Source organism: Carya illinoinensis, chromosome 8 (assembly GCF_018687715.1).
Source record: "Carya illinoinensis cultivar Pawnee chromosome 8, C.illinoinensisPawnee_v1, whole genome shotgun sequence".
Lineage (NCBI taxonomy): Eukaryota > Viridiplantae > Streptophyta > Magnoliopsida > Fagales > Juglandaceae > Carya > Carya illinoinensis.
The window spans coordinates 17135172-17207260 of record NC_056759.1 but is presented as its reverse complement, the minus strand read 5'-3'; the positions used below and the strand labels follow the sequence as shown (position 1 = coordinate 17207260).

General features: G+C 35.4%; 4 protein-coding genes across 12 annotated transcripts; 1 reads left to right on the top strand and 3 right to left on the bottom strand.

Annotated features, from left to right (window-relative positions):
• Positions 1-2413: 2413 nt before the first annotated feature.
• On the bottom strand, positions 2414-18094 carry LOC122318245 (sister chromatid cohesion 1 protein 4-like). The gene is made up of 14 exons (XM_043135450.1): positions 17229-18094; positions 15327-15588; positions 14829-14926; positions 14677-14726; positions 14441-14490; positions 10694-11766; positions 10127-10576; positions 9702-9846; positions 8004-8140; positions 6379-7409; positions 5122-5155; positions 4024-4132; positions 3173-3302; positions 2414-2831 (listed from the first exon to the last, which is right to left on the bottom strand). Exons 1-14 carry the CDS (start codon positions 17350-17352, stop codon positions 2733-2735), a joined length of 3792 nt encoding a protein of 1263 aa, XP_042991384.1. The 5' UTR covers positions 17353-18094; the 3' UTR covers positions 2414-2732.
• Positions 18095-30050: 11956 nt separating this feature from the next.
• LOC122318719 (mitochondrial proton/calcium exchanger protein-like) lies at positions 30051-41442 on the bottom strand. Of its 9 annotated transcripts, none has more exons than XM_043136297.1 (16): positions 41159-41442; positions 39431-39582; positions 38544-39252; positions 38163-38475; positions 35832-35978; positions 35630-35718; positions 35378-35470; positions 34607-34733; positions 33812-33876; positions 33557-33728; positions 32924-33118; positions 32787-32834; positions 31964-32110; positions 31733-31815; positions 31132-31247; positions 30051-30497 (listed from the first exon to the last, which is right to left on the bottom strand). In XM_043136297.1, exons 3-16 carry the CDS (start codon positions 39143-39145, stop codon positions 30415-30417), a joined length of 2280 nt encoding a protein of 759 aa, XP_042992231.1. In that variant the 5' UTR covers positions 39146-39252; positions 39431-39582; positions 41159-41442; the 3' UTR covers positions 30051-30414. The 9 variants fall into 9 exon arrangements, with proteins under 9 accessions (XP_042992231.1, XP_042992230.1, XP_042992234.1 ...); XM_043136296.1 differs by having other exon boundaries at positions 38544-39216; XM_043136300.1 differs by having other exon boundaries at positions 38544-39216; positions 39431-39575.
• Positions 41443-48053: 6611 nt separating this feature from the next.
• Positions 48054-49369, top strand: LOC122274469 (uncharacterized mitochondrial protein AtMg00810-like). The gene is made up of 2 exons (XM_043083504.1): positions 48054-48160; positions 48268-49369. Exons 1-2 carry the CDS (start codon positions 48054-48056, stop codon positions 49367-49369), a joined length of 1209 nt encoding a protein of 402 aa, XP_042939438.1.
• Positions 49370-62444: 13075 nt separating this feature from the next.
• Positions 62445-66903, bottom strand: LOC122318865 (2-alkenal reductase (NADP(+)-dependent)-like). Its single transcript, XM_043136566.1, has 5 exons — positions 66355-66903; positions 64933-65110; positions 63442-63608; positions 63176-63258; positions 62445-63019 (listed from the first exon to the last, which is right to left on the bottom strand). The coding sequence occupies exons 1-5, from the start codon at positions 66574-66576 to the stop codon at positions 62641-62643; spliced, it is 1029 nt and encodes a 342-aa protein (XP_042992500.1). The 5' UTR covers positions 66577-66903; the 3' UTR covers positions 62445-62640.
• Positions 66904-72089: the final 5186 nt, after the last annotated feature.

The following is a 72089-nucleotide window of genomic DNA, read 5'->3' as shown; positions in this document are numbered from 1 at the left end:
AAGAGTTGCTGGCAAAGGTAAACAAAATGTTAGATGGCTGGAAATCAAAAATACTTTCCCAAGCGGGTCGAACAATGCTAATCAGATCAGTAGCGAGCTCCATTCCATCTTACCAGATGTCTACTCACAAGTTCCCTAAGTCCATTTGCAAGACTCTAAATGCAAAATTTAGGGATTTCTGGTGGGGAAAAGGAAAAGATCAAAGGCAAAAACTCTACTTGAAGTCTTCTGAATCAATATGCAAATCAAAAAGAAATGGAGGCTTGGGTCTGCGACAGATGGAAAACATGAATATGGCTTTACTAGCAAAAATAGGATGGGAATTGAGCAAAAGCACCAACAGCATCTGGCAAAATCTCCTATCAAAAAAATATCTAATTTCAAACTCATTCAAAGACACGATTTCAAAGGCCACCGACTCTCCTTTCTGGAAAGGCATCCTCAGCACCAGATCATTGCTGGCAGAATGTCAGTGCTTTAAAATTACTAATGGTTTGTCTGTAAGTGTTTGGTCCGATCCATGGATACCCACAGTTGAAGGTTTCAAACCTACCCCCATTAACCACTCTATAGACACTTCAAGTGTAATGAAAGTTTCTGAGCTGATTTCTCATACCAATGGCTTTTGGAATCTACCCATCCTTAGATCTCTTTTTCGGCAGGACAGTATAAATGAGATTTTAAAAATCCCTTTGGCTCAGACGAATCAAGGCCCAGACACTCTCATATGGACCAAAACACATAATGGGATCTTCTCAGTCAAAACTGCTCATCATATAGCATCTAGTATTGCCTCCCATTTGCCGTTCAGGGATCTGAACCCAGATATCCAGTGGAATAAAATATGGAACCTAAAAATCCATGACAGGCACAAACTTCTTCTATGGAAAATCATTTGGGATATTTTGCCAACGAGAGAGCGACTCAAAAGTTTCATCCCTTCTTTAACTTCCATAAACTGTCCACTCTGTGACGAAGCGGAAGAGACACTGCTACACCTCTTCATAGCCTGCCCAATCTCAAGAATTCTCTGGAGTCAAAGTAAATGGCCTCTTAACCTCAATTCCTTGGGTTTATCTTCTATAAAGGACTGGATACAGTTTATTTTATTCCCCAAGATGAAACTGAGATTAACTACTGAAGAAGAACATCCTTTCAGGATATTTGCGGCACTGATTTTAGATTTTATATGGAGGCTCAGAAACAAAAAGATTCACAACCAGAAAGATATCTCACTGCAAAAAATCTCTCAACAGCTGAATCACTCCTATGAAGAAAATATGCATGCTTGGGGGGAAAAATTCAGCAACCTCTCACTGAAAACATGGCAAAATCCTCCAACAAATCATATATGCATCTCGTTCGATGCAGCAGTCAGAAACTCTTTCTCAGTAGCCGCGGCGGTAAGCAGAAATTCGAAAGGAGAGATAATAGACATACACACTGAGAAGAACCTCTCCACAACTCCTCTAATGGCTGAAGCTCTAGCGGCAAACTTGGCCCTCAAAATGGCAGAAGCAATCAAATTTCCTCGGATTTCATTAGTTGGAGATTCTCAACTGGTTATTTCCTCTATCTCAGAACATGAGGAGTCTTGGCAAATATCTTCCATCTCGAAAGACATAGCAAGATCGTTAGCTGCTCAACCGGAATGGAGCTTCCACAAAATAGATCAATCTCAAAATCGACTTGCGCATTCCATAGCGCAATGGGCCGCTACAAACAATTTATTTGGTAGCATTCCTTTAGATTTTATTCCACCTAGTATCTTGCTTTTGGATAGCGGGAAAGACCACCCTGATGCTTTGTAATCGTTTTGAGTTTCATATATATAAGCATGCTTGATTAAAAAAAAAAAAAAATGCTCCAATAGGAAATATGGAGTAGCGTATTAATGAAGAAAATGACATTTTTTGTCATTCTACCCATAATTTTATAGGGGGGAAATTACAAGGTGTAAAACAAAACAAATGTGGATTCAACCAGACAAACTATATATAGAGAAATGATACTGATAATTGTGAATGTACAATTACTTTATAATCACTTTAAAAAAAAAAGCAAATGAATATGAAACTTACATGAAAAAAAAAAAAAAATTAATAGTGAACCTCATTTTTTTTAAACGATTGCACGAGACTTATATATTTCACAATTGTATATAACATTACTCTTATATATAATATAACATTTACCTATCATTAACAATAAACCAAACGAGCCAAAAGCCTATAGCCTGATTGATATTACTCCCAGCTTCCAAAGTAGAGGTCAGGAATTCGATACCCCTCTCCAAATATATATATATATATATATATATAATTAAATTAAAAAAAACAATAAATCAAACAAGAAAATTTTGTTAATTAAAAAAATAAAAGGCCTACACCCAAGTTAATGGAGTCCATAATTTCTGGAAGTTATTTTTTTTTTTTTAACCAAACAAATAAATTAGCGTCTTCATTGCAAATGGTAATATTTTACAGATATATACATATAATTATGATTCACACTAACAACACTAATGCTAGAATCAACATCATGAAACTCTCACTGTTAAAGCTACATAGACTATTGAAAGACAATTCCTAAACTAAAAATTATAGATAGAAAATACAAGACTAAGCAAAGAATCTAATCAAGAAAAAATGACTACCCCATCCCTGCTGCCCATCAGAACACTAAAACTATATGGCTCTTTTCAACTGTATCTGCGTTTCCTACGTGAGATATCAGAAGCCTGACTTCGTGAGCTTTACCCGAGGTTTTATATTTACGTTGTCGAAAGGCTTTGCCTGTTCTACGTGTATGTAATCCCTAGTCTTAAGAACCTGCAAAACAGGGAAATTCACATCATGAATGAATAGTATTTTTCTTATCATGCATTGAAAAGAGAGAGTGAATTCCTTTTTTTCTTCTTTTTGGTGGGGAAGGGTATAAACCTAACTTAGAAATCAACACTAAATTAAAACGCTCCAATATGTTATATAAAATTGTTCCCCTCTTGGAAACACAATGATTTTCATGTGCAGCAGTGTCTCGTCTGATAAATCAACTTTTCTTAACCTTAATATTTTTTCTACAGTTTTTGCTGAAAACTTTTCAGCAAATCTTTGAAGATATGATAGCAGGGTAAAATATAACTACAGCCAAGAAAGGTTAAGAAACGTACCAGTGTCTCAAAAAACATCCTTGATGCTTCCTTACGAGTTTTACCAGCTAATAGATTGTCCATGGCGAGGGTCTTTCTTCCATGTACAGCTTGTTTATCAAATAAAGTCTGTAGATAATTGGCGACAGCCCTAATTTTTTTTTTTTCCAAAAAAAAAAGCATTGATTTGTTAAAGTTGGAGTCAATCGGTATACAATGGCCTGAAATCTGATTCAGGGCATCATAAGAAATTTAAGAACAAGTCTATGAGACTAGTCATATTCAAATCAGGAGTAGACAAGGGCAAACTTTCTAAATATTTATTGAAATAGGCATAGCCCAAGTACACAGGACCGGAAGAGAAATAATTGGAGGCTTCCGGTGATCTAAACATGCATGCAAAAAGACTTCTATCAGAACCTTCCTTACAGAACCTTCAACCCAGTCATCAGCCTATCTTCCCAAGTATTCAATCCAGGTTTGGGGTAAAACCCAGCGAAAACCATAAAACCAGACTATTCAACCACTTGAGACCAGTGTCATGACATGTTGCCCAAGCTATTGGGGAAAGGGATTTGCATTCCCAAGTTCAATAACAGGAGAATTAGCCACCACATCCTATCCCCATTCTAAAGCCATTGCTAATCATAGAGAGTTTAATCAAGATATTAACCACCGTGGGTAAAGCCCGAATACACCATTATGATTAGAATTATATTTTGGCTAGACTTCATACAAAAACCCTGTTGCTACCATAAAAAATTAGTGATATAAACAGGCAAGAGAGTCTAGTCTATAGTATATTTCTAAACAGTTAAAAACTATTGCCCCAAGCATTAATACATAAAACAAAACACAATAGGCATACACACCTGGTGCGAGAAGACCATCCACTGTTCTCAAGAAGACGAGTTTCTTCAGCACATGGCATACTGTCATCATCTTCTTCAACTGCCTCATCATCATCTACATTCAAAAATTCTAAGAGAAAGGAAAAAGAACATATATCAAACAGGGAAATCACAAGGCACAAATAAATGTACAAGCAGTGAAGATAATTCTCTACAATAAAACTACTATAAACTTGTAAAGCTCCAAGGGAGGCCCAAAACACATCTAGGCCCTACTCCAAACCGACAAGGCAATGGTAGATTGGAGCGCTTTGGAATCATTTCAAAGAGAAAGAACTTCACCCTCCCAAGTAATGTGGCATCCCATTCACCACCTATATTCACTCCACAATCTCCCCAGCTTAAATTCCCACCGTCCCCATCTAGCCCTTCCATCATAGGCAGCAACTGGCACAACTCAAGTCTAACATTTCTGGTTAGGATTAGCTCTGATACCATTTGCAAGGGAGGCCCAAGCCACATCTAGGCTCATACTCCAAAACCACTAATCAATGGTACAATCAGAGCCCCTTAGAATCATTATATAGAGCAAGAACATCTCATTCCCAAGCAATATGAGATCTCCCATTCACCACCTATATTCACTCAATATGGGGGGGTATCTCAAAACAGCACCCTCCCACACAAACAAGATTACTACACTATTACCAATAAAAGGCTTTTCTTTTTTATTTTCTTCTCAGCCAAACCTTTAGTGGGGTACGAACTACAAATGGCTCTGCTTGCAGAGTAACAAACCCACAACCAAGCCCCTACCGTCCCTATGAGACACAGAGAGGTGCTGGCTGGCCATAAGCAATTCATAGGTTTCTCTAACCCCGCAGCAACACAAATGAAAAACAAAAAGTCAAAGTAACTCCTCCGTTTTCAGATTCTAGAAATTATAAAGCTAGCACGGGTAAACTGTACACCAATCTCATAACAAATTTATAAAAAAGATTCTATTAAATTCATAATTTATTCAGCCAACAAACATCACAAAGTACAACTAAAAATCTAGGACACTGTAGAAATTCAGAATTGAGCACCAATGACAAACAAAAGAAAGAAAAGTTGAACCTGTATCATTCTCAAGAGTGACATCTTCATAACCCTGCAACATGTAGCCAAAGGTTCTCTTTAAAATATATAAGAGAATAGAAGACAGAACTTTCAGATAATATTGTGAAATTACTCTTATCATATAAGAGAGCATACTCGTAACATGAAGATGTTGTGCATGACAGATGCAGACTAAACTACTACCAAATTAAGGAATAGAGCAAATTGCCAATTGATCATGTTTTATGCAACAAAAAAATCACAAGATAAATGGCAGACAGTGTATTAGACAAGTACATGTCTATGCATTCATGTGTAATTTAGTATAGTACATAGGTATCTAAGTTAGATTAGACTGTAAGGAGATTAACTCAGAAAAAGCATTCAGCTGATGGAAAATGGAGGCTCATTGGGAACCTTTTGTTGATAATGGATATAAGGTTTTTCTTTTAATCTGATATTGTTGCATTTACTTCCAAGACAGAATTTTTTGTCAATAAAATAATTCCCATATAGTTGAGTTTGGATATAACTATATTGTTTTAATATTGTTTCATTTACTCCAAAGAGGAAGAATTGCTCGTAAGCAAAAAAGTTTCCCAAAGAAGTGACCGTTTTGGCACTTACAAAGAGCCAGTGTTGAGCTATTGATGGTCAAGATGCAAAGATGGCAACAGAATGTAGTTGCAATGTCTAGGTGGTTGCAAGCATAAGTGTGGTAGAAATGACAAGTGGGTGGTGGTGTTATATAAAGAATATGACATTCATGATGGGGAGGCAAGATGCTCGTGATGGCATCTGTCAAAGTTTTGCTTTTCCTTTTTTAGAGGTTAAAGTTTTCTTTTCTAAAACATTTTGTTTCCCTTTTATGCCTGGAAATTATTTTGTAAAACACTTTTTTCCCTTTTGTGAGTGGAAGATTAAATTTTCATTAAGCAAGCCAAAATTCAAACTAGAAATATGCTTAGCTTTATATTTTTATAGAAACTGGTTTTTATTTATAAAAATATATAAATATATATATTTTCATTAACCAGAAAAATATATATTTTTATGAATAAGAACCAGTTTCTATAATCTTATTAGAACCTAACTAAAGTCCCTTGACATTTTTCTGGTTAAGGAGTAGTTTCTGAGAGTTTAGAGAAGGGGAAAAAATGAAGAGGGAGAAAGAGACATATGGAGCACAGAACAAGAATAATAAAATCAAACCCACCGTGCATGTAGTGCCAATTCATAAGACATCTTTAAAACAGGATAAGGTCTACAACTTACACTGCGATCTTCGTTGCCAGGATAGTCAAGGGCAGGGATTTCTCCATCCATGATAATAGGTTGATCAGCTTCCTGATAGCCTGCATTTACTTGACCATTCAGGGAAGCATTATTCACATCCAAAAGAAGTTCAACAGAATCTGGACAATCTATTTTTGTTTCTCCACTACACATAAGAGGGTCTTTCTCATCACAACCCAAGTCCACAGGCAGGACTACTTCTTCATTCACAACTTCAAGCTTATTATTTTCTGCTTCCTCCAAGGTTTGGATACCATTTTCAAAAGCTAGAATATTGTACTCATTTGCAAGCAAAGCTTTTAAACCATCAGCAGGTTTAAAACAATCTGACTGAACATGTTCTTCAATTCCTACATTATCTTGTACAATTTCAATGGACTCAGCTACTTTCCCATTGCTTATATCCACTGTTGAAACATCCCCCTCGACAGTTTGAGCATCCAATTTCTTATCAGGTGACATGCATGATACATTCATCTGTAGGCAAGCAGATGCATCATTGATTTTATCAATGAGAGCTGGCCGAACTGCTAAGTCAGCTGTCATGTTGCAAATATCTTCAGCAACAAGATCAGTTGGACATGATGATTCAAGCCCATTAACAGTAGAGCAATTTACTCCTTCAGCAACTTCAACATTCTCTCTCTCAATTTCCATTTCAGTGATCCCCCCAAAGGATTCATGTTGAGAATTTGTAAGCTTCTCTACATCATAAATTGCCTTTATCTGACCTTGAGAATCAATTCCATGACACCCAAAGTTAAAATGGCCAGCCTGATGTCTCTGACTAGGAATGGAAATGTCAGCAGGTTGTGCATCTACGTCACATCTCACTACCACAGATTCAGAACTTCCATTCATTTCACTTTCTTCAGTGACATATGGCCGAACGGAAGATTCTATATCCTTTGCTACTTCTGAAGAAGTATTGCCTTGATCATTTTCAGAAACCCTGGTTCTGCTCAGATCAAATGTCTCCCTATGCACAAATATCAATTCAGCGGACATACCTGAAAGAAATACATCAAAAATCCAGGTACATTGTAAACTGATGGTTAAAACAATTGCATAAGCAGATCTCAATTAGTCACTTAAAACTAACAAAATCAACATAACACCAAAATCAAAATAAATGAGTTCAAAGATCTAGAAACAGAAGCTGCACTATATGAATTCATGAAATGTATTCTTAGTCAAAAACTCAACCCGTCCAAGTGTTCGCCTCATTATTTTGTGATCTTCTATGAATCCTCATTAACTAATCAGGGTCCGCTATGCATCCATGTTCAATGAAATTCTTACAAAACATTGAATATCCACATTTCAAAAGTAACCACTTATATCTATCAGTGGCATAATTTACAGGCATAGGCAGGCAAAAGAGTGACTAGTGGAAATCTTGAAACTGGATATGCGACTGGTTAAGCAATATCATCTCAAGTTATACGATGCTACCAAAAAAAGGACAGAGACGGACAAAAATAGCTAAAATAAATTAATAAATAAACTCAGGCGAAAACAGCTCTAGCATCTTTCATCTACAAGAAGGAGCTCATCAGTAAACAAGAATGAACGAGATTGAATCTTTAGCACTAGGAACTCACCAGTAGAAATGGGCTCACTAAATATTTCATCCTCCAAGAATTGTCTAAGAATAGTTGAGATCTCAGGGAGTGTGCAAGGAGCTTTCTTTCTAATGCGACGTATGTCTTCAGTATTTGTCAGCTGTTGACGAATTGTACTAAAGAAAATAATGAAGTCTATTAGTTGTTACTTAAGAGACCCAAGAAATACTTTTTTTTTTATAGGTAAAAGAGATTTTATTCAAAGTTAATAGACATAGGAGACCCAAGAAATACTTAGAAGTTCAATATATACTTTCTTTTTTCTTTGTGGGGGTTAACAATTAATTTCACTACAAAATATCAAATCAAGCATGCTTAGTTTGATATTAAAATGGAGATATTTATGTATAAACAATATTAAAATACTGGCATTGGAACTAGAACTATTCTAGCATTCAAGGAATAGCTATCACAAAGAACCAGACTTGACTTGCATCCTACATATGAAAAAAACCACCCATCTGTTACCACAAGTGAACATATCATATTGAAACTACATGGGGCATGGACAGCTTGGTCAAAGAGCATAGCCGAGGAATTAATGTAATGCCCCAGAGGAGGCCCAAGCAATGTATGGTCCATACTCCAAAATGACTATTCAGTGGTATAATTCGAATGCCATTGGAATCATTACAAAAAGCAAAAACTTCTCCCTCCCAAGCAATATGCAATCCCCCATACACCACCTACAATCACCACTCAGTATGGGGTATCACAATCTCACCCTTTAAATTCCCGACATCCTTGTTGAGCCATTCCATCATAGGTGGCATGGCTCAAGTCCCACACTTCTGGTTGGATAGGCTTTGATATAATTTGTAACATCCCACGGGAGGCCCGAGTCACATAGGTTCATAGTCCAAAAGAACTAGTCAATAGTTGATTGAAGCCTCATTAGAATCATTATAACAAGCAAGAACTTCTTCCTCCCTAGCATTGTGAGATCCCATACACCACCTACACTCATCACTTAGTATGGGGTATCACAATTAACCATCCCTTTCACAACAGGCCAGGATATTTCTTTTAATCTGATACAGTACGTACAACTTCCTTCGCCTTGCCCTGCAGCAGTAACTTATGGTGCAAGGAAATTCCACTTGATCTGAAGGTAACTGGATAAACTCCAAAAAAGTTTTGAAATACCAAAATAATAATAATCGCTTTCATTTTAAAGAAAAAAAAAATAGAGCAGCTATCAATATGGCTAATTTATGCCACACTATGGATGACTCCCTCCTTTCCCAGGACTGTTAAGATCCTAAGGTATATCATTTGTTCCTTGCACTGTTTTGGGGGGCAGGGGGTAATAGCCAAAATGGAGAATAAGAGAACGAAAAGCAGTTCAGTAGGTAAGGGAGGGGAAAAAGCCACATTCGACAAAATGGAGAGATCTTTGTTTCCATAGTGAGCTCCCTACTGACTTCTGTTAACCAAGAGATAAAGCAAAAAGTTCATGAAAATAAAACAAAAGAGAATGTCTATATTTTTCTGTTTTTCAATTATCTTCATAGAAAGAGAATAAAGCACTACAAGCTTTTTTTTATCAGTAAATAATAAAGCACTATAATCTAAGTAGTATCACATCAATCTGGAAAAAACAGATCAATTACAAAATATGTGTCAGTGGGTTCATTAAGTGTAACCAGAGTAAAGGACATAGGAAATAGAACATACTCGCCATGCAAGACCATCGTATCATCCATAAGCACTTTCCTCTTCAAGGTGCTAGATCGGGGTGCAGACCGGGGACGTTTCATGGATACTATTTCCGGTGCAGGTGGAGTAGGCCTCATTTTGAAAACTGAAGATTTTCTTCCTACTGAAACAAACAAAATAATCATTTGAGTCACATCCATATTTTAACTGGAATAACCTTCCACGTCAAATAAAATAACTTCTTTTATAATTAAGAGTTTTATTAATATATGACTTGGCAAAGCTCAAGTACCCAGCCCTGTATTTTCCAAGCCAAATAGAATAACTACTGTTACTTCCAGGAAACAATAGGGCAAACTATTCATCCACTCAGTCAACAGTAATATTGAAACTATGAAAAGCATGCCTTATTGTAAAGGAATTAAGAAAAAACCGCTTCACACCTAAAATGGAAGACAATAAATCATCATCATCAGGAATCGACTCAGCAGTTCTCTTGGATCGTGTCATGCCAAAAGAGTCCACTGAGTTTAAACTCTGCACTGTTAGATTACTTTCTGTGAAGCTACGCTTTTTTCCTGAGATGAGTTTGGTCCCTTCACCAGCTCCATCACCACCAGCTAGGTCTGCTTTATCTGGTGTAGACTCCACTAGCAAATCATTTGATTTACCAGTGAGCCCCTCCGGTACAGAGAGCAACTTTTCAGGAGCAGGAAAGTCTGAAGTCTCAGAACTATTTATATTATTGAACCGACTATCATTAGAACCTGCATTGTCCAGTTGCTCATCTAACAACCTGGAACCTGCCTGAATTTCACCACATGAAGCAGGCTCTGAAATTTTATCTTTTAGTAAGACCTCATCCGTAACATCATTTGGAAGGCGCCCTTCACCTAAAAAAAGGGGGAAAAATTAATCAGGAGGTACCAGCAGTAGGGTGCACAAACATGGAGGAATGTTTCATGTATGAGTCAACATAGACTTTACGCCACTAGTTTACTAATTAATACCTCCAAGAGATGATGTGTTAGGTTCACCAAGATGAGACTTGCATGCCCTAAGCACATGGGATTGATTTGATGGTGTATCCTCAAGAGCAATAGGGTTTAAAGTCTCATTCTCCTTTGGCTCTTGACAAGCATCAGCCTCAAAATTTATAACCTTAGGTCGCTCAGGTGATTCCAATGGGAAGACAGCACTCGAAACTGTTACTTTGGTGGGGGAGCATGATACTCCCACATCATTATTAATTTCAACATCATTGAGAATTTTGGGTCTTGGAGATGTTTGATCATCTTCTAGATAGCCCTTTGCTTGTAGCGCACCAGTACTACTTGAAAAGGTTCTATGAACGGAATCCTCAAAATCACAGGTGACATGAGAGCAGCTAGGCGATGCAGCAGTTTCATCCAACCTAGCACCAGCAGACTTCACATCAGTTTGATGAACAAGGTGTGTACTACGTTCAGTGTCTATTACAACTCCATCATTGATATCTTCGACCCTGTCCATACCATCTGACACACCAATGATCCCATCCGAACATTCTGATACCAGACAAATGGGTTTGATTTGTTCAGTGGGATATGAAGAGGTTAAAGAAGTTGAAAGGCACTTATCTGGTGCCCTAAGCTCCATAGTCGCTGCAGTAGGTTGCATGTGTCCCTGTGGCTTCACATGTTTGATGTCCAGACCACCCAGAAAGCAGCCATTCTCCTCGACAGTATTAGGATTCAAACCATTGCATGAAGAAAAATTTGCCATATTAGTATCCCCAGAATGAAGATCTGACTTTCGGCAAGCATTTACTGCACCCTCCACGGCAACTAATCGTGTTAAATTATGATCTTCTGATTCCATATGATCATCACAAGCCAGAGCCTCCTGAGCACCAGACAAGTCTGGTTCTTCCAATAATCGAGGAGTAGATGGAGCCTGAGCATACTCGACCATTTCAGTATCAATGGCTGGACCAACCTGATTTTCACTGATTGGATGGACACCTGAAGCTTCAGTAATCCCCTTGTAACTTCCATCTTTTGACAACAGTGTCATTGGTTGGATCGACACCTGTGAATCAGCACTGCAACCAAGAAATGAATAACGCATCAGGAAATTCAGGGACTGTCAATGGATCAAGCAGCAGAGAATCCCGTCAACAACAATGATCTAAAAAGCTACAGCTTCTTGATGTCTTTACGACAGAACAGTAAATTTATGATTCCTCTCTGTCTTATGTAGCGCCTTAGTCTCTGATAACTCATCGAGGCCGAGACAAGGAAATCTATCATCACCTTAGTTGTTTGCTAGAGGCCTTTAGCATAATGATATTGGCATTAGTAGATGGGGGGTTTCTTAATTAAGGGTGAGGGAGAACTTTCTATCTCACACCTCTTATTTGCAGATGATACATTAATTTTTGTTGATGCAAATCTGGAGCATCTACATGCCTTGCGATGTTTGTTTCGTTGTTATGAGGTTGTTTCATGACTAAGGATCAATTTGGCTAAGTCTGAATTTCTTGTAATCATAAATGTGGGTGATGTAGAAGGTTTGGCCCAAATCCTTGAATGTAAGGTATCTTCCCTACTTATGGTGCATCTCAATCTCCCATTGGGTGTGCCTTTTAAAGTAAAGACAATCCGGAAAGGCATTCTTGAAAAGGTGGAGCACTAGTTAGTGGGATGGAAGATGATAAATTTATCAGAGGGAGGGGGAATAAACTCTAATCAAGAGTATTCTCTTAAATTTACCCACCTACTTTATATTTCTTATCTAGTGAATTGCTCAAGGTGTGTTCCCCGATCTTTGAGCATGGTTTGGGTATCGAGATATTAATTAGGTTGAAAAATACCAAATATGAGGTGGGCAATGGATTCAAGATAAAGCTCTGGCATGATGTGTATTGTGGAGAGCCGCCTCTCAAAAGGGAGCTTTGTAGACTTATTCCACATTGCTCGAGCTAAGAATGCATCAATGGCTGATCATTCACAGATTTCAAGTGGATCCCGTTAATGGTAAGTCAACTTATGGGAGATGGACCTCTTTAACTCAGTTTATGCTCCGTTGAGATAGGATAGGGAAGACAAAAAGCATCGGGCCATGTCCAAGACAGTTTTTCTGTAGAGAATTAATCCCTCGTCCCTATTTTACTAACTTTGCATGGCCATTTTGGCTAATCAGAACTACATCCACTTTCCCAGGATTCCAACAAACCAAAATCCTACCAGAAATCAATCTGGAGTACAGCCCCCCTAGAGCAGCTTAACTTTAAGTCTCCTTGGGCTAGATTAGGTAATGCCCAGACAGATGGCAGATTTACTAACATCAATGTTGGTGGAAGCACTAGGTGCACGTATGCGCAAATGCGTGCCTAATTTAAGTAACGCGAATGTTTTTCCCAAAAATTAATGTATAACAACAAAATATCCATAAAATGCAATTTAAAAAAAAAATGCTAAAAAATATTTTTTGTTAATGAAAAAATCCTTTTTCAACACTTTTTTATTGAAACATATTTTTCCCATTTTTGATCAGTTTTAAATTTTTTTTGGTAGAAACATGTTTTATATGAACCCTTAGGGGTTGGCTCAAGTGGTAAAGGCCTTCGGTTTGGGGGTATGCTCCACCCATGTCTAAAGTTCAAATCTCCTTGAGTGCAAACAAACTCTAGGGGCCATCGGACTGGGGGATTTTCCCCTTGAATTACCCGAGGTGCACTTACGGAAAACTTTTTGTCGAGGGCCTGTGCACCCCTGGGATTAGCGGTACGTTGTTCCTGGACACCCGATGCCAATAAAAACAAGACATTTTATATGTTTCCCAATTTGATAGAGTAATATGCAAATTGCAACATGACAATCATGTGATCAACTAATTACATAAAATCTAAACATAGAATTTTCTATAATCCTCGTGCTTTACAAAATATAAACAGCCATGATATTTGATAGCCACAATCAAAATAAGTACATGGTTAAATCAAAATATATCCAAGAGGCAATGACCAAAAAAGTACATGAATTGTAGTATTGACTTCCATGCTAACAAATGCAATAGAATACAATCCTAAAGAATATTATCATCCTCATCATTAAGTAGAGGATCATCATTATTGTTATCAAAAAACTTGGAACCCTCGTTATCCTCTTATCTGCTTTATCTAAATTCCTGGTCCAAAAAACACTTATTAGTAGTTAGAACTGTTATTTTATATATTTTTTCGAAAAAGTACAAAAGTGCACTGTAGTGCTGTAAGCTCACAAAAAAGTGCCAAAAACCAAGCATAATACTCCTTTCTTCCTTGACACTTTACGCATCGCATTTTTACAAACACTGACTAGCATGATGGAAAGGAAGATTTGAGAGTGATCAAAATGGGATCTTATGGAGAATGATCTTGATCTGCTTAATGTGATACATAAGGAGAGAGAAATAATTGAAGTTTCCAATACAACACAAGAAACATGGAGGAACTCAAAGCTTTCTTTTTCAATACACTATACTATTACAAGGCTGCCCGTTTATGTTCCTATAGCCTTAGCTTCCATAATTTTCTTAACCATATTTCTTTCTCCACTTAGGTGTTCTGTGTACTTGGATGGTGTCCTTTTTATCATTTTAAAATTTATCTTAGATATTAAAACATATATGTGGCATAGAAAAATGCAAATATGCATAGAGCACAATCATGCCTTGAATCTAAACAAGGTTTAAGAAGAGATTAACAATTATCCATACAAATACAAAGAACTTACTTTGAACCTCCATCATGCCCTGGAGCTACAACCTTGTTTAAGAGCAGCTCCTGTCAAAGTCCAAGGTAAAAATAAGGGAAACAGAAAAGACAAGAAGTTAAGTCAATACATCCATAAGCAGGAAAGGCACAAGGAAAAGCTGCATACAGAACTCAAAACAAACTAATAACAGGAGCTCCAAGAGAAATCCATAATCCACCATTACATAAAATAGGACATGGTTACATCATAATTACCTCATCAAGGTCTAAACCAAACTGAGAAGTGTCACCATCACCAAACCGCTCTGAAGTAAACCAAGAGCATGTCAATTTATTTTCATTTGTTCATACAGGATTAAAATACATAACATCACACCATGACATATAATGAACCAATGAATACTGACCGTCCAATCCAAACTGTGATGTTGAGTAAATGACACCCTCCATGGTATCCTGCAGGGTAATCTGCTCCTTTGTACTGACGTGATGATCCACATAATTACTGCAACAAAGTTAAATTTTTATACACCAGTATAAGATCTTACACTCTTGAGCACTGATAGAGTTTCATGATCCAAACGCTAGCTCATGATACACCGGCAGATTCAATCACATATCCCATTGCAGGCACCTTAATTTCTCTTGCTAACACCATCAACCAGACCAGATGATAGAGCCAGTTTAACCATTTTCTTTTTCAATCAACTTATCCAATCAATAAAAGAAGAAACATTTAAATGGAAAATAGACCTTCAAATAGAAAATTAAACAATACCACTTTAATTGTACCCCAAGAACCATTGCAACATCCATACCAATCTAATAAATTTGTTCATTAGAAGTATAAAACATAATCTGCACATCTTTAATTAGAAACAAAGCCTGAATATTCTGGAACTAACCCCTGAAATATTTCATTATCTGGCAGCTCAAAATCATCAAGATCAAAAGTCTCTGGCAAGGTGATGGAATGGTATGGCGCAGTAGACTCTTCAGGTGGTAAATCAACAGCAGTGGAGCGAAAAGCTTGCTTTATCTTAAGCAAAGCCTCACTGCAATCATCAAACAGGTAATTAACCTTTCTAGAATATATTCTCACCACACCAAGCAGAAGGTGGCTGGACAACCGGAGTGCAATTGGTACATCAGGAAAAAGAATTGAATCTGCTCAAAGAACACAAACCACAGAAATTAGGAACTTAAGCAAAAGAATTTATTATCGGATACAGGAACAACTGAAGAAGTCAGCAAGATTTCAAACAATATTTTATTATAGTGTTATATAGATTCTTCAAATGGAATATTAACTATCAAAACAGATGTATAAAAGAACTCAGCAAATGCAATCACACAGTTCAGACCATCACAAAAATACTTACAGGGCAAGGAAATTCAGTGTGACCAATTAAACTGGTGCAGCTACACCACAATTTAATATTATCTGTTTAGGTTAACATGGAAATTACCAACAAAATCAAACAGATTTCCTTGATGAAAAATTCACAGCAACAAGAAGAGATCTCCAAAGAATAAGAAATCATTATCGAAAGTAACGAGCGCAAGCAGTCCCCCATGACCTTCATTCTAGACCAACAAGAACATTCTCAAAGAGAGTAATCTTTTCTTCTTCTTCTTCTTCTTCTTCTTCTTCTTCTTCTTCTTCTTCTTCTTCTTCTTCTTCTTCTTTTTTGGCTAAGTAAATTAACGAAGTAAATAATGAAGCTTATACTTGGATTTACATCCAATAATTTTTCTGAACTGTTCATTTACAATGCCCAGTCCATAAGTACATACATCCTTATCTACTTAATGGTAAGCAGAGAGTACATACCCCAAAAAAAAAAACATTTTGTTAACGATGTGGAAATCATGGCAAGATGAAACAATATAACAAAGTAATAATGACAAAATTATGGAATTTGGAAACCAGAACATGAATTTTTCCTATTCACAGTAATGGCAGCTCAGGCATATGTGAGGCCAGTGGAATGTATCAGTGGATGTGTGTTTTGCAGAAAAAACAAAAAATTAAATGTCTATGCAGCTTAACATAGGGCAGTGACACAAGGCATTATTGTGACAGCAGTGTAAAGCTGGCTTTTACAGTGATACCAATGTCTTGGACCAAATGGTATCTCCTCCACAAAGTGGCCATTGGCGGATTTTTTTATTTTTTATTTTTCAGAAAAGGGTGGACAATAACGTCATTAGGTTTAATCACATGCAGGTGCAGGAAATATCTTAACCAATCAAAAAATCCGGCTTTATACTAATGGCAATTAGATGTTCCGAGTAATGTAGCAAGTTTCTTGATTCCCTCGTATTAAATTCATTGCAGATAAGCATACTAAAGTTAGCTTCAGGAAACATTTTGATTTAGCCAATTACAATTGATCATCAATAATTAACTTCAGAACTAGAATCGATGAACCCTACAGGTTATGCATCCGTTGGGGAAAATATGCGCAGGAGAACATGGGAAAAACAGTAAAACGAGTCTCAAAAAAAAATATATATATTTACAAACATAAACAACGAGGAAACCCACTTCACAACCAAGCATACAACCAACTTCCTAACTGAGACAAGTTCTCCAAAAACCCCCTTCAGAAAAACTGCAACAACATTACAACAAAAAATTTTCCACCATATCCCATATTTTTCTTGTAATTAAGGAAACACTATTTGAAAAAGAATAAAGCAATAGGGTTCAAACTTCAACTTATTTTCTTTTCCTCTGCTTCCACAGGAGCCAAAACTAAAAAATATCAAAAGCGTATAAAGCGGGGAATCCGAAGACTGACCTACGGAAACGCCAATATCAGTATCGGCAACCTGATTCTTTCGTAGCTTCCGCTCCAAATGCGCTGCTATCCAGATCGTCCCTAGTGGCCCTTTCTTGGCCAATATAAACTGAGAATAAAACATTTCCTATATGTATTCCCCTCACTTCGCCGCCGAAACCTTATATTTCATGCAATCAAATTGTCTAAATTATGTTTTTAAAACCCACAAATTCACACCAGTCCGAAATCGAAAACCCAAATTCAGAGCCAAGACTAAGAGATTAGCTACTAAACTTTGTTTCTCATCGTTCAGAATCAAAAACGAACAACAAGCCTTCAACTTCAGCAATTTACATAATTCACAACACTAACCCTGGATTACAAACACGACCAACCCAGATTTCCGACCAAAACACAACTTTTCAGATTTGTCTCAACTCCGGATAGGTCGAATTCATAAAAGCACCCCCGAATTCGCAAAAAACCAAAAAGCCCTAACCACACCTCAGCTAAAACCACACAGTTTCCAGACCCCCGTCCAAAACTTCAAAACTGCAGAAAACAGATCCATTCTCGCCAAATTAACAAGAACCTTTCCAAATTCAAGAGCTTGAGAAGCTTTGAAGAGACACAGAGAAGAGCTTCCAACAAATAATTTCGCAGCAGCTATATCAGAAAGCCATTGAAGAAGTCGCAGGACATTGTTGTGGGTGAGCGTAGAGGAAGAGCAGGCATGCCGTGGAATTCAGCAGCGGGTACTGAGTCACTCGAGCGGACCGAGTCACTGAGTAAGGGATCGGGCGAGTGGACGCGTGAGAGAGAGAGAGAGAGAGAGAGCGAGATGTGAGAGAAGAGAGAGAGCAGCGCCCTTTGTCGAGAGATTTTCGAACGGGATTGATGTTAAAATGTAGTTAAGGTGTATAAGTGCTCTAGTCGTGGCTGTGGTTGATTGGGTAATTTTTCTTGAGGCGGGAATGTTCAAATACAATTGGTCCGAATTTTCAAATAGGATGAATATTGCTCACTTCAACAAGTCTCCCTGTTCCAACTTCGGCGTTGAAAGCATGTCCAGGAGCCGTCTCTAGCAAGCTTTTAATGAATCATGACCAATTTTTTTGTAAAATATTTGGACCAGTAGAAATTTTACAGGTCTCTCTGTTACAAGCTTTTTAAGGTTTTTTTGTTTTTTTATTCCAATTTCCTAATTATGTTATTATATTAAATAATACAATAATTCAAAAGAATTGTTATGATTTATTTATCACTGATTTAAATTTAAAGATAAGATAAAATGTGATAATTTTAAATTAAAAATAAAAATTAAATAAAATATTACTTTTTAATATTATTATTATTTTAAAATTTAAAAATTTTAAATTGAGATTTGAAAAAATTAAATTATTTATTATATTTTATATGAAAATTTGAAAAAATTATAATAATAAGATAAGATGATATGAAACGCTTTTCAAATTCAAACGGAGCCTTAGACTGTGTTTTGTAAATGGAATAGTTTCAACTTATTATTATTTATTATTTTATTATTATTCACATATCATCTGTGATACTTCAACATTTAAACAAAGTCTTAGGTCATGTTTGAATAGCAAAAATATTTTATCTCATTTTATCATTATAATTTTTATATAAAATATAATAAATAATTCAATTTTAACTTTTATTTAAAATCATCTTACTATCTAAACCGGACCTTACTTAAGTGAAGATTTAAACGTCATTTGATAGGGGCCTTTTATTCAAACAATCTTTCTTTTTTTTTAATTCTTTTACAATTGATTTTCAAATAACCAATACTACTCCATTAAGAATAAATTTTAATATTATAAAACTACCATCTATTTCACGTAGAGTTATAAAATGATTGCATATAAATCATTTTTCTACTTTTTGTCTCTCATTTTGAAGATGTGAGGTCTGAAAAACTAACTCCCTATAAATGAAATAAAATCATCTTTTAAAAAATGGTAGTAACTACTATTGCTTTATTACTATCCATTTCTTATTTATAAGGTATCAGAAACTTTATTTTATCATTTTTTTAAGTATTTTTTTAATATTTTTAGCCATTAAAAAAATTAAAATATATATATATAATTTTATTAATAATCACTTTCTTGACTATTAAGTAAAATAAAAAATTTTAAAAATTAAATACAAAAAGAATAGTAAATTGATAGTAGAAGAATAGTAACCCTATTATTTTCTTTTAAAAAATGGTAAAATTTTTAGGAGATTGCCGGGTAAGATTAGAATTCTATGAATGGTAGGTAGTGAAATAATTTATTAGTAGTAGTAAAATAGTTTGAGTTGAGATATTTTATTGAGTTTTGAGAAATGAGAGAGAAAATTTTGAATAAAAATATTATAAAATTAAAATATTATTATAATATTATTTTTTAATATTATTTTTTGTTTTGAAGTTTAAAAAAATATTTTTTGTGTCTTGTTTAGAAGTATAAAAAAGTTTGTAATGATTAAATAAAAAAATGCAAAATTTAAAATTTAAATATATATTAATTATTTTTGAAAAATAAATTATGAGAATTTTAAGATGAAATGAATAATCTTACTTTCCAACCAAGCCCTTATATATTATAATATTTGGTTGAGTATTAAAATCATATACAGTTAATTTAGAAAAATGATAGTCAACCTTAATGACCATTTTTTTTTTATATTTTAAGTATATTTAAAAGTAATATTATATATAGTTATAAAGTATGTAAATTCTATCCACTCTATTTGAAAAAAATGTATTCCACTATTAAAAAGTAATTTTTTCATATGGGTCATAGATTTAACTACTTCTTCTAAAAAAAGTGCACAAGATTTGTACATATGAAAATTGTAAATATCATTTCTTTATTTTTGAATATGTAAACCTTATTAAATAAAAGATATTATTATTTTTTAAGAGAATTTAAATATATACATATATATAATTGAAATAAAATGGTAAAAAATGGGATCATTTGAGGCTCCTTAAATTAATTTGGATAATTAAAATGTTTCAACTCATCTCATTTTATTATTATAATTTTTTTAAATTTACATATAAAATATAATAAATAATTTAATTTTTTCAAATCTCAAAATAATAATAATATTAAAATAATATTTTTTTTCAACCTTCAACTTTCATCTTAATTTAATTCACTATCCAAACGGTATATATCTGAATTTACCATTCATCCAAACGCGTCCTTTCAAATTTAAAATTTGCAAATGGCAGTTGCACATGGTCCCCATATTGCTGATATTTCCACCGACTCGAAACCTCATCAGTCCATTCCACTGTAAATGAAATACATACATACACACACACATATATATATATATATAAAGACAATAATTAACCAATTTTATTATTTAAATAATTTTGATATGTTCCTTAGTGCATATTTAAAGATGCATTAAAAAAAAATTAGAGAATGAATCTCACTTCATTTAATATTTAATATTAACAAAATATGTTTATTATTTTTATTTTTAGTTAAAGTTGAATCTCACTTCATTTAAGAATACATGTCCACCAATGTAAACCTCTTTAAAAGTTATATTGACTAATCATTTTTCTTTTGTTTAAGTTGGTTTCTTTTGTGTCCATAAATAATTTTTAAATTAAAAAAAATTCTATATATTATATTATTATTTTACTTACATTTTATTAAATAAGAAATAATATATTTATCATCATTAAATAATTATTTATTATATATTTATTTATCATCAAATTATAATAAATACGTCATATTATATATAATAAAATATAAATAAAGTTATAATATAATATATATCATTCCTCATTATTAAAACATATCAACACATCTACCAACCCAACGTAGTCAGCCATCTGTCACCACCGTTGTCCTTTATAGTTTGCTTTTACAGCACCCTTTTCTATTTGTCCGATTATAGTTGCTGTGATATTGCAGTTTGTACCTTTTTTTCAAAAATATATTGGGTTTTCTCACGAGTAATTGTGCGTATATTGGGTTTTCAAGAATAGATTCTGCACTTTTCCATAACCCCCACAGATCCATACTCGAATAAAAAAGCCTTTCGAAAACGTAAAATAGTTCTGAAAATTATGCTAATTGAAATACAAATAATGTACAGGAAGTGTATATGAGCTCATAGCTCCTGTGCGATGGGTTTTCAGAGAGAGAGAGAGAGGAATTTCGGTGCAAGAGAGACAAAGACGAGCTTCTTTCTTGGACTTTTCTTCCTTTGATGGGTATTTGATGAGAGAGAGAGAGAGGAGCTCTGAGAGACAGATGAGAAAGAGGGAGAGAACATTTTCGAAGAGAGATAGACGAGCTTCGGTGCGGTGCACGGCCACCATTCCTTCAGTAATAGATGGGTTATGTGATCTTATTTTATTGAGTGCTGTTTTCAAATCTACTTTAGATGGATTTCCCAATGCTAATATGTATGATTACAAAAAACAGAAAAACTTTGGTACAAAAAGAGAGGTATGAAAAGTGGGTCCACCGAATCACTTCAACAAAGGAAATGTACTGAACTCTTCAACCAATTTTCGAAAGCCGTCCCACACAACTTGCACCTGTGATAGCGGCCGAGTTACACAAAACCGTACCGAATAAAATCACAAAGAGTGAGCTCTTTGGAACGAGAGAATCTCCGCCCATTCCATCTTATTTAACCTTCATTTCATTTTATTATAAAATACATATAAATAATATTTTAATAATATTTTATTTAACTTTTATCTTTTATCTAAAACTAAATAATATTTTAATTAACTTTTATCTTTTATCTAAAATTATCTTATTTTATCTTTGAATCTATATTAGTATTAAAATTTGATTAAAATATTATTAGAATATTATTTTTTAATATTATTATTATTTTAATATTTAAAAAAATTAAATTATTTATTATATTTTATGTAAAAATTTAAAAAAATTGCAATAATGAAATAAGATGAAATGTTTTTTGAATCCAAGCAGGCCTTAACTTTCATCCAATCTTATATTATTTCAACTCGCCATCCAAACCTCTATTGCTGGATTGTTTGAGAAGTAAGATAAGAATAACTTCTTATAATTTCTTTCTTAAATAATATTTATTAAATTTCAAATTTCAAATTTTACATCTAATCAATACTTATATCATACGCCATTTAGATAGTGAATTGAGATCAGATAAGTTGAGATAAAAGTTAAAAATTAAATAAAATATTATTAGAATATTATTTTTTAATATTATTATTATTTTAAAATTTGAAAAATTTGAATTGTTTATTATAAAAGTGTGAGAATTTAAAAAAAATTGTAATATACTAATAATAAGAAGAGATGAAATGAAACACTTTCACTATCTAAACATGGCCTTAATTTACAACTATTCTAAACATTCAAATAAAACACAAAAAATAATACAATTTTTTCACAATTTAAAATAAAAATAAATAGTAAAATAATATATTTAAATATATTTTTAATTTTATAATATTTTTATTCAATTTTTTATCTCTTATTCTCCAAAACCCATCATAATTTCTTAATTCAAACTATTTCACTATTATTTACAAAATTATCATCTCATCTTACTATTTAAACATATCCTAAATTGTAATTTTAAAGGATCGAGGCAACCAATATACGGATGAAAAATACATAATAAAATATTTTCTTTAAGTTTTTTTTTTTTACTATTAATTTGATTCTAGTTTATTTGAGTTTAAAATAAATAATATTTTATTGTAAGAATGTAAAATAGTTGTGTTCATGCCGACTCTCTGTAATTTTATACCATTGTTTTTAACTCTCGCCTATTTTTGTATTTAGCTTTATAGCTCGAATGTTTAGAGAATGAGATAAGATACGAATTTTGTCAATAGTAATAAGAAGTATTGCAAATAATGATGAGATAGTTTAAATTAAGTATTTATTGGATTTTAAAAAATGAGAGAAAAAAATTGAATAAAAATATAATAAAATTAAAATATTATTTAAATATACTTTTTTTAATATTATTTTTGTTTTAAGATTTAAAAAAATTAAATTATTTTTATTTTTTATTTAAAAAGTTGAAAAAAATGTAATAATTATTTTGAAAGTATTTATATTTAAATAATATTTAAAAAATAAATCGATGACATGATACGAAATTTGTTTCCAAATATTCCCTTAGTTAACCTGACAAATTGGTCATGTCTTGTTAGAAAGATAATAGGAGTATTATTACATGTAACATCTTCCGAAGAAGTTAAATTTCCATATTCCGAAAGCAATGGTGCATCAATGTTTGAAATTTAACATGTCAATTAGGTAATTTATCTTGAATTTGTAAAAACAGAACCGATTTGTAGAGAAGACAAAGTCGCAAAGAGGGATGGGTTTGTTTCTTGTCTAGGTTCCATGGGAGAGATTGGAGAGGGTCGATGCGTGATCTCTTGCAGTGGGGGCACATGATAGATAAAGTGAAAAGTTTACGTGGAGGTCTCCCATTGAAGGGATGATATTTGGAGTAAAACAGATGGGTCGATTTTAAGATTAACTCTTGTAATAAATATATGCAAGTAGAATCTGTTGCTATTCTTTGGTTAAAATTTTATCTCCAAATTTTCAAAATTCATTTTTTCTACTTTAGCTAATAACCATGCAAAATCACCACATAACAAATTTTCTAATTTATCTCTATTCTGTATAAATATTCATTGTCATTCTTCTTTTATGTTTTCTTAGGGCTTGTTTAGACAAAAAGAATATCTCAGAATTTGTATGAATAGTATTGAATTAAAATGTTTGAGTAATTTTTATAGGTCTCATTGAAATTATGTATAAAGTAAGTTAAGATAGTGGTGGACCTCATCAATGATTAACATGTTTTTGTAGTTATTAAATAATTATTTTATTGTTTAAGTTTTATTTATTGGAAAATCTATTTAAATAGAAAATTCCCCTAATTTCTTTAATTATAAATTTTTCAAAATTCACAATTATCAATTATGAAAACATTATTCTAATTAAGTCTCTTTTGGATATAAGAAGCATTTCATTAACTTTTGCATTGCTTACATAAGTAGGTGCCCAAGCGTCAATGAAAGCTTCGTTCATTGCACCAAGACATTTATACATTGATATTATTAATTTTTTTTAATTCAAATATGGTAAGTAGAATTGGCTCCCGAAAAAGCCAAAAGTATTACGAATGAGTTATAATTTGTTTTGAAAAATAGTTAACTCAAACAAGAGATAATGTCTATTGCGGTTGCTTGCAATAAAATAAGAGTTTTGCTATATATAAGTATGGTCGCGCACTAATTTATGTATCAATACTGATTTATTCATACTTAAAATTTAAATTAACACTATTTTTAATAAAATTTACTTTTTGACCAATCACATTATATTAGTGTATAAATTAATATGTAACTATATTTTTTCATAAAATAATGCACCCAAGTGACGTGTGTTGGTGCAATCATGCGTCTTCCAATACTACAGAGTGTCGCATGACTACCCGCATATGTCAATTTATTGTTTCACTTGAATGCTGGAACGGGTCTTGTGACTCGTTGTCCATGCGAACGGCTGACCATAAAGCAAAACATTGCTACTACTTCTTCTATCGCAACCTGGTCAAAATGAAGAGACAAACATTTTCTTATAAAGAATAGCCGACTTGAACATCAACACCATTGCTCAAAATTTTCAGCGTAAATTTTTTTTGGTTGAAAGGGGCCTCATAGACTCATACGCCGCTACGCCTAGTCACTGCAAACCCCATCCCTATGGGCCTTTGCGATGTTCAGGCATAGCAATGAAGCCTTTCTGAGCAGCTCGATCTAACTGTTGTTCTCATGTACTCGCCTTGCCTTTACTGTGCTTCCTGTTTGCTTCCTCGTACAATACCTGATCCTAGTTTGCCCTCGCTGCAGCACTTTGAGCAATGGTTTTGAAGCATTTGCTGATTTCTAGGGAGATCTGCATGGTGGGCCCCTCCTCAGTCACCGACAGGATTCGCTAATGGACGCCTGGGATGACTTTCTCATTGCTTGGAACGACACATCCATGTAATCCAAATCAATGGGCAATCTTTCAGCATTGCCTAGTATGGGGCTCCTAGGCCCGCAACTCCTCCTCAAGGCCCCGCTCCTCATCACTAGTAGTAGGGGGTCCTTGCGTTGAGGTATGATGAAGCACCCATGTTGAAACGGGTCCCCCAAATATGGCGTGGTGTTTATCGTAGTTTTGACATCCATGTGTTTCCAAATGTCGAAACTGGGGTTTCACCTAATAGGACCAAAAGACAGAAACCAAGGATAGGCAATGATTTGGTAATGAATAATGTACTTTGCCCATTATTTTATTTTTCATGTATTTATATATTTTTTAATTTTTTTCTTTTACTTAATTATTAGTTAATTGATTTTTTTTATATTTTTTAAAAATATTTAAAAATGTGAAAAATTATGAATAAAAAATATGAAAAAAATTGGAGTTTCGTGACTGCTGGGCAGCAGCCTAGCATCACTCTTTGGTAATTGGTTAGAGTATGTCTACTATAATTAAAAGGAAAATACTTTAATCACAAAGAGGTTATACAAAAATAAACATATAAATTGATGTGATTTGATGTTATACATTAGATTGAAAAGTTACTTTATTACAAATAAATCTAACGAATTTTCTAAAAATTTGTAAATTTAATTTATATATATATTGTTTATATAGTAGCTCTCTAATTGAAATGATTAGCCAAACAGATATAAAAGAAAAGAAGTATGTTATATGAGAAAAAAAGGTTAAAGCATTGTTAATGGATTATCTATATTCAAAAGAAAGTGTACTTTTTAGCTATTAGACAGAAAATCCAATTGCAACGGATTAGCCAATACCAAATTTTGTGGCTTTCAGTTATAGTATTTGTAAAGAGAATATCAAATTTGATATCTACCGTACAAAGAACAAATTTTTATTTTATTATTTATCTATAACTCTATCTCTCCTCTTGATATTTTCTCAACGCAATTGACATCCGTTTCTTTCTCTCGAATTTTTTAACCCATAATTTAATTAGTAATTCAATGTAGAGATTTGATGTAAATAGTCAAAATTAAATTTATCTCATATTATTTTATTGTTATATAATAAAAAATAACTATTCTAATGTGGAGACTTATGTGAATGAAATAATTAAAATCTAAATTTATCTATTCATTAAAAGTATCCTTTACATGTATATAATCTATTAACAATACTCTTACCTTGATTGCGTTGGCCCAATGTTCTTTCATACCAACTATAGTTTTCATGTTGGGGTTCCAACCTATACCCATCAATTAATGAAGAGTTTTGCTACATATAAGTAAAGTCGTCCACTAATCTGCGTACCAATACTGATTTCTTCATATTTAAAATTTAAATTAGCATTGTTTTCAATAAAATTTATTTTTTTATCAATCATAATATATTGATACATATATTAATACACAATTATACTTCTAACTAGATTTTTTCATTAATAAATAGGCATTGTTTCTGTTTTCGTGTTGGGGTTCCGACCCAAACCAGTTTGACCCATTAGGTCAATGAGTAGGCATTGTTTCTGTTTCAGGCATACAAGCTTGCCCCCTAAGTCTTGGGCCGCATCAATTGGCTTCATACCAACCTCAGTATGCCGCCTCCCAAGTCGTACATGATCTCTCTTGAGTGATTTTTGAGCCCACCAATGTACCCTCGATGGTTTCCTGATTGAGCATGTCTATAACTTGTCAGTCCGCAAGTCAAGATCACACAGAGTTTTGACTTTCTCCATCGTGTGTTGCTCTCATTTCAAATATGAGAAAAATTCATGTCTTTTTTTGGTACATCAAAGTAGACTTGGCTCAAGCAAACGAGGTAGATTTGAGTTAATTAGGTATGTTTTTTCGTGAACTCTTTTTTAATTTTTAATATTTAGTAATTTTTAGTTTTGTTTTATTTTAAGAATATAAAATCTTTTATCCCTAGCACGTAAAGGATTTTAAAAAAATAGTAGCACTCTTGATATTACTAGGGACTAGGTATTATAGGAACATTTCTCTATGGGTGGCTCTACAATTCTGACAAGTATAAATTTTTTTTAATGTATTTTTAAAGTACTTGTAAATGTTTAAAAAAAATTCACAATATCAATAAAAAATATTTACTTAATCATTAAATAAATAAAAAAATTGAAAAAACTACTCGAAACCCATTTATTAAGAATCCCAAGCATTTCTATTTTTCTTGTCTCGTTTGTTTTTAAAGATGAAATAAGATAAGTTGAATAAAATATTATTAGAATATATTATTTTTATATTGAGATTTGAAAAAGTTGTATTGAGATTTGAAAAAATTGAATTGTTTAATTTATTTTGTATGAGAATTTAAAAAAATTATAATGATTAAAATGAGATGAGATGAGATGAGAGTTTTGTGAAAACAAATGAGATCGATGAAATCCGACGTAGGAAAGGAGAATTTCGATTCTGATCTCACATCCAAAATAAGTAGCGAATGATGTTATATACACAAGTCGTCTACATAATACTACCAAATAATAATAAAATATTTTAAATACAAGTCAACTTATTATGATTTTATCAATACACGATAATATCATATAAGCATATTGTTAAATCTCAACTATCACTCAATTCACAATGTGCCTTCAAAATTATTGATTGTATCAAAGTGCTCCATCTTTCTTTCAAAATGTCCCAATCCCACCCTTCCGTTTACAATAAGCGTTTAATCGAATGGAAATATAATCTACGTGCTTTTCACATGCATATCCTTCAATGTAAAGACAAAACTACCTCTCACCTCATCGGCTTCGTTTCATCTGGTAAATACCAACACCTCACCTTGCACTTCATCTTCTTCATCTTCTTTATATGGACAACACCCTTTCAAACATCCTTGCATCCAATCAGTGCAAGATACTAATCATGAGGGAAGAGAATGCGGCGAAGCTAGATTGCTGAGGGGTGGCTATATCGATGGCAGGCTGAGCACAACACAGAGAGAGAGAGAGAGAGAGAGAGAGAGAGAGAGAGAGAGAGAGAGAGAGAGAGAGAGAGAGAGAGAGAGGCAACGTGATGAGAGATTATGGGAGGAAACTGAGAGTAACATAGAGGGAGATGAGGTAGGGTGTGACGGCAACAGCTAACCTGAGGGAGTGGGTGTGATGGCTGGCATTTTTTGGGTAGGTAACGACGACATGGAGAGAAAGAGCTGGCGTTGTGGCTCAAGAAAATCCTCTCTTTTTCGGGAGCTGAAATAGGGGCTCACCCTGATGAGTTTACGAAGAGGGTGGCGAATGGTGGTGGCTTCTGCCGTGTGAGGGAAGTTTCGTCACGATGGTGGCTTCTGTCGTGGGAGGCTGTATGTGTGTGTTGATGGTGTATGAGTGATGGCGTGGAGGTGCTTGGCTCATGTACGTACAGCGTTGAGGATGCAGCATGGAGGTGGGACTGGCTAAGCTACCGTGCATGGGGTTCCATGGGCTGTGGCTTGAAGTTTGCCGATGGTGATGACATAGAGGTTCAACATGCATGTTGCAGACATGGGCCTACGGTGTGCGTGTTTAACGTGAGGCTTGGCTTCGGCAAGGTGGTGCAGGTTGTATGTGTGGACGATGTGCAACGTGGAATTATTGTGGTGCATGCATGGTTGTTTACGTGGTCTAGTACAAGGTGTTGCATGAGTTGGGCAGTGGCAAGACTGCTGGTCTATGGAGGAGTGGTGGTGCTACATTGAAACTTGCTTTCATTGGACTTACAAGATGCATGGGAAAGATTTGAAGACAGAGTGAAAAGAGCAGTTTTTGTGGAGATGGGCAAAATAGGAAAGGAGGCCAACCGACCCCTTCTATCTTTGGGGGAGTTGCAAATGACGACGTTGCTGATAAAGTGATGGATAGTTTTGTCTTCGCATTGAAGGAAATGCATGTAAAAAGCACGTGGATGACATTTTCGTTCGATTTAACGCTTATTGTAGACAAAAGGGAAGGATTGAGATGTTTTGAAAGTAAGAGGAGACACTTTGATGCAATTAATAATTTTGAAGGCATATGTGAATTGAGTGAGAGTTGGAGGGGGTAAAGTGTATTTAACCCTATTTTTTAATATTATTATTATTATTTTAAGATTTGAGAAAGTTGAATTAAAATTTAAAAAAATTTGAATTGCTTATTTTATTTTATATGAAAATTCAAAAAAACTGTAATGATAAGATGATATGAATTCAAAATATATCTTAATCCAAAAGTCATTTTTAAGTATTTCAAGAGTTTCTTGTTTCTTTTTCAACCACTTAACTTCTTATAAGTGCTTCCTTTTGTATGCTGCTATGCTTATTCTATATCCAATATAATCTTACTTTTATGGATTAAAAAAAAAATGATATTTGCAGACTTGAGTATTAAAACTTTGCACCTTTTGAAAAAAATAGATAAATTTAAAATTTATATAAAAAATTTCTTTTTTTTAATGATAAACTCTTAACATTTTTTTAAAGAAATGCGTGAAATTTATACACCCTAAAATTATATTTAGAATTACTTAAAAAAGAAAAAAAAATTAAACGAGAATGAGAACTCAATTCTCTGGGCATCCTTTACCAAAGTGGGGATAAATTTGCCACCAGCATGTTTAGCAAAAACTAAAACGGATCTTCTAAAAGTTGCAAAAGACGTAAATGACTGCTTAGGGAAACGTCTACACGTTTTGAGAGGATCACACATCTTCTAAACATGTTAATCGGGTACAGAAATGGAGCTTATATTCAAGATCAGCTTAAATTTTCCATTTGGATTTGAACATTTCAAAAAGGGTTGAGTTTTGAATATCAATCAAAATCAGACACCTTAAGCTCGGGATCACACGGTTTGGAACCAGAATGCACCGGTTTACAAAATTGACACGAACAGAAATGACCTGCATCTATGAAATATAACATATTTTTGGCAGGAGGATTATTTCTTCCATCTCCTACACTCAAATCTTCTTTCACATATATAGATTTTGAGGCAGTTAGGAATGCATCACCATTTCCAACTGCTAAAACTACAAAAATCTTTAACTTTATTCTTTGGTTCATGTAATGCATAACACGAAGATCTCACAGATATGGAGGCCGGCATTGAGGTAAAAAGCTCGGATTAATTAAACGGGGGCACATACCCTCTATGATTTCCCTGTTTTGGCAGTATCAGACTCTTCTGTTTTGCTGCCTAATCTAACAATGTCTTCAACCAGTATCTTCCCTTCTGTTGCAAGGAAAATGGCAAAAGTAGCAGTCAATACAGTGGCTATAATGACGTTTGAACATCAGTGTGAAGAGTGAGAAAACAGAAGAAACCATAGAGATGAAGTTATTAAAACATTTGTACAAACATTCAGACCAAGTCATTTTGTTCCGCAATTGAAGCATGTTCATGCTGCTCTTCTCCCAATCGGTATTTTTTGGCACCTAAAGACTAAAAAGGGTAAAGAATGTACCCCTTGGTTTCATTGCAGGTATTGTGTTTTAAGTTTTTAACTGGTCATAATCATTGAGGTTTTGATGTCTTTTTTTTTTAAAGGTTTTGTTTTTTGGGAAGGAGGGGGGGGGGGGGGGGGGGGCGGCGGGGGGGGGTATAGGGTGCAATGACTTTTAAGACGATAGAGAAAGCTTTGATCTCTGTGTGGCATCACACCCCTCCGTACTTCATATCTAATTGCATCAGAAAGGAAATATAAAAAAAAATGACAGCTGGGATCTCTCTAACAGGTCTGCCTGTAGACATTCCTATTCATTTCAATCTGTTGAGCACTGTACATGCTTATAGTTTAAGACCTACGTTTATTAGGTGAAGATAAGAGGATGGAACCAGGAGAGGGGAATAACCTATTGCCACTGACCTTTATCCTTGGAAAGGTTGCCGATAAGTTCCTGAATACCCTCCTTGCCCAAGGTGTCCTTGAGGTACATCGCAGCAGATGCAACCTCCTCAGGTGTCACTTTCCCATCATAGTCCCTGGTATTGAAAATGTCAAAACCGAGCTGACAAGAATTTTAAAGAGAAAGGGTAATTTGCCAATTCCTTTATCATTGGGATCAGACTAAAAGCTTATTAGCAAACAGATGATGGTAATTATCAGTTATCAAATGCATAGGCAGGGAATAACTCAAAATTGGATGTACTGTAACATTTGAGGAGAATACCAAATTACACTGGTGCATCATGCGTAGTAAGCAGTGACTTATACATCTAGTTAAGGGCAATTCAAACACAGTGTTTCTTTTTTTTGGGGGGGGGGGGGGGGGGGGGGGTGGTTATGTTCGGAACCATGGCCAACATTTCAATCAGTTCTGATTATCCTTTCTGTTCCCGTTCCATAATTCCATATCCATAGAATAGTCGTAAAACAGCCTATGCACACATCATACATGTGTGTAAAAGTCTAGAAAATTCAAAATTGTATCAGCTGCAAAATATATGGTGACGAAAGGGCAAGAAACCTGTCAAGCACCCGCCAACGGTCTCCAATTTTTGCATCAACATCATCAATTTCCTTTTCAAGCTTGTGAAGCATAGCATCCACCTGAAACATGAACATCCCATAAAAAATTTATTTGTAACTTTCCAGTTGCACAGACTGCGTAGAATCAAAACGTAGAAATCAAATCGTTGGATGGGGCTAAAATCAAGATAGATAAGCCTCATAACAAGAGTTTTTAAAATCTCGTTACCCTCTCTGTAAGTGCTGAAGAAACCTTGTGACCTATAGCTTTCTCAGCAGCACGGTCACTGTCCTCCCTAACAGCTTTGTATGCTTTCCTAGCTTCTTCTTCACCATCTGTACCTTCTTTCTCCACCATACGGTTATACATCTCTATCTAGAAAATGATAATAGCAAAAACTAAATATAACCAATATAATGAGACATACAGTTTTCAATGAAAAAAGGAGAGCAAATAAAACATAGGAAAGTTTTTACACTGTTATTTTTATCCATCAGCATGAAACGTTACATACTAAGAGTTTGTGTTAAGGTGCTATCGACAAAAAAATTCACCTTGAATTGACACTGTTGCATACCCTTTCACTCAAAACAGTGTTTGTGAAATCACCTTTTTGCTTAATTATTGGTCGACTAAAGATTTGAATCATCAATTAATTTTACTGAATTGCCAATTTTTGGACTCAACTTTTGTTTCCCCCCCTTCTATTTTATCCTTTCCTTCCTAGGTGGGGTTTTTATACATCCTGTGGACTTGAGCATTGCTCTTTTTTTCCTTAAATAAGGGCAGCAATCAACAGAGAGTTGGCAGGAGTGGTTATAGATGATATGAGAGAAACAGATTGGTTGACATATATAAAGGGTATTTTTCACATTGATGATTGTGAACTTACAACCTAAAAAGAAAATAAGATTTAATAATGTCAATTGATCTGCTTCTAATTATACTAGCATCAAATTCCCTCTAATTTTCTAGTAAAGACTGCCACTTTTCAAGGACTACAAAAACGAAGTATGGGTTCAAAGGTAAGAGATAGAACTAGTTTGCTTACCTCCTTATTGACAAGTCGCAAGAACTCTTCACGCTCCCTGCTTACTGACTAAGTAGCAGAGAAAGCAAATCAACAGTGAGTAAATCTCATAAAGATTATAAAAGAGCAATAATAAGCCTAGTGACATTAATCCTTACAGATGCTGAAGCCAAGACAGCCAATGCTCGACTGAGCTCACAAAGTTGCTCCACTTTCTCCAATGTTTTAACTCTTGCCTGTTCACTTGCCTCTGTAGCTGTTGCCATGGTCATCTCTTCCAAAGCCACATCCTTTTGGCTACCAGCAGATTCCTTCATCCTGGCTTCTTCCTCCTCCTCCCCCTCTTCCTCCTCCTATATATGAAAATATTCCAATCACTCACAAGTGAAGATTGTAGGATCAGCCTACCCAAAAAAAAAAGGGAAAAGATTTTTCTGATATTCCAAAGATCTAGAAACTAAAGAACTATAAAAGTCTTAAACCAACCAAATTGCAAGCCCCATGCACATTAATTGGTTCACAAAACATTAGAGGCCTTCAAGGTATTAAAATTATGATTGATGTGCTTCACAAATTTAGATTAATGGTGATCAGAAATGGATGGCATATGCAAACTTCAACTATGATCCATCTCATTTTGAAGGACAGCCTTCTTTAGTATAAGCTCAAAAACCTTGAAGTTTATGTTACCTTTATAACATCAATGTCACCAGTGATAGACCATCACATGAATCTCTAGTATAAGAGACAAGTGAACATGGAAAAAATACCTAAAGCATAGTAAAACCAACCTTGATCAATTCCTCCTGCATTTCTAGGAATTCCAACTTCCTCTTCCGTTCTGAAACAGTATCTTCAGATGGCAAAGTTGTCACTTGAACAGTATCCACAACCTCGTCTGGCAGAGAGGAGATTGCCTCCTGAACAACTTCTTCAGGCCTTTTACCAGACACTGAGAAGGCTCTGCAGAGGGAAGGACACAAAGATTAAGCAATTTAGATGTGGTTGTGTCTTGAAACAACTATAAATAGGGAGCATTAAGTTACCTAGAGAGAATCAAGAGGGAAGATGGAAGAGAGTGGTTGAGAGACAAATCCAACCAATCACGCAGCTGCAAACATATATAACTACTTACATTCCTGAATAAAGAGGAACTTTCTAGAACCTTCAATGAGGAATGTAATAACCCAAAAAGATCGAAAGCAATTGCTAGATTTTTTATGGGCATTTTGAAAAATAATCGTAAGTTACAGACATCAGAAGAGGTTCAATCCATAAGCATGTTAGATATGACTGCTTCTCAAAGGAGTCACGGAAGCCTTTACAAATTAGAGTACTTATGTGTAAAATGCCTTAATTACAAATGATTCTCACTGCTTAACAAAATGCTTTATGTTAAGCATTTTGGACAGGGTTAAGTTCAAGAAAAAGTCACTATTGGACAATTTACACGAGATCATTGCCGATTAAGTTCACAAGTGATATAAACCCAATAAAGGCATGAAAATTCCTTTGTCTTGAGAGTAACTACTAGGGAAGAGATACAATCAAAATGCTGCAGATTGCTTTAAATAGGGTCAGGCTTGCAGCACAGTGATTCAAGATATACAGCCCTAAGCATAAATTTTAGTTTTTGCCTTTTCTTTTGGTAAGGGCAGCCCTGGGCAAAACCATTAGGCCAATGCTGACCAAAAAGAAAAACAAGTTTCTGATGGATGCATGTAAGTTCTATAGACAGGACTTCAATATAAGGCTACAGAAATTGGTAAAATCACAGTAACTCAAAGAAAAGGTCCATCTTTTGTTAATGGAAATAATGGATAATATGTCAGAGCAAGAACCTGTAGCTGCATTTCCTCCAGCGATAATAATCCTAGCATTCCTCGATCTCTACAGGCTTGACGAAGCTCTGCTTCTGAGAGTGAATCCACACCCTCAGCTTGAATCAACTTATCATCATTCTTGATCCTGCCAAGCCCATACTTAAAGTTCAAACCTTCAACTTGTCTCAAAAGTCTAAGAAGCTTATGTTCATCCTAAGTTTTTGTTTATCCTCATTTTTAGCTTCTCTTAAATCCTCAAATAGGATACATATTTATTTAAATATTAATGCATAGGAAGCTCTTTTCATAGTGGGAAAGATAAGGTTTTTAAGATATTGAATTAAAACACGTTTTTACAAAAACCCAACATTTTTATCATGTAATGAAGAATCTTATCGAGGAGGTGATTTATGCATAAAATTTACACACAAACCAAATTCAAGGGAAAAAAATAAAGAGCCAAAAAGACCCTCAGAATCTTGGTCCCAAGCATTAACTTATTACCTGAAAAACTACACTTAATCTTCAAACGCCAGAACTTAAATAAACAAACATTAGAAAGAGTGTAAGCAGATTGGCAAAAAGATTTTTCTTTTTAATAAACAAACATTAGAAAGACCAGTTGTGATGAGATTCAGTGGCCCACTGTTAAAATACATCTGTCAAAGGTTGCCATAAACTTCTGACCACACAACATAAGCTCAAAGCTCCAAGTCCAGACCGAAAAGCATACAAGCTAGCTAACAGAAAGAGAGAGGGCGTGGGTAGTGAAAACAAAATGTATCTTACTGTTGCAATCTTTTCCTAAGCATAAATCGCAGATAAGCGTCAGTTCCATATGAGCTGATGCCCATATATTTGCACATGTTTACTAACCGAGGTCTGTATTTGACAAAGAACACAAAACACAGATACTTTTGTCAAATGCTCCAGTAGTAACATAAGCAACAATAAACTTAAGAGTTACTTCATAAAAGAGCAAGTCATAAAATAAAAGGCAATAACACAATCAAAATACAAAGGGATAACAGAAACACCAACCTGCTAATATTATCCAAAGTAAGCTCATCATTGAACAACTTGGCAAAGCCCAAAATTTCATCGTTGGAAACATGGCCACCTCTTCTAAACTATTTATGTCACAGAACAAAAACAAAAATTATGTATCGCCAACAGGACAACAAATAATTATCGAGTAACGCAACATCCCTTGTTTATGGGGAGGAAAAATATATTAACTTACATTATTGATAAACTCATCAAGATCTTCTGCTGTCTTCTTAACCTCTCCACTTCGAGAGTTTTGGATTTCCTTAGCCATTTCTTCCACTGTGTCCTGAAGAAACTTTGCATATTCTATCCTTGCATTTAGTCTTCTTTTCAAAGCCTCCTACAGGTTAACTATTTTTATTCAGACCAACACCCTCCTGACAAGGGGAATGTGCAAAATCTGAAGGCTACAGGCAAAGATATATACACATACCATCCAAACTGTACCACCATACCCAGCTACAAGTAATTTACATCTCAATGTTCTTATAAGATCTTGAGAAATTTCAGGCAGCAAGAAATTGAAATCAACCACAGTTTCCAATTTTTAGTTTTATGCAAACATATAACTATCTCACTTTACTATAATATAATGCATTTAAAATTGTGCCTAGCAGGCTAATCAAACACTTCGATATACGAACTCTTTGGGCATTTGCATGGGGAAAGCAATAGATAAAAATTCAGATTCTTTTGAGGAATCTTGGAGACCATGCAAACAAAACATATCTTTAATTTAAGTAAACCCTGGACCCGTGTAACATGTCCCCATGACATTGTTTACACCCAAGGGTTCGAACATTAGACCTGGAGGGAGCATACCACCAAGACCAAGACCCTTACAACTTGAGCCAACTCCTATGGGTTAAAGTTAACATTTCATTATGACTTAACAATCAACTATTGCCGAGAAACGGGACATACAAAAAGCAATCAGGCGCAAAAATCTGCTCATATTTTAAATAATCAAGGCCCAAGCAACAATGTTATAACTAGTTTAGCCTTCTCTTCTCCAAATATACATGACACATTTAGTTATATGTTGCCTCATACATATGACAACAATATATACATCGCTTTCAGCAGTTTGGAATCACCAACCAGTCTGCTCAAAGCATAGAATTAAACTATAGAGACAACTAGTTAGTTGAGTCATGCCTGGGAGAAATGTGGAGCTTTTTTCTGCTTGGCAAAGACTAGGAGGCAGCCTGCAAATTCCAGCCTTAGTTGGTGTATTTGGAATGAGAGAAATAGTAGAACTTTCAAGGACCATGAACGGACAATGGAGAAGCTCAATAACTTCTTCATCAATACTTTTTTTTTTTTTTTTGCTTTGGGCTGTATCTATAAACTTTAATGGCTCAACTTGCATGAATTTTTAATATCGTCTTCAACTTCCAGATAGGTGTACCTCTTGTATATTCCCTGTGTACTTGAGTTGTTTTATGCTTATCAGTAAGGATTTATGAAAAAAAATTGTTTTCATTTTCTATATTCCAAGCCTGTTCCATCTTCTACATCTTGCATATGACAAAATAGATGAATAAATAAGTTTTCTGATAATTAAGATGAGTTTTATTTATTGATTAATCAAAGGGAAAGAGGCATAACTGAAGTACACAAGGGGGTACACAATAAAAACACCTAACGAGAGAATGAGAAAACAACAGAAAAATCCTGGTTATCAAGAGGAGAGGTACATTAGTGAGCCTTAAAATCTTGGTACTCCTGGTGTCTTTGAAACTACAGTTATTTCTTTTCCTCCATATACACCACAAAAAGCAAAATGAGATCAGCTTCCACTAGGTCCACCATGATGAGTCTCAAAGTGTTCTGCATGCTAAAAGGTCTACTAACTTCCAAAGCATCATCCCAATTTAGCCCACACAAATTGAAAATAGCTTGCCATAACATGCTAACCACGTCATGATGTGGTAAAAGATGATCCACTGACTTCCCATTCCACTTAAGCATGGAACACCATTCTACCACCATGACATGATGCTTTCTTAGGTTGTCCACCATAAGAATCTTCCTCATGCAGCAATCCAAACAAAGAAGCCAGCTCTCAATGGAGCCTAGCTCCTCCAAATGGTCTGCCATGGAAAAGAAAATGTTTTCATGAGGGACTCAAGCCTTATAAAAAGACTTCATTTTTGAAGATCTGCTCCATCGCATCTTATCTTCACCTCCCAATATTCTTTGAACTTCAGTCCATCAGTTATAGCATATTTTTCATGGAAAATTCACAAAAAGCAGTCATAGGGACTGTATAACTAAGATACTTTTTTCACAGTAAAATCTGACGGCCAGTGACCTAGAGCCACTGATTAGCAAGAAAGGCTACATATTTCGAGCACCACCCACTTATAAGGGTTAGCAATCAGTAACACTTTAGAGAGCTAAACAAAAAGGAACTAGACCACAAAGGCTGGTCCACTCACTATCCTCCAAAACTATGATGTTAGGAATCATATTTACCTTACATAAGGGTACCTTTTATGACAGGCATCACAGCTATTACCTGTTCTTTCATCTTGTCCTGGAAGGTTGATGGTAACATGTTGGGAAATAATTTCAGGAAGACTGGCAGCAAGAATTCCATGAATGGAACTATAATAAAAACTGCAACAGGAACTACCCTGAAAATATCAGCTGTGGTGCGTGTGAGTTGTTGTCTCTCCCTTCTAGAGAGATTCTTTCCCTTAGCAAGCTTCAACAATAACCTTGAGCTGATCCTAACATCAGCCCAAAGTAGTTTTGTGCCCAACCAATAGTGCTGCAATGTAGATATAAATTCATCCTTCCAATGATGAAGCTTCTTTGCCCAGTCCTCCCTATAAATATACAAACAAAGTGAGTACCGAGCAAGTTTGATCAAACATGACAGAAAAGAGTTCTAAACCTGCTCATGGAGGCAACAGCTCTCAATGCAGGACCAATTCCCAGAAGCATGGTCCATACTCTCTTCATCAAAGATTCAGCACTCTGTGGCAGTTCCTTCATCTGCTTAGCTTTGGCTTTGGCTTTAATGGTACTCAAACCTTCAACTGCTTGATCACACTCCTCTGGCGAAGCTTCCTTTACCTTTTTAGAAGCTTGCTGTTCATTTTCATCATTATTAGCACTAGCCATTTTCGGTTGACCGGCTGTTGCAGTAGAAGTAAAGCGAATACATTGTGAAATCCATTGAACTCCCAAAGAAGGAAAAAAATATGTGCTTCCAGTTTCACAATGAAAGATTGGAATTATGCAGGAGTTCTTCCTATGAAAGCCTGCTGCTAAAGGACCTGGTAATCCATCTTTTTTGACTGAAGTTAAATCTCCTTCATTTCTATAATCAGCAGCTGGAAATAGAGGATCAAAGACCCAGTTTGAACCCAATACATTATCAGATTGAGATGTTTGTCCAAGCTTGAAACTTGGGAAACCTCGAGTGAAGCAAGTGGATTGGTTCAGGGGGCCAAAGAGACTTCTCTTCCTTTGCAAGATGGCTCTTAAAGCCATTATTAAAATCTTCACTCTCTATGCAGAGAAAAAAGTCGGCATATCTCATGCAGCCACTTGACTTAGCCAGCCTGCATACAGTGGGGCAATCAACCACCAAATCAAACCTATCAACAAGAGAAAGAAATATCCTTATTTCTTATAAACAAAATAAGGTCTCAAAGCTTTGATAAATTTAATAACATCCACATTGTCAGTTGTATAAGTGGTTTGATTAACAACATTGACCAAAGAAAGTATCAACAAAATTTGCTTGTCAAGAGCTTACATAAAACAATAACTTACTTGAATTTCTCTTTGGTTTATTTTCTTGTGTGGCTTGGTTTTTGAATTGTATGTTCCATGAAGCTATTGACTGAATGATGCTGTTCTTCTGCCCTAAATGTCGTCTGGCTGTCAATTGGGGGCTGAGTTATTTCCTTTGACTAGCCTAAAATCTTGCAATTTTGAATTCGAAGCAGATTAGGGATGCAATTGCGCCATTTATTCAAGGCTGAGCCCTAGACACCTAGAACTTTCCTTGAACAAATAAGTAAGGTATTTAAAGGGAGTAAATGCTGAAAGGTATTTAATGAAATTTTTCTAATCCGTCTGCCAGCCAGCATATTAAGGTTGTCAACCCCTATGTTAGGGGATAAACCAACTTCAATTAGGAAAGGGTTTGTAGGAAACCACTTAGACAGACTGTTACAGCCAACATCAATAGCTAAAAACCCTAGAACATCTCTAATGAGGCTGCTGAAACCCAAAACTAACTAAGGAAGCTTTTAGGATCCTCAAGGAATAGGAAATAATCTGGAAAGGCCTGTTATGACAAAATTATGCTTTTGGTTTTATTTAAAATTTCAATAAAATGAGGTAATATTCATTATATTTTAATTCTAACTGATACAAGTTATATGTTCTAGTAGCATTCCAAACCCTACAGGAAGAGGGAGAAAAACTTCAATGCTTTCTCAAGTTGTTTTATTTTCATTTACCCTCTTTTAGATTGAAAAGAGGAAAAAAAGGAAAATAAAACTTCAAATTTCTGTTCGTCTGTTCCCGTAAATGGAAAAAAGAACTTGAAAAGTCGAATTAATAACACAAGGGCTTAGGGTCCATAATATTTCCTGAAGCCAATATCAGAAGTCTAAATGCATAATTATCTTGTGGTTCTCAGCACCCTGACAAAATTATACACATGCACACAAAGATACAACCATATATGCAGACATATATATGAAGAGTCTACATATCTATCAATCTATTATCTATAGACGTGCATACATCGCTGTATTAAAATTTAAAAAGCAATAGTTCAACCCATAAAACTATTCCTAACAATACAAAATTTTGAAATGTCAGAAATGGATTGAATTCTCATCTGAATCCGCTTAGGGATAGCAATAAGAATAGTTTAACTTGTGGAGTACGCATAAACTAACAAATGATTAAACCCTTTGCCTCACCCACACCAACAAAAAACACGTTTCTAATTCGTATCAGGATAAAGTCCATGCTCATGAATGGGTTCCGATAAGAGGGGAAAAAAACTATTAATCTTCACTCATTTGGAGTTTAGGCACCAGACTACAACAGCCAATAACCCATACAATTCTTGGTTTTTACGGACTTCTTCTCATCCCAACTAGTCAAAATCAGAAATCAAACGGATCAATAGTAGTAGAGGTAATCATTGACATCAGAAGAAAAATAACAACAGCAGCAGAAGCAATAATAATAATTTCAAACCCATTTAGCTCCCAGAAGAGAGCGTCTCAAAACTTGGCTTTCATTAATCAAAACATACAAAGTCACACGCACGCACGCGCTCGCTCTCTCTCTCTCTCTCTCTCACACACACACACACCCACAAACACATACAAACACTAATCTGGTGTAACAGTGAGAAAAATTAGGCAAATCCATGGAACAAATTACAGGATGGTAATGAAGAAAATGCTTATGGAGGACGTTTGATACAATAAATGCGTCTAGACAAGAAGACAAATCGGTCAAGCCGAAACTTACCTTTTGAAGCTCACGGAGAAGAATATCGGTCGGAGAGAGTGGTACGTTCCGAGATTGTGAGAGCTGTAGTGAGAAGGAGCGGCCGAGGAAGCAGAGGGACTGAAGAATGGGGCAAGAAAGTGGAATTCCGACCCGTCCGTAGTTGCCGGAGCGGCCAGAATTCGGTATATATACACGTACCGTAAGTTTGTGTGAGTCTGTAATCCGTAGAATCGGTCCGATTCAGTCAACTTTGCACAAATTTTAAAACCAAAATTATATATAATGATTTTGAAAATTTAATACAAATATAATTAAAACTCTTATTTTTTCAAGTTTTGGTCCAATTCGATCTAATTTTTTTAATTTATCGTGTAGATTTGTCATGTGTGACACCATATGATTTGAGACTTAAAGTCGATTACTCTAATACTTGCTTTCTTTAAACCTCTTTTTACTTTTCTTTTTTATACTGTTTACCGTCGTCGACCTGTATAGAAAAGCATATCCATACAAAAAAGCATCCTACCCCACTACATCCTGTGATGTTACTAAACAGCATTTACAATTGATAATAATAAGCAATTAAAGCAGTGACATTCATCAAGGTCACTTCTCTGCAATGTATGTAAGGGTGTAATCGGTCTGATTTAGGAGAGTCATTATCCAAAAATTTTGATCAATGATTCTTTTATACCAGATTGAACCGTTAGCTATCGGTCTAGTCAGTTCGATTCAATCTATATGAATTAAGAACATTTTTTTCCTCTTTTTTTATTAAAAAATTAATTAATATAAAAAAATTAAATTAGTGAAATTAAAATTAAGTAAACTTTTTAACGTGGATTATGTAACTGACTGATTAAAATATAATTAATTATAATTATATCTATGATGTTAATAGTTATTAACCTAGTACTTTAATATTTATAATGACTTATATTAAAATTCTAATATTTAATATATGGTTAATGAATAAGAAATAATTTAACTGTTCATAGATTATTCATGCTTATTTATAATTTAGATATCTTAAAAAAATTACATATTACTTTAATTAAGTATAAATAGTAGAATATGTATGTATATATAATAACATATGTTACCATATGATATATTAGTTAATTGATAGTATATTTTATTTTAATATTTTATATGGTCAATGATGATAGATTAAATGAAAATTACATAATTAAGTTATACAACTAGTATATAAAATAATATTATATATATATATTAAAAAAAATTTATAACAATCTAATTCGGTTTGTTTTGGTCCGTTTTAGTCCAAAAAATCCACACCCTAGGACCAGACTGAAAACCACATTTCTCACAAACAAAGGATCAAAACCAACCAAAAAAAATTCAATTCAATTCGGTTTGGATTGAAAAATTTTCACCCTACCATGCATACAAAAAGGTGCTTTTAGTCATGAAAAACTAACAAACTTTTCTTTAGACCTTATAGTTGAAATTCATGTTTCTCAAATGAATGTGATGAAAATATAACATTTTAGAAAAAAAATCAATACATGCTAATTTGTACCTAACACTTTCTAATGTTTGCATAATTGTAAAAAATGAAGTTTCTCCAACTTCTTCCTTATTGGTTGATGATCATATAAGCAACTTTGTGAGTAACTTAATATGAAATCTTTCCTACACCAATCCTTTCTTAACAATATAATTAAAAAAAAAAAAAATTGCACTCACACTGTGTGTGACGCTCTTAGATTCTGCTTAGGATCGGATGGACATCTAAAATGTTGAAACATGCAAGACAAGGTTACCTGCCCCCGTTCGTAACAATCAAGGATGCAATGCACCTAACAATACGCAATATTTGCAGTGGATAATTTTTATGAGCAATACTATGCACCAAACTAGTATCCCAAAATAACTCAAAACCATATTACATAAATATGAAAATAATACATATCCATGATTACAACATAAGTCCAAAACATCTGTAATATCAAAAGTATGGAAGACAGAGCTCCATAAGTACATGCATAAAACAGCTATTGGGATAGTCCATTGAGTAACTTGACTAGGGACAACAAAATACTATCTATAAATCTGATCATGGAGGTTACAAGCTCTGTGTCATGTCTGCATCACCTAAGCGACTGTCTCCAATCAGTCAGAGTTTGTGATAGTTACTGATCCTGGCACATCATCTATCATTTAAGGGGAATAATAGTTGGGACTATTATGGTAAGATTTGAGTACATGTTTGTTCTTTTGTAGGTTTAAAGGTTCCTTTCAACATTATGAGACTACATCTTTCTATGTACTATTATTGGACTTCTGAAGAGCAATGTCAATTTTTATAGTCCTTTGGGTGTAGAGGTAGCAAGAATGTTCTTACCAAATTAGTTCATATTTGTTGTTGTGTATTGGAGTTTAATTAAAGCAATATATGTGTTTTGTAATATTCTAAGCAAATCAGTTCAAACAATGTAATATGCAGTGAATTTTTTTTTTAGGTTAATTAGTTGTTTATAGTGTTAGCTTATATGTATGTACTAATTATAATAAGTTGATATTTTTATAATCATGGACAAAATGATATAAAAAATATAAACTTTTATATGACAAAAAAAAAAAAATTTGCATTCAACAATATTTCTTGAAAAAATTGCAATAAATATTGGATTTTTGGTAAACATTTTTTCAACATAAAAAATTAATAACAGAATGATTTCAGTTAAAAAAAAATCCAAATTTTATCCAGAACCCGGATTTCTGGGTTGTAAAAACTTGGATCAATCCAGGTTTCGGACCGGGTCATAACCTGGGTATGCTCGGGCCAAAACCTAGAATCCGAGTCCGAAACCCGGTTGAAGATCTATTCCACTAATATTCCTAGCTCTCAACATGAAAATCAGGAAACAACTTATACAAAAATTTTGGAAGGAAGCTAGCTATCTTTTAAATGAAGTTATTGTTTGTCTAGTTTCTCATTTTCTAGATATTTTCTTTTGTTCATTTTAGAGGACTTTTTTTGCTAAAAAGATTGTGAGGAACTATGTAGGGAATGATGTAGTTTGGGCCAACAAATATTCATCGAATCATGCATCATCGATGCTCTCACAGGAAGACAGTATCAAACTTCATCAAAAGGATTAGAGGGATGCACTAGTTCTACCTTTAGTCCCACCACAGAAAATTGCCTAGCACGGTAGCACCAGAAAGTTTTGTCTCTTAGTGTCAGAGGACTCTATTGCCACTACCATAGCAAAAGCTTGTTAGCAGTAATTCGTAGCCACTATCTTCTTTGTTTGTTTCTAGGATTAGCTATCATTCTTTTATTTTGTTGTTCCTTTGGTTCTTTGTATTTGTATATATATATGTGTGTGTGTGTGTGTGTGTAGTTATCATTGTAACTATATACGAAAATATAGCGAAATCAATACAGAAGGAAAGTGAACCTTTTTCTCTTCATGCTTGCTATTTCTCTCTATGTCAATATTTTCATCTTCAAGTGTTCAGATTTCAACACGGTATCAGAGCGCCAGGTTGCTTAATGGTTCAATCTGCTACTGATTAATTCTTCACCTCTTTTAATCTCTCATATCTGTTTTTTCTTTTATCTCAATGGCTGAGAGTCCTCAACCAAAATCACCCAAATATAACTCTCCTTCAGAAGATCCTAATAGTCATTTCTTTATACATCATAGTGACAATGCTCACACAGTGATAGTCACTCCACCTTTAATAGGTTCAAATTATCTTGCATGGAATAGGTCTTTCACATTGGCTATTTCTATAAAAAATAAGCTAGGATTTCTAGAAGGTTATGTTCTCATACCAGACATTTCTGATCCTCTCTCTATGTTCCCTATTAAGATGCAACAATTTACTCCTCAATTGGATTTTCAATTCTATTTTGAAGGAGATTGGTTCAAATGTGATGTTCATGAGTTCAGCCAAGGATGTCTGGTAGAAACTCAAAGATCATTTTTCTCAACCTGATAATGTAAGGATTTATCATCTCCAGTAGCAACTAAATTCCATTGTGCAAGGAAACTTGTCTATAAGTGAATATTTTACTCAACTCAATGCTGTATGGGAAGAACTGAATAGCTACAGACCTTTGCCTCATTGTTTGTGTGGAAAATGTACCTGTAATGCTTTGAATGATATTGGCAAAACACAACAGTTAGATAATGTTTTCAAGTTTTTAATGGGGTTGACTGACACATATGATAACATAAGAGGACAGATCATATTCATGAGCCCCATGCCTTCCCTTGACAAGACCTTCTCTTTAGTTTTGCAAGAGGAAAGGCAAAGGCAAATCCGCACTATATCACTGCCTTCACCTGAGCCATCAGCTCTTGCTGTTTTTCAAAACAACAAGAGGAAAGAAAAATCTAATATGACATGTTATCATTGTGACAATGTTGGACGTACTAAGAAGAAATGTTTCAGGTTGGTGGGTTTTCCACCAGATTTCAAATTCACTAAATCAAAATCTGGATATTCTAGTGGTTTTTCTGGTGCTAGCCACTATGCACATCAGGTACAATCCCTAAACCAGGAGCAAGACTCGGGAAGTCCCTCAAAGTTGCCTCTTAATCAAGCTCAAATTCAACTATATTGATTAATGCTCAGACATCTCAGCTGCATACATGAACCAAAGACCCACCTATCCTCTGGCCAAACCTCATCCATTCAACCGAACCCCACTTAGTCAGCTGATATTGTGATCAAACTACCATCAAGTTCTAACATGGCAAGTAAGAGTATCTGTCTCTCTAGTGCTTTTTCTGCTCCTAGTTCACTTATGCATCACAATCCCACCTTCACACAAGAAACACAAAAGACACATTGGATTCTGGACATTGGTGCTACAGATTGCATGGTCTATTCCACCTCCCTTTTTTCTTCTATAATATGTTCCACTCAAGCCTTTGTGCAGCTCCCTAATAAAACACAAGCTTGAGTCACTTACATTGAAACTGTCAAACTTTCAGAATCATTAACTCTCACTAATGTTCTATGTGTGCCATTATTTAGCTTTAATTTGATTTCTGTGACTAAACTCACTGATAACCCTCTTTTGTATCTCTTGTTCTTGAATAAACACTGTGTTATATAGGACCTTTATTCATGGATGATGATTGGTCTAGCTAAGGTCCACAATGGACTCTACTACCTCCTTCCCAGCTCCCTTCATAACACTGCAGTCAAAAGATATCTTCCTTCCAATCGCCATCTCGAGCCTCCAATCAAAAGCCAAGTTTTCAATGCAAATGGACAGCATGATTTTGATCTATGACATTTTAGATTAGGACATTTATCCAATTAGAGAATGAGTTTAATTCACTCTCAAGTTTCTAATGTAAAATGTAGAGAGCAAACTCAGTGTACTATTTGCCATTTGGCTAAACAAAAGAGAAATTCATTTAAGTTGAGTACTTCCATTTCTCATTCCCCCTTTCAACTAATTCGTTGTGACATTTGGGGGCACTATTCTCGAGTATCCAATCAAGGGCACCAATACTTTTTGACAATTGTGGATGATTATAGTCGAGTGACTTGGATTTTTTTTATGAAGTTTAAAACTGAAGTTAGAACTCTAATCCAGTCTTTTGTCCACATGGTAAAAGTTCAATTTGATGCTAAAATTAAACAAATTTGATCAGACAATGGCCTTGAGTTCAATATGACAGATTTCTATTATCTTCATGGAATTTTACATCAAAAGTCTTGTGTATAGACTCCACAATCGAATAGAGTTGTTGAAAGAGAACATCAATACCTCATTTCCGTTGCAAGAGCCATTCTTTTCTAGGCCTTACTTCCTTTAAAATTTTGGGGTGATGCAGTCCTCACTGCTGCATATTTAATTAACAGGATTCCTTCACTTGTCTTAGATGGAAAATCACCTTATGAGAAACTTTTATCTTCTGCACCATCCTACGATCACTTAAGAGTATTTGGCTGCCTATGTTTTGTCTCCACTCACAAACACAACCGATCCAAATTGGACCCTCATGCTAGAAAATGTGTTTTCATAGGATATCCAGCAGGTGTCAAGGAATACAAGGTTTATGACATCGAGAATCAATCATGTTCCGTCTCCAGAGATGTGATTTTTTATGAATCCACATTCCCCTTTCAAAATTCTAATCTTAACACATCTTCCTCTCATGATCAATCCTTTCATGATCAACACATACCTCCAGTTTTACCTATTACATAACATTCCCTTTCTTTCCCATCTGATCCTTTCACAAACCAACTTGATTCTCCTCAATCTGATTCCTCCTCTCACATTCCCACTTTAGACTCACCAATTAGTTCCTCTCTCCCTCACACTGACCTTGAACCAACTCTCACTCCAAATGCTCCTCTCTTAACTCCTTCACAAGACAACTCAGTCCACCACCTCTCTTAGGAGATTTGATCGTGTTAGAAAAACCCCTTCATATTTACATGACTATCACTGTCAGATAGTCACTAGAAATCCCACTCAAATATCACTCTCCACTTCCACTAATCATCCACTCTACAAAAATTTATCCTACTCCCATCTTTCTCCATCACAGAAAATTTCTGCCCTTTCACTCTCCCACTTGCATGAACCAAAAACCTACAAAGAGGCTGTGATGTCTCAGCATTGGCAAGCAGCAGTACAATCTGAGTTGAAAGCCTTGGAGGAAAATAGAACTTGGACAGTCACTAATTTACCCCCTGGAAAGACCTCAGTGGGCTGCAAATATGTTTTCAAAGTCAAGCTCAATTCAGATATGTCTGTGGAGAGATATAAGGCCAAGTTAGTGGCTAAGGGTTACACTCAAGTTGAGGGATTTGATTATCAAGAAACATTAGTCTTGTAGCTAAGCTCACCACTGTCATAATTTTTCTAGCCTTAGCTACCATCCATAATTGGCATTTAAGTCAAATGGATGTGCATAATGCATATCTCAATGGGGATCTTGATGAGGAAATATATATGGACCTACCTCCAGGTTATCAAATCAAGGGGGAGACTCATGGTGGAAATGAGAAGTTAGTTTGTAGACTGCACAAGTCATTGTATCGTCTCAAGTAGGCCTTTCGGCAATGGAATGCAAAATTCTATTCCTTTTTTTTTCTATTGGGTTTCAATAGTCTAGATCAGATTACTCTTTGTTTACAAGGTCAGATAAAAATGGTTTTGTTGCTCTATTGGTTTATGTAGATGACATACTCATTGGAAGCTTGAATCTATTAACCATTAATGCTGTAAAGACAGATTTCAATTCACAGTTCAGAATTAAAGATTTGGGGCAAGTGAAATATTTCTTGGGGTTGGAAATTGCAAAATCAAGGTCTGGAATATATATATGTCAGAGGAAGTACACTCTTGAAATACTTGAGGATTTAGGTCTCTTGGGATGCAAACTTGTCCACACCCCCATTGAGACTAATCACAAGCTCAGTCACACTTCTACAAATTTGTTGAAGGATGCTACAATTTATAGAAGATTAATTGGACGCCTAATCTACTTAACGATTTCAAGACCAGATATTACCTATGCTGTCCATATACTTAGTCAATTTATGGACAAACTAGCAGAGATACATTTGAAAGCTGCTCATAGGGTTTTGAAGTATTTGAAAGGATCTATAGGGCAAGGTATATTGTTCTCAGCTTTGTCAACTTTGCATTTAAAGGCATTTAGTGACTCGGATTGGGCAGCTTATCCAGAGACAAGAAGATCAATCATAGGGTATTGCATATTTATTGGGGACTTTATGATTAGTTGGAGATCTAAAAAGCAAGCTATAATTTCTAGAAGTTCTGCTGAAGCAGAATACAGGGCCTTAGCCCACACGAGTTGTGAAATCACTTGGATCATTTCCCTTTTGAAAGATTTCCAGATTGATCACACTAAGGCTGCAACATTATACTGTGATAGTCAATCTGCTCTACACCTCATAAAAAACCCAGTTTTTCATGAAAGGACCAAACACATAGAGATAGATTATCATTTCATTTGGGAGAAGGTTTCAGCAGGAATGATCATACCAGTTCACCTTCCTTCCAAATTTCAGTTAGCTTGCATTTTCACCAAGGCCTTGCTTACTGCTACACTACATTTCTTACTATCCAATATGGACATTCTTAACATCTATGCCCATCTTGAGGGGGAGTATCAAACTTCATCAAAAGGATCAGAGGGATGCACTAGTTCTACCTTCAGTCCCACCATAGAAAATTGCTTAGCATGGTAGCACCAGAAAGTTTTGTCTCTTAGTGTCAGAGGACTCTGTTGCCACTACCATAGCAAAAGCTTGTTAGCAGTAATTCATGGCCACTATCTTCTTTGTCTATTTCTAGGATTAGCTGTCATTCTTTTGTTTTGTTGCTCTTTTGGTTCTTTGTATTTGTGTGTATATATGTATGTGTGTGTGTGTGTGTGTAGTTATCATTCTAACTATATACGAAAATATAGAGAAATCAATACAGAAGAAAAGTGAACCTTTTTCTCTTCATGCTTGCTGTTTCTCTCTATTTCAATATTTTCATCTTCAAGTGTTCAGATTTTAATAGACAAGGTTAGGTTTAGAAGGACTATAGATTTGTTAACTAGATCATCGGGATGAAGTCCAATGGCATGCATGCATGAAGCTGGTGGAAATTAGTCATCTATAATTTTTTGTTCATAATTGGCATGCATGCCTCTTTGTCCATGAAACTAAATCTGGAAATTATAGGATATTTCTTGATTACCAGATAGATGCCTCGTCTTAAAACTTGGCATGTATTGTTCTTCTATTATTCATCAATTATTATATGAGTTCTATCTTTTAAAACTAAAAATTAGAGAATTGATTGACAATACGTACATATTAATATAGTAAACAAATCTCATTCCTCTCTTATTATATACATTGATCAATCAATTCTTGAATGGCCACTTATAATTAAATTGAAGTGGTCATTTTAGATATTGGTCCAACTAGGGATTGAAGATGGCCTAACTAATTTTCAATATGGTATAAGGCTCTAATTTCGATTGGCAACATTGTAGTTAGCTCCTTAATTTGTAAATAATTATGCCTACAAGTTTATCCATAATATATTTTATCGTCGTGCCACGCATTGATGAAATCGTAAAAAAAAAATATAATAAATATATATAGCCAATTTAAGTGACGGTAGTAATAATTACGAGCCACGATTAGTATATAGGGTTAAATAGCTGCTTTAAAAAAAAAGAGTGATAGAAATTTTATTTTTAAAAGACTTTCCTCTCAAAGGAAAGGGCTGGAGAGAGAGAAAAATATGCTAATGACCACCATGAATTAACTTTAATTTCATTGTTTTCTTTCTAATTATGTGTGTGCGAGATCGTGTCAACTCTTAGTATCGTTGAAATTTGTTAAAAAAGTTGTATACATCACGAGACCCTGGCATAGGTAGCTGCTGGCCTAGTACTCATGATCATAATTCATTTTCATGATTGTTTCGTTAGCGAGGGTACGTATGCTTTTCGCAATTACGTACCCATCAACTTAATTCGTTATATAGGTTAATGTTTCCATCTTGTTAATTAAGCTTGATCATATGCATGCATGCATGTTTCACAAATTAAGTACTCATTTCCATCTAAAAAAAAAAAAACTGTCAAAACAATCATTATTTGCGCATCTGTTGTTAAAGAAGTTGCCATCACAACATTCCACCTCAGCCACGATCTCCCACAACTTAGCAAAGGGTCAACAACAAAATAAGGATGATTTTAGAATAAATGAGCTGTCATTCTGTTAGAAATTTTCTGTACAATTAGTTAGAGAATCATATTCTTTATTCATGCATGTTAATACTATAAATAAGAAGTTCTGTACATTGTAAACTTAAGCAATACATCAATACGAAAAGCAATTTCTTTGCAACCTTCTTCTTCTCTGCATTTATTTTGTTCTCTATGCTTTTATGCAAAACATTCAGTTTATTAAAAACTGTTATGGTATTAGAGCTTTAAATGGCTTCAGAAGACACCAATTCATTCGTCAACAGCAATCTTCCTCCCATCACCAACAATCCACCCCTCAACACCAATCCTCCTATCAATATCAACCCTAAAGACCCCTCTAGTCCATATTTTCTCAACCCAAATGATGGTCCTGGAACCTTACTCACCAACAATCTCCTCACAGCTGATAATTACCATTCGTGGGTTGGCACAGTACATTGTTCACTTCGAATCAAGAAGAAACTCGCTTTCATTGATGGTATTTTTTCTAAACCTACTGACCCAAATGATGCTCTGTTAGAACCATGGCTTGAATGCAATGACATGGTTGTGAGTTGGCTTCAAAATGCAATGTCCCTTGAAATAAAAAATAGTGTTGTGTATGTTGAGACAGCTCATGCCTATGGCTTGAGTTGGAACAGTGTTTTGCACAAAATAATGGACCACGAATTTTTGAATTGAAGCAGTCCATCCATTCCCTTACCCAAGGTGATGACTCTGTCAGCCTCTATTTCTCTAAATTGAAAGGTTTATTTGATGAGCTTCTCAATTTTGAGTCCATCCCATCTTGCACTTGTGGTGTTATGAAACCTGTACTTGAGAACTAGCAGCGTGACTGGATGATGAAGTTCCTTATGGGACTCAATGATTCCTTCATCAACATTAAAGCTCAAATTATCCTCATCAAGCCCACCCCCACCTTAAGTGAAGTTTATGCTCTTGTTTAACAAGAAGAAAAGCGTAAACAACTTTCCAATATTTTTAGTCTCCATGACACTCTTGCCTTGGCTACCAAAATTCACTCTCCAAACACTCGATGCTACCCCAAACATTTTGGTTCTCAAAGGAGAGAAAAACTTTTTTGCATTTTTTGCAAAGTTTCTGGCCATTCTTTAGACAAATGCTTCAAAGCCAATCCACACCTTGATAAACCAACCTGCACTCACTGCAAACTTCTTGGCCTTAATGTTAATAGATGCTACAAATTACATGGCTATCCCCCAGGCCATAAACTTGCCAATTGAAGCAAAGGATTCGACCCCTCAGCAAACCAAATCAGTCTTTCTAACCAAGAATAGATCACTGAGGAATCCCAAGCAGCTCTAACTAAAGAGCAATATCAACAGCTCATTGCTTTGCTCTAGTCTCAAGTTACACAACCAATTGCCAATCAAGTTCAGTCCATTGATACATCTCAAGTTAGCTGTAATTATCCCTTGGCTTCCACCATGTTGAGTATATCTTCTTGTTTCTCAGTCTCTCACACAACATCTTACACAACATTCCTTGGATCATAGACATAGGTGCAACAGATCACATGATCTGCTGCACATCCCTTTACACTTCTTTGCCCACCAAAGTTCATTTTAAAGTTAAATTTCCAAATGACACCCATGCCAATGTTACTCACAAAGGCATTGTCCAACTCAATAATACTCTTACTCTCAAAGAAGTATTATGCATCCCATCATTTAATTTTAATCTTTCTTTTGCCAAAAAATTAATCCAAGACCTTAATTGTTGCTTCATTTTTTTTTAAACAATGAATGTTATGTGCAGGATCTTTTCTCTTGGAGCACGATTGGGAAGGGTGAGGCTAACAATGGTCTATATCAATTGCAGTTGATAGAAGTGTCTCCCACATCCCTCTCTTCTATTTTGTCTCAATGATCTCATACTCATTCTCCAATTTTTGCTTCTATTACTCCTCAAAATGATCACAGTTTATGGCATTATTATAGAATGGGTCACTTGTCTGACTCACGTTTATCTTTATTGGAAAAACATTTACTACATTTGAAAATAATGAATCACAATGTTCCTTGTTCCATTTGTCATTTATCCAAACATCATAGATTGCCTTTTCTCATCAATGAAAACCGAGCATTAAAATCATTAAAATCATGATGGATCCAAATACTTTCTAACCATTGTCGATGACTTCTCAAGATCCACATGGGTTTATCTAATGAATAATAAATCCCAAACTAGACCATTCATCCAATCTTTTTGTTCCCTTGTTGAAACACAATTCCAAACAAAAATCAAAGTTATTCGAACTGATAATGGAAATGAATTTGCAATGACAAATTTCTACATGCAAAAGGGACTTATACATCAAAAGAGTTGTGTTGAGAGCCGCCAACAAAATGGAGTTGTCAAACAAAAACACCAACATATTTTAAACGTTGCTCGTGCCTTAAAATTTCAATCTAACATTCCCCTTTCCTTTTGGAGTGATTGTATTTTGACTTCCACATACCTCATTAACAGAACACCATCTCCCAATTTACAAAATCAAACACCCTACAAACTCTTTTTTCAAGCCAAACCAACTTACACTCATTTGAGAACATTCGGTTGCCTATGTTATGCCTCCACATCAAAACAAAATAGGCACAAATTTGAGTCCCAAGCAAAAAAGTGCATATTACTTGGCTACCCCTTTGGCATCAAAGGTTACAAGTTACTTGACTTGGAAACTAAATCTGTCTTTCATTCACGAGATGTCATCTTCTGTGAACATATTTTTCCTTATAAAAGTGTCACTGTCCCCTCTCCTTCACAATCACCCTCAACACCTTCACCAACTTCATTTCCCCTTCTCACCCCAGAAAACACTACCCCTTCACTTCATTTTTAAACTAACATCACTTTCGAAACTACCCCATCACCTTTTCCTTCTCCAACTTCTGAAAACAGTTCTGAAAATACTTTCCACATTTCTACTCCTAACATTTCTCCTTCTTCCAACCCCTTTCTTTCTAAAAACACTTCTTCACAAATCCAAACACCTCCTTGCAGATCAAACAGACCAAAGAAACCTCCATCCTACCTTCAAGATTACTACTGTCAATAGGTCGTTGTGCCTACTGCTTCTCCATCTAGCTCATAACAGGTACTTCACTTACTACTCCTCTTTATCCATTATCTTCTATTTTATCTCATGCCAAGTTATCACTAACCCATGCTGTTTTTGCTACTTCTATTCTTAACGATACTGAACCAAGCACCTATGCACAAGCTGTAAAAAGTTTAGACTGGCACAAAACCATGGACAATGAGATTGCTACTTTAGAATTGAACAAAACATGGGATGTCATTGATCTACCTATTGGAAAGAAAGCTATTGGCTCCAAATGGGTCTACCGAATCAAATACAACTCAGATGGGACAATTGAGAGACACAAGGCACACTTAGTAGCCAAGGGTTACATCCAAGAAGAAGAGCTTGATTACCATGAAACATTCTCCCCCGTTGCTAAACTTGTCACATTCAAGACATTGCTGGCTATTTCTATCATCAAAGGTTGGTTTCTACAACAATTTGATGTTAATAACGCCTTTCTACATGGCAAATTGGAAGAAGAAGTATATATGAAAATACCTCCTAGTTATTTGGTTCAAGGACACAACAAGGTTTGCAAGTTAAGAAAGAGCTTGTATGGCCTTAAACAAGCCTCTCGACAATGGTATGTTAAATTCTCTTCTTCATTGCTCCATTTTGGTTTTACTCAGTCTCGAGTTGATTATAGTCTTTTTACAAAAGGAATTGGTTAGTCTTTTATAGCATTACTTGTGAACGTTGATGATATAATTATGGCATCAAATGATCATCATGAAATTTCTGTTCTCAAAGCATTTTTGGATTCACAACTCAAAATAAAAGACCTTGGGACTCTTAAGTACTTCCTTGGTTTGGAAATAGATCAAAATTCAACTGGCATTCAACTTTGCCAAAGAAAATATGCCCTGGACATTTTGCATGATGCTAGTTTACTTGGTTGCAAGCTAAGTTTAATTCCTATGGATCCAAACATCAAATTAAGCAAAGATGAAGGCAAGCTGCTACATGACCCCTTTAAATTCAGAAGACTCATTGGAAGACTTCTTTACTTGACTATCACACGGCCTGATTTATGCTTCTTAGTTAATCTACTCAGCCAATAAATAAGTACATCTCGTGTTCCACATCTTCAAGCAGCTTACAAAATTCTACATTATGTTAAAAAGTCACCTGGCCAATGATTGTTTTTTCCTTCATCTTCCCCTTATCAGCTTACTTCTTACCATGACTCGAATTGGGCTTCATGCCCTGACACAAGAAGGTCAACTACTGGATATTGTGTCTTTCTTGGAAAGTCACTTATCTCATGAAAATGTAAGAAGCAAATCACGATCTCTTGAAGCTCTGCTGAAGCAGAATATAGATCCATGGTTGCTGCCTCATGTGAGTTTGTTTGGTTAAAATACTTGCTTTCTGATCTCACAATTCTTCATCCTCAGCCAGCTACCCTTCATTGTGAGAGCAAATCTGCTCTGCACATTGCCTCCAATCCTATTTTTCATGAAAGGACTAAACACATTGAATTAGATTGTCATCTAATTCAGGATAAAATTCAAGAGGGTCTGATCTCAATTGCATACACACCATCACACTCCCAGTTGGCTGATATTCTCATCAAAGCACTTCATTCTTCTTTGTTTTATTCTTAATTGCTCAAGATGGGAGTCATTGACATCCACTCTCCATCTTGCGGGGGGATGTTAGAGAAGCTGCCATCACAACATTCCACCTCAGTCACGATCTCCCACAACTCAGCAAAGGGTCAACAGCAAAACAAGGATGATTTTAGAATAAATGAGTTGTCATTCTGTTAGAAATTTTCTGTAGAATTAGTTAGAGAATCAGATTCTTTATTCATGCATGTCAATACTATAAATAAGAAGTTTTGTATATTGTAAACCTAAGCAATACATGAATACGAAAAGTAATTTCTTTGCAACCTTCTTCTTCTCTGCTTTTATGCAAAACATTCAGTTTATTAAAAATGTTATTTGTAGGCTATAATATTATTAATTAATTAGTTCCTAAAATGACCAAGTCGGACGCATGCTATAATATAATATTGTTAATAATTAGTTTAGTTACTTAAACCAACCCAAAATAACTGCAAATAATTTTTCCCGTTGGTTTTTGATTCAATGCTCCCATTGTTTCTTCACAACTGGTTTCAAGCAAAAATTCAAAATAATTGTCGCAATTATTTATTATTTCTGGTGCTTCATAATTGCCGCAAATAGCCAAGAAAAGCGCCTCCATTGCTCATACGGATTGCACATCTAATTCATTGGGAAACACTTCTAGCGTTGGCAAACTGGCATCCCAAATACCTACAAAAATGCTACAAATAGCCTTAATCCTTTTCCAACGCCTTATGTAATCGCCATTGAAATCATTTTTGCCTATGCATTGCATGTAGTGTCACAACTACTCCCATAAATGCCATAAATAATCAGTCCTCCTTTTCAAGCATCTTTAAGACAAGGTAAAATGCTTGAAACCTGAAATCCATAAATGGTATAAAATTAATTTCTTGGGGGACATTTTATGGGTACAAAAAGAGGGGGAAGAGGGAGAGAGCTAGGGCAAGAACCTTTTGAAGAAGACGACCCAAGTGTACTACTATGGTTTGATGCAGTCTGAACACTAAAATTAAAATGATTTTAAGAGTTTACGAGTTAGTCTTGCCTGACATTTACTGGGTTCAATCGACCACTATTGACGTCATGTTTCGCAGCCTGGGCAACTCAGCGGTTCTTCTCGAAGACCTGCAGAGTGTATTTAGATGAGGGGTTGGGGAGGTGAGGGACACCTCCGATGCCTAAGTTAGAATAATATCTTTAAAGGGAGAATGCTAAGAGAAAGTGTTCAAAAGAGTGAGTATGAGCTAGATCCTTTTACCTGAGCCGATAACGTGCTTATACCAATCGTGGTGGCCCCCACTCACTGCTGGCAAATCATGTAGGGGCATATATAGCTTTGTACCTGTAGTAGGGTTCTCCTCTACCATGTTAGGCATCACCTTGCCTTATTGTACGTAGGTTGCCCTTTGTTTCTTTGTTTGTCTCTTCTAGCAGATAAGGGGGAGGTGCCATGATTACAGTGACGAGTAGATATCTTACTTTGTCATTGCATGCTAGTCCCTATGGCCATTTAATGCATCATGCTCGTTCTAACTTCATGGCAAGTCAAGGGACCCGGTTTGGTGGCACGAAGGTTGGCAAGTCAAGGACTTGTGTTCAACTAGTTGTCTAGGCAAGTCCCGTGACCTATGCCTAGCTTGACTTTGTGGCGAGTCAAGGGACTCAGCTTGGTGGCACAAAGGTTGGAAAGTCAAAAGACTTATGCCCGGTTGGCCATTTGGGCAAGTCAAGAGACTTGTGTGCTCGGCCTGACTTCACGGCAAGTCAAGGGACTTAGCTTGGTGGTATGAAAGTCAGCAGGTCAAGAGACTTGTATTTGGCTAGCCATTTGGGCAAGTCTAGAGACTTGTGCTTGACTTGACTTCGTAGCGAGTCAAGGAACTTGGCATGGTGGCACGAAAGTCGGCAAATCAAGGCACTTGTGTCTAACTGGCCATTTGGGCAAATCAAGAGACTTGTGCCTGGCTTGACTTCATGGCCTCCCTCTTATTCTCCACTGACTTGGTTAGCTCAGTATACTTGTTGGTCAGCTAGTTGTGCTGTCTCACATTCGTGTTGTGTTGCTGGACCAATAGTGCCTTATCCCCTTAAGGGCGTCGAGGGATTACTAGACTTCCCTTCACGCTGGTCTAGTTGATTCCAAAACCAGTCCCTCTCCTTCTCCAAGAGTTTGGCCTCTAGACAAAAATGTTTTCCTAGCCTTGCGACTTAGCCAAGTCTTCTGTGAGGAGGGCCACGTCCTGGTGATCCTTAGCTAACTTGCACTTTTGACGCTTGCAATTGGCCTCCAGCTCAGCCGCATTCTCCCCCATGGCATCTCTTTCAAAAGACTCCTTCCCCACCTCATGTTCACCTTGCAGACCTCTGAGCAAGAGAGGAGGACGAGAGTCTTGAGCACTTGAACCACTACCTCAAGCTCCCCTCTTTCCTCCACAATTAGGGTGGCCAACTTGTCAACTCTCTAGAAAGTACGCAATGTTAGGGACAAAAAAAAAAAAAAAAACCAGCGGGGAAAAATCAGACTAGGTCCCGCTCGAATACCTGTAAAAATAGTCCCTTCAATTTTTTGGCCCCTCAAATACCCACCTGTTCTCCCGAAATAGTGTCTCCGAGGGGACATCAATAGGCCGACTCCACCCAGTTTCTAGGAAGAGTCTGGGACTCGTGGGTTAGACATTTGGGAAGGACCGGCACAATTAGAACCTCCTACGGCAGCGTACCCTCCACCTGAAGCAGACTTGAACTCTGACACCTCCTCAGAGGCCCTCAGAGGGACATCACTAGTCACCCCTGGTTGGTGTCCCCGGCCTTGGGAGTTGTTGTACCCACGAAGGAAAGTTTTGGCGACCCACCATCCCCCTCACCCTTAGGACGCACATTCTGCATGTCAGAGGGTTCATGCAAGTCAGAGGACCCTTATGCCATCTCCTGCTCAAGCGCATCGGTCTCCCCCCTCCTTGTGAGTAAAGGGGGCCTCAAGGGTGGGCTCCTTTCGGGTGAGAAATGAAGAAATCTCAAGCTCGTTCTAAAGGGTGGGGAAGGTATCGAGACTTGTCATTGCTGAGTTCGAGCTCAAAGGGATAGCTCGAGTTGTCTTCATTATGGCTGAGACTAACGCCTGCCGCGGTGAAAGCCACAACGGCAGAGGAGTCAGCAAAGAACTCTGCGAGAACAGACTAGGATGGCTTAGCGAGGTCTTCGAAAGGGCTCCTCTCAGGTCAAGGTTAAGAAATGTTTCAACGAAAGCCATCCAAAAACCAGCCTCATCTTCATCCAGTTCATCCCTGGGAGCAATTGGTGGTGTAGAAACTAGGGAGGTTGCTTAAGTTGCCAATGCTTGAGCGGTCGGTAGAGTGGGAGTAGTAGGAACCGCAACTTGGCCAAGGGGCAAGCCCATCGCAGTCCTATTGCTTGACAGCTTCGAGCATTGGACTTAGATTTCATGCCTAGAGGTGTAACCAGTCCGGTCCAGTTCTATTTTGGACAAAATTTAGAACCAAACTAGTATGCACTGGTTATAGATTTTTCAAAACCAATTACGCACCGGTTACCCTTTTAAACTGGTACTGCGGTTTTACTAGTTTTCGATCCGTTTCGGTCCAGTTTTAATATATTATATAATATATAATATAGTATATAATACTATAGTGATAATATATTATAGTATATTATAATATATATTATAATTGTATTATAGACTATACTAATATATTATAATATATAATATAGTGATATATTATAGTATATTATAATATATAATGATATAATATTAGTATAACTATTAATATGCACTATATAATATTAATATAGCTATTAATACAATAAACTATAGTAATATAAGATTTTAAAATTTAATATTATATTAATAAGTAATTTATCATATAATACAAAACTATTTTATATACAATTATATATTATATATAAAAATTATATATAATATGAAAAATTAAAATATATATATGAACCGGTCCGGTTTTAGAAAAAGAAAAATCGAAACCTGACCGATTTTGACTAGTTTTAAGAAAAATAAAATTGGTATCGGATCGAACCAAACTCGATACTGGACCAAATCCACTAGTTCAGTCCAGTTTGGTCCAGTTTACCCGTTCACTGATTTTTTTCTTTTTCACCCCTACTCATGCCGAGAAGCCTCCTTCTTGGCCCTTGAAGATGCCTTGGTGGCATTGCGGTTGTCCTGGGGTCTCCTTCTCTCGCCACTAGCTGCAGAGGAACTAGAAGGTCTCTTTTGGCCATGAGAAGTGGTGGGCTCCCTCAAGATGGGCCACATAGGAGCAGTCTGAGTAGACAGGTAGCGATGGCTGTTAGCTTTGGTCAGCACGACGTCTGACATTGAGTTGTCAAGATGGGCCTTGACCTAGGACAGGATAGCCTCCGACCTGGCCTCCTCCCGTTTGGATAGAGCAATGAAGATGGACTTGTCCGGCATGGTTCCTCAACAACCCATACTGAGAACTCTTGGTGGACGGCCTCCCCCTTGAGATATTCCCGGTCCATGCCCGACACGAAGAAGAATCGCCTAATCCAATCCTTGATATGGGAGAAGTGCTTTTTTAGGCCAGCGGTCCGTTTTTGGCCACATGCCTTGAAATTGCGTAGTTGCTCATCAAAGTGTAGCACCATGTACACGGAAAAGAACTCTCTTGCGGCTAGATCGGGATATTCATTTGTTTCAGAGCTTAGCACCAAGCGAAAAATAATACAACTTGCGATCAAGAGCTCCACGCATTTGGATGGAGTTAAGCGGGCACCTAGCCATGGTAGACCAAAACATTGCGAATTGGGTGGCAGAATTGTAGTTGTAGCCCATTCGTGAATATTAGAGGGAAAAGGGCCACCTTTATCACCAAACCATCATCACCGACAGCCACGGCATGACAGCCTGGGACCTCTAAAACTACTGAGTCGGGAACACCAAACATCCCTCATAGTGCATGAAGGTTAGTGAGAAAGGCTATCAACTGGTAGTTCTAACCCTCAAAGAACAGTGACTTTTCTACTCTGGTGGATTTTGCCACACCTTCAGGGCCACTAGAAGTCCCCTCAGGATGCACGAAATGGTCCTTTTTGGAGCGAGGGAGATAAACGTTCTTGGGAGCCATCTAAGATAAGCAAAGGGCGAAAGCTGGAAAAGGTTAAATAAGGACTCGTGCCAGTTGGGTTACCCGACGCATGAAGTGATAGGAGCTATCAGAGACAAAGCGTCACGGGCAACTCTCAAGACCCACACTGTGTGTAATGATGGAGAAAATAAACCATCGCGCATGCCCCAGGCATAGAAGAGAAAGGATTGCACACGTGGAGGACATGGACCAACCCGTAATCGTGTGGATGGCAAATCGCCTCCTCACACATGGCAACATGGGTGCCTTGCTGTAATAGCCCAGTGAGTCACGTCGAATATGATGACCAATTTTTGAATTCTCACTGCACGCGCATGATGGAATTCGAGGGGTATTAAGAAGGGAGTTACTTCCCCTATTGGGTCACGTAGGGTTTGTTCCCCTTGGGGCCCAAGCCGACCAATAAATAGTCCAATGCAAAGGCACCAAAGGAAAGAGGCTCAAGCTGGGCCCAAGAAGGCCTAACAGATACGATGACTAGTCACGTCACCTATTCAAACCATAACCATGCTGTTAGAGATCGAGTGCGCCTCATTAAATGGTCAAAAAGATCAGCATACAATGACAGAGTAGGATGTCCACTCATCCCTGTAATCACAACAGTGCGCACACCTCCCCCTTATCTGCCAGAAAAGACTAACAGAGAAAGCAAGGCCGACCTACATACGATATGGCAAGGTGATGCCTGACATGGTAGAGGAGAACCCTGCCACCAATACAACATTCTGTACTCCCCTGTATAATCTGCCAGCAGTGAGTGGGGGCCACCATGATTGGGCATAAAAGCATGTCCTCAACTCAAGTAAAAGGATCTAGCCCATACTCACTCTTTTGAACACTTTCTCTTAGCATTCTCCCTGCAAAGAGATTATTTTAACTTAAGCATCAGAAGTGTCCCTCAACCCCCCAAGCCCTCATCTCAGTACACTTTGTAGGTCTTTGAGAGGAACTATTGAGTTGCCCATGTTGCGAAACATGATGTCAATAATGGTAAATGCTTTTTTCCTGCGTGGGAAGTTCATCATAAACATATTTTCCTGCAAGCTCACTTTATCGGAAAAAGCATTTCTTGCCAAACATTTTGTGGGTATTAGTTATTTTCTGCGTGTTAATTTCATTGGAAAGTACTACTTACTTCCAACATTTATAATCCGCCGAGAAGGCTAAATACTGGCTAATATCGCCAGAAATAACTGTTTCTGACAGTAACATATGGCAAAAATTCAAGTTTGTTATGATACGGGATCAGGTTACTGTTAAAAAAAGAAATTGCATAGAAGATCAACTCAATCGGAACAAAGGTAAAGACGAAGAGTCAATGCTATAAATAGGAAGGATCTCACAGAAATTGCACGGACCAAAGCCAAAAGTTTGTCACTGTTTGTCACTGTTCACGTCTCCGTCCACTACTCATTTCCAAAAGATGCACACCACCATGCGAAGTTGAACATTGAGGGTGACTCAAACAATTATTCCTATTTGTTATTGCAAAGGAACTTATAATGTATTCATTGGGTGTGAGAATCTGAGCATACGAGCTGTGTTCTCATTTTCTTGTATAAACATGCACTCTTTCGTACATGTTTTCAGAGAAGCTCTATTCATCCTCTTAACATGTTATTAAAAGATTGAAAAAGAGTTTCGATATTTTGAATCATCAACATAGATTTTGAAAAACTCAGTAATGATACCACGCAACCGGATACAAACTCAGTAATGATACCACACATTTTTATTTCTGATCCATCAATAATATCCATGGAAGATCATCTCAGTGAGAGCCATAAAGCTCTAAATTCTTTCAACTTCGCTATAATGGATTCATAAACTAGAAGGAAGTTTCTTTGCCTCTATGTTAATATAACACAATCTTATTGGAACTCACTCCAGGAGATAATCATTCGTGGGCGACACGAATGACCTGTTTGCCAACATTTTTGCCAGAAAATAACCCAACAAAGGCAGCTGGAGCGCTGTCCAAGCCTTCATTCATGTCTTCGATGTAAACAATTTTCCCTTGCTTATAGTTAGTGATGACATATTCCAAGAAGCGTGGGTATAGGTGCAAGTAATCATGTTGCAGGAATCCCTGCATCCTGATGCGCTTCGTTATGAGATTGAACCAGTTAAAAATTCCTTGTGGCTTAGTGAAACTCTGCTGGGATACCACCCCACAAACGGCAATCCGGCCATGAATCCTCATGTTAAGAAGTGCAGCATCGAGCATATCCCCACCCACATTATCAAAGTAAATGTCAATTCCTTGTGGAAAGTACCTATTTCAGCCAAGAAAGAAAGAATGAATTGCAACTGAATTATTTCAAGGGAAAATAAAACGGGAAATTTGAACAGAAAGGAAAAGAAAAGAAGGTTTCATCGTTTCTTAAAACAATTTCTTTATCATAGTTCATCCTTGGAAACCCGTCACTAACCTTTTCAATGCCGCATCAAAGTCTGGCTCTTCCTTGTAGTTGAAAGCTTCATCAAATCCAAGCTTATTCTTCAGTAGATCAACCTGATATGGCCCATTTCAGTTATTCTAGTTGTGGAAACGGCAAGGAGTCCAACTCATATGCAGAAAATCAATGCATAATATGCTTTTAAAAGGTTTTTTTTTTTTTTTTCGAGATAAAGATCATTCCTAAAATCCATCAATAATTAACAATAAAATATTAGGAAAATAAATAAAGAAGTGTACCTTTTGACTTGTGCCAGCACTTCCAACCACGTAGCAACCATGCAACTTGGCAAGTTGGCCAACAAGCTGACCCACGGCTCCAGAAGCTGCAGATACAAAGACAAATTCCCCTTTCTTAGGGGAGCAGACCTCAAAGAATCCTGCATATGAAGTAAAACCTGCCATACCTGTGTAAAAGAAATTCCAGTTTTCAGTGATTAATTCAGATGACTATAGAAAACTCTTACTATAAGATAATTTATTTCCATTTATTAAAAACTTAACTTTTAATTGACATCACATGTAGAGGAAAAAAGATGTGAAACTTTTGGATTGCCACGAGTATAGAGTTGTACACAACGACCTTAAGTAATACCTAATTAACTAATGGGTGGGATTTTGACATCATCATGGATCGAGAGAACTTCTTCTTCCTTGCTTCAACAGATTTTTTTGGTTCATGTTAGAATAATGGTTAAATGATTACATTTATTACTTCTCATAAACTCGAGCTGCTGAGATTATTGGTAATACATCACTATCAAAGCATGTTTCTTGAGTTTGGAGCATGCCTTCATTTTTACCTTAGTCAAGTTAAAATAATTTCAATTCTTGACCCCAATTTATATAGAGGAGTTTCATCTTGCAAGTGAGAGAAGATGTAAATGATTCCTTAATGGTTGAGTTCACCATCTCGTTTATGCTTAAGCTTTCAGGATTGGTAGTCATTTTTCATTCCAAAGTGCTGATTTGAAGCCCCCACAACCCACTCCCCCATATATTATTCTTTCTATTCAGGTCAATTGAATAGGAAAACTGAAGCTAAGTGGTTCTTGGTAATCCAATGAAGCATAGCTCCCAGGAAATTGATTTTGTCCCTCTAGATGAAGCAGATATCAATTTTCAAATACATAATGTAGATCATGTTCACGAATTGATATATGTGTTTAGAGTAACCATGAGTTTGCCTAAATTATTTAAGACCATTTGGACTCCATTAATAGAAAGAACCATGGTTAAGTAGGACAATTTGTTTAGGGCCAATGACAAAGCCACGCTAAAAAGGAGCTTTGCTTGCTTAACTACGCACAACACTGAGGCATATATGCAATGGTGGGTCCTCGTATCTGGTAAGGTAAAGGACAGACTACAAAGTTGAGCACCTCTGTTACTTGGACAAAAAACGTGACAAAGGCACAAGGTGCTAGTGCTTCACCATTTTTCATGAGAATAAGAGGAAACCCAAACCATCAGTACCAAATTGACATTTTATTTTATTTAGAAAAATTTTTCTCAAAGAAATATCCAAGCATGTGCCATGTATTATAGCATTGAGATTCCTCTATACAAGTGTCGTTCACCTTTTAGGCAGAGTAAGTGAGAATGCATGACAGAGACAAAGATTCATAACTAAAAGCATATGAAAGAACTGTCAAATATGTTTCCATGTATGTTCAGGTGTAAGAGAAACAATCCCAAAATATGATGGATATTGAAGTCAGAGTACAGTACCAAGAAGACCAAGATGGTATGAGAGAGGGATTTCATCTGGATCAATTTTCCTACACTGCTCGGTTCTGTGAATCAAGCTATATTCTTCCCAGCCAGTAATCAATGAAACCAAATCGCCAGGCTTGAAAGCTGGATTATCAGAATCTATAACTTTGGATACACCAAATCCTTCCAAGGGCTTCATTAGAACACATCATTATTAGGAAATTGTAGAGCACAAGATCAATTGGGCATATGTCCCATAATGTAAACAATAGAGACTGATACTAACATCCTACTTCCAAGGATTAATATGAGAAAAATGGTTATACTATAATTGATTGCTACCGTACTGATCACCACTAGACTGATTTTAGAGGTGAAGATAAGCATAAAGAAGGTTGAGAACCTTGATTTCTCAGATCAAAGCTAATAAACATAAGTGCTGATGACCTAAAGTCTGTTCATGATTAATAGATGAAAGAACTGTAAAGGATGAACACATAAATCATTCTTTCTTGTGCGCATGGAGATGAACATTCTAAATTAATTAGATACTCAGAATTAACTATAATCATTAATGGAACTGATAAATGTCTTACAACAGCTCGGCATAATTAACATAAATTGTGGTTCCAATTTTCTAGGGTTAATGTAGAAAAAGTCGAATTACCAAACATTCAGTGCATGGAGATTAAGTGTTCATCAACACAAGCCAGTTCATTCTTCATTACCAGGTTACAAATGGATAAAAGCCGATACTTGAAATCCTAAGTTAGCTTTTACTCTATGTAACAAGTGTAAAGAACAAACAGACTAACGATTTTGCATCTTGATCACCGTGGCGCATATGTTTTCCTTTCAATTCATAAAATTAGTAACTTTCATAATAGCATCGATCTCGGACTTTGTTTTAACATATCGGAATTTTTTCATCACTATGATATTACAACTTAAAAAAATCAGTGAGAATTTCGATTAAGACTAGTTGGAATCTTCTTTTGTCTTATCAGTTGAGAAATAAAGTTGGGAATAACCCTTAGTAAAAAACGGCAAAGCTCACTCTCCCATGTCCCAGCCTCGACAAAAAAATTCAGGCAATTGTTTGTAAAATTCAGTCATAGATGAGTTTACTTTGTAAGAAATCGCTCTTTAACGAAAGGGTAAGGATCAGACATGCTCCTCCCATGGTAAATATTCATGGGTTTTTGGTATCATGACAATGAAATAAGTCTCGATCAAACAATGAAACCACGAAATGAGTTATTGCGGAAAAAAAAAAAAAAAAAAAAGCGAGAGAGAATTATCCAAACAATGAGACAACGACATCAAAAAGTCACAACAAGAACAATTTTTTTTTTTTCCTTGGAAGTCACAACAGTAACACGAATTCTGAATTATTTTGACTGTAAGTAAAGAGTGGGGAGATGATGGTGGTACTACCTGACCAGGGACAAAGGGGGGGATATAAGAGTCACGGAAATCACGCATACGGCCTCTCATGTAAGGGTCACAGGAGAGGTACAGATTCTTGACCAGAAAAGCTCCCGACCCTTTTGGAGCCTCGAGCTTAATTTTGCTAACCTTGAGCTCCATATCTGATTCTTCCGGGACATTTTCTGTGTACCCTTTGAATATGACTTGCTTGTTGTCCACTTCCGCCATGGCAAAGACTCAACTTCTCTCACACACACAACCCAGATGACGAAAATATAATATGGGGATTTTGATGGACAGGATGGGCGTTGCTTGTGCGGAGCTCAACTCGCAAGTGTAAAAGGGTAGTTGATTTGCATCTCATCACTCGCATAACTATTATATATAGAAGAGAGAGATTTCGGTGTCCAAATTCAAGAACCACCAACCCACATAGACGTTAAAGGGGGAGCAGCCAACGCTGACCAGATGACTTGATAATGCAATAGCTACGTTGCGCCCACCTACTATCTTCGTCCACCCTCTCCTTGTTGTCCTTTTGCACCCGCACACCAACCCCGTCGGCCGTCGCCTTTCGGTTTCGAATTAAAACAGAAGAAAAAGAAAATTGGGAAGTATAAGAAAATAAAATGGAAATGTATTGTGAAGAAGGGATTGTTTTGGTGAGTTGAGAGGTCACAAAAATAAACTGGCTTCTTGTTATTCTAAATTTCTATTTATTGAGATGCAGTATATCAACTCATAAGTAGTGATACATGTATTTTACTTACAATTTTATCCTTTAATATTTATTATAAACTTAAATTTTAAATTTTAATATAAATATCAATAAATAATACCTCAACACATATTGAGGTAAGTAAACATTACAAGTACAAATAGTACTTTTTTAAATTTATATCAATTTATAGATTATTTTTTTTAAAAAGAATTATTAGATATACAATTTATTTATAATTTTTTAAATACATGTATTTTTAATTAATTTTGTAAATCATCATTTCTCTTACTTGTATAAAATCTTAACACTTCTAACAAAGTAATTTTAAAAGGAAACATTTAGTTACAAGCATAACTGTATATTAATATGTGTATTAATTTATTATGATTGGTTAAAAAATAGATTTGATTAAAAATAGTATTAATTTAAATTTTAAATATAAAGAAATCAATATTAATATGTAGATTAGTATGCGACTTTGATTGTAAGTAACAAAATTTATTTAAAAAAGTTAACTAGTATTATGAATATTCACCAAGTTTTCCAATTTACTCTTTAGCCCCTATCTCTCAACAAAACCTCTATGCAACATGTCTGTGCCATGCCATCCCATCCATCCTTTAGTGTCGTTTCTCCCTGCTTTTAATTTGGCTTTTCTTTTATGTTTTAATGATTGAGAGCCAAATTATTGCTATAGCACATACAAGGAGTAATCTGAATGGATTATCCCACCGACAGCTCGAATTTAATTTGGGAATACTCTATTCGAGTAATTTCAGGTAAAAATTTTAAATAGATAAATTATATATAAATTCTTTTTATAAAATAGTGAATCACACTAATAAAAAAAAAATTATAGTTTTTTTAGGTAAGATTTAATTTTTATAAGGGTTTATATGAAATTTGTAAATTTAGATTTTGTACAAATTATTTTTATAAAATACATAAAATACAAATACTTTTTTTTTATATAATTTGATATGACAAGCAAAACATAAGCGACGGGCCAATAAATAAGACTATAGACATCGTTTGGTTATGTAGTTAAGATGAAATGAGATGAGATATTTTGTTGAAAGTTAAATGAAATATGAAAAAATCTAGTTACAAGTATAATTGTGTACTAATATGTGTATTAATTTATTGTGATTGGTTAAAAAGTAGATTTTATTGAAAATAATGCTAATTTAAATTTTAAGTATGAAGGAATCAGTATTGATACGTAAATTAGTACGTAACTTTGTTTGTATATAGCAGAACTCATAAAATATTATTATTAATATTATTTTTATTTTAAGATTTAAAAAAAATTAAATTATTTATTATATTTTATATAAAAATTTAAAAAAATTATAATAATTATATGAGATAAGATAATTTAGTTTTATGTAACCAATCAATCCTAGATGATTTATGAAATCAGATCAATCTAATTGCAATAAACGGCCTCCCCATTGCCAACCACGAATGAAGGTACGGTCACCCCTCATTTTCTTTGCCTTTTTGTTTTCTGTATTTTTATAAATTTGTTTTTAACTTTTTATATTTTAAAATGTCTTTTGTCCTATATTTCTTCTTCTACTTTTTTTAACTTCTAAACTTCTATTTGTTTTCTATTTTCAAAATTAAGGAGTTTTTGTATTAATATTTGTTCGTATTCATGGGGTTTCGTGATTTCATTTTAATTTTATATTTATTTTTTTTCTAATTATTTTTGTTTTAATATTCTAAATTCGTTATATGTTTTTCTTTTTCTTAAGCATGCATTTCATTAATTTAAACAAAGGCAATATGTGTGAAGATGGGGTGGGATTCCCCCAACAAATGTCCCATTATAACTAATAAGGTGCTTAAGAAAATAAATATAAAAAAAGTCCTAATCAATAAAATGAATCCTGCCATCTCAACAATTCTCTAAAGATCTATGGGGAATTATCCTAATTTTTAGTTTTAAACAATCCCACTAGTGTACTATTGTAACACAATTGGACACCTTGGCGAGACGGCAACATTACATTTTCTATTTTACCAGATTGTCCGGTAGAGAGATTCGCTTCTCCCTTTTTAAGATCTCTAATTAGGTAAGAAAAATTCTAAATATAAGCTCATACAACACACACCATACTTTTCTTTTTTTAACCAAATGCTTGGTATATGGTAACATAGTCAGATGGGTAGCTCAAGGTGGCATGGCTTGAGTTGGCGTTCGCCATACTCATTTGCGATTAAACGGGCTTGCGGGGCCCACATGTCCATGGAGTTGGGGTCGGGGAGTCAGACATAGCACTAGCCATTGCCAAATCCAAATTTTGGCTAGAACTTCAAGTTTTGGCTATAGCCTTTGGCTAGGTTAATTCACATTAGACTAGTAATTTTAAAGTAAAAATAGTGATATAATATTATATATTTTTTTTAATATTTTGTAAATACAATTCATATATTAATTAATAATTTAATTCTTACTTCAAATTGACCTATTACATACTGCTTAAAACTTTTATTAAGCAAGAAATGCCAAAAACCTCCTGTTCTTTGGTTCATAACAGCACATGTTAGCAGGTACAAAGAAGATAAATAGGGCTCATGATTTCAACCAACTAATGTCCAATATGCACAAACAGCCTACTAGACTTCCACAAAAATGCACAAACACTGAAAACTCTGATTGAATAATTGAATTGAATTGAATTAAGAAGGGCATGCACAAACTTCCTGAAAACTCTGATTTTTTGGATAAACTCTTCAATAATTCGATTTAAACAAAGGAAGAACATTAAACAACCAACATTAGAGCAACTAGAATAGATGCCCTTCACACTTTTCTGAATACAAGGTCAATCAAAGGGGATCCATATCAAATAGACAAACGTTATCACAAACTGCAAATAATCACAAATTTGGAAGAGTTCAAGTTTTAAACTAATGCCAGACACAAACACACAGGCACACTCAAAAGGAAGACTCCTCATTTTGAAGTTTTAGAATCAGTTTTAAAATTTTCAGTTTCTACCCACCATATCTACCAACATTTCAATTCATAAACCAGCAACTCTTTCACATTTCACTATCAAACCAGTTCATAAACCAATGAGTTTCTACCCAACATTTTCAACTCATAAACCAGCAGTAGATTCACATTTAAGTACAATACCAGTACAAACCAGTTCATAAACTATCAACTTCAGTAACATTACTTTTAAGTATCAACATTTCAGTAGATTCACTGCTAATTTAGTCATTACATTTTAGTATCAACATTTCAGTAAACCACCAACTCATAAACTAGCAGTAGATTCACACTACATTTCAGTGTCAACATTTCACAAAATCTAATATATATATATATATTTATTTATATTCTCTCAACCTTCAATTTAAAGATGGAGAAATGGCCTTGATGAGGTTGCAAAGTCTAAAAGGTTTCCCCCACTTTCTTCATTAATATCCTCAACTTCTAATAAGAGTGCACTAAAACTCTATTTGCACTAAAACCATTACATTCTGCGTGGAGACACCATGATTTAATTTTCAATACTAACTGTCACGATTCACATTGGCATATACATCTATATAAATAATGTGTCAACTTGGTTGTGAATGTACATAACAAAGCAAAAATGAAGCAACTTGAAGAAAAACACAAGCAGCTTGTAGCTCTGTTCTTTAAGGCTTGTAGCTCTGTTCTTCAAGGCTTTATCAACAACTCTGATGCCATCTTTAAGGCTTCTACTATGTCTGTAATTTGCTTACAACTTGGTGATATGATATTTTAATTGTAAATAGCTCGGTGCTTTATTTTTGCAAATTATTAGATTTTTTTATGCAATTAATTAAACATTGCATGAAGGAAGAAAACATCATAAACAATAGAAAAATACATCACAAAGTTTCCTGCATCTGATAAGTTTTACCTATCTATGGTAAAGAACTAACAAACTAGTTTTACCTATAAGTTTTACTCCACGCATTCATTCAAACCACCAAAAAACCATGAACATGCTTTCCCAACCCAACATACATCCAAACCACCAAAAAGAAGCCAGAGATTGGAACCGATATTTGAAGGAAAAAATATCGAAATTATTTACCCTTGTGAGTCAAGGGATACTTTGTGTTGATCTCGGCAGTCTAGGGCAAAAATCCTAGGTGTAAATTTTGACTCCAAATACGCAAATGGAAGCTGATCGAAGGGTTCTCTACAAATGGAAAGGAAAGAAAATGGAAGGGAGGGAAATGAAAAATGTGAAAGACGATGCAAATGGAGTTAAAAATTGGAAGGAATTTCGAATGTTGCAGTCAGCGTGAGAGTGGAGGAAGAGAATCAGCTAGTGTTGCAGTCGGCATGAGAGAAGAGGAAGAAAAAATAAAAGTGTTTCAATCGGCGATTGGGAGGGAGGAAGGAGATGGTGTGATTGGGCGTAGAGAAAAAGAAAGAATGGGAAATGGGGGAGCTGAATTTCGAGGGAAGAAAAGAGATGTTGGAGCCAGCGAAAACAATAAAATAATGTTTGGTCTTGCTACAATGAGTGGCCAAATTTGAAAAATCAGATGGAATTACTAAGTTTTGACTAGTCCAATGTCTATCAATTTCTACACTCTTAGCTAAACTTTGATGAGCCACTGGCAATTGGCTAGGGCTCTTACAACATTGAAGATACCAATTTCGTTGGTCCTAAACATGATGCCATTGGAGGAGAGAGAGATGGCGGCATGTGAAGTCTATGCATGGTATAAGCGTTGCCAGGCCATTTAGTTGTAAGATTTAGTTGAGATCAATTTAATTCAGTTTAATTTTAATTGAATTTAACATTCAAACATGTAATTTTAAATTACTAAACTTATCTTAACTCAAAACCTCCTAACATGTAGAACTCACAATTTTTTTTTTTAAACTTAATACATCTTTATACGTTGGATAATATGCACTCTGATTTGTCTTATTGGGATCTGGCAAATTTGACCCGAGATAGAGGTTCGAATTCTTTGTTGGCCAGATTTGTAGCTATTACGTGGGGTCTTC

What these genes read in the sequence shown, in the direction of transcription:
- LOC122318245 (XM_043135450.1), bottom strand. Translation starts at nt 17,352, where the DNA reads ATGTTTTATTCTCAGTTTATATTGGCCAAGAAAGGGCCACTAGGGACG. An exon ending in GATAATGAAATATTTCAGGG is followed by an intron (nt 14,927 to 15,326) that starts GTTAGTTCCAGA and finishes ACTTTGTTGCAG; the next exon opens with TAATTATGTGGATCATCACG. An exon ending in ACGATGGTCTTGCATGGCGA is followed by an intron (nt 8,141 to 9,701) that starts GTATGTTCTATT and finishes TATTTTCTTTAG; the next exon opens with TACAATTCGTCAACAGCTGA.
- LOC122318719 (XM_043136297.1), bottom strand. Translation starts at nt 39,145, where the DNA reads ATGGCTTTAAGAGCCATCTTGCAAAGGAAGAGAAGTCTCTTTGGCCCC. An exon ending in GCTGTTGCCTCCATGAGCAG is followed by an intron (nt 38,476 to 38,543) that starts GTTTAGAACTCT and finishes GTATATTTATAG; the next exon opens with GGAGGACTGGGCAAAGAAGC. An exon ending in AGGACAAGATGAAAGAACAG is followed by an intron (nt 35,979 to 38,162) that starts GTAATAGCTGTG and finishes GTTAACCTGTAG; the next exon opens with GAGGCTTTGAAAAGAAGACT.
- LOC122274469 (XM_043083504.1), top strand. Translation starts at nt 48,054, where the DNA reads ATGGATGTGCATAATGCATATCTCAATGGGGATCTTGATGAGGAAATA. An exon ending in ACTCATGGTGGAAATGAGAA is followed by an intron (nt 48,161 to 48,267) that starts GTTAGTTTGTAG and finishes TCAATAGTCTAG; the next exon opens with ATCAGATTACTCTTTGTTTA.
- LOC122318865 (XM_043136566.1), bottom strand. Translation starts at nt 66,576, where the DNA reads ATGGCGGAAGTGGACAACAAGCAAGTCATATTCAAAGGGTACACAGAA. An exon ending in CCCCCTTTGTCCCTGGTCAG is followed by an intron (nt 65,111 to 66,354) that starts GTAGTACCACCA and finishes GTTCTAATGAAG; the next exon opens with CCCTTGGAAGGATTTGGTGT. An exon ending in ATACCATCTTGGTCTTCTTG is followed by an intron (nt 63,609 to 64,932) that starts GTACTGTACTCT and finishes TCTTTTACACAG; the next exon opens with GTATGGCAGGTTTTACTTCA.